Genomic DNA, 72,089 nt, shown 5'->3' with positions numbered 1-72,089 from the left:
CTTGATGGTGCCCCGGAAAGGAACTCTGGCACTTGTACTACCCAAGTTAACTTAGCCGGCATCCCCACGAGACTCTATCCAAAAAATGAACACCTTCAAGCTGCCTGCGAATGCACAGCTTAGTAGGAAACCTGTACCCGCATGCTACGAATTTGATCTCTTGATGGTGCCCCGGTAAGGAACTCTGGCACTTGTCCTTCTCAAGTGAGCTTAGCCGGCCTCTCCACGAGAGTGTAACCACAAAACAACACCTTGAAGTTACCTGCGAATGCACAGCTTAGGAGGAAATCTTTACTCGCATGCTACGAATTTGATCTCTTCATGGTGTCCCGGAAAGGAACTCTGGCACTTGTACTTCTCAAGTTAACTTAGCCGGCATCCCCACGAGACTCTATCCAAAAAATGAACACCTTCAAGCTGCCTGCAAATGCACAGCTTATGAGGAAAGCAGTACCCGCATGCTACGAATTATTTATCTTTATGGTGCCCCGGAAAGGAAGTCTGGCACTTGTACTTCTCAAGTGAGCTTAGCTGGCTTCTCCACGAGAGTGTAACCACAGAAACACACCTTGAAGCTGCCTGCGAATGCACAGGATAGGAGGAAAGCTTTACCCGCATGCTACGAATTTGATCTCTTGATGGTGCCCCGGAAAGGAACTCTGGCACTGGTACTGCTCAAGTGAGCTTAGCTGGCATTTCCACGAGAGTCTAACCACAAAAGGAACACCTTGAACCTGCCTGCGAATGCACAGTTTAGGAGGAAACCTTACCCGCCTGCTACGAATTTGATGGCTTGAAGGTGCCCCGGAAAGTAACTCTGGCACTTGTACTTCCCAAGTGAGCTTAGCCGGCATCCCCACGAGACTCTATCCACAAAATGATCACCTTCAACCTGCCTGCGAATGCACAGTGTAGGAGGAAAGCTTTACCCGCATGCTACGAATTTGATGTCTTGAAGGTGCCCCGGAAAGGAACTCTGGCACTTGAACTTTTCAAGTGAGCTTTGCCGGCCTCTCCATGAGAGTGTAACCAGAAAAAAACACCTTGAAGCTACCTGCGAATGCACAGCTTAGGAGGAAATCTTTACCCGCATGCTACGAATTTGATCTCTTGATGGTGCCACGGAAAGGAACACTGGCACTTGTACTTCTCAAGTTAACTTAGCCGGCATCCCCACGAGACTCTTTCCAGAAAATCAACACCTTCAAGCTGCCTGCGAATGCACAGCTTAGGAGAAAAGCAGTACCCGCATGCTACGAATTTGATCCCTTGATGGTGCCCCGGAAAGGAACTCTGGCACTTGTACTTCTCAAGTGAGCTTAGCTGGCTTCTCCACGAGACTGTAACCACAAGAACGCACCTTGAAGATGCCTGCGAATGCACAGGTTAGGAGGAAAGCTTTACCCGCATGCTACGAATTTCATCTCTTGATGGTGCCCCGGAACGGAACTCTGGCACTTGTACTTCCCAAGTGAGCTTAGCCGGCATCCCCACCTGACTCTATCCACAAAATGACCACCTTCAACCTGCCTGCGAATGCACAGCTTAGGAGGAAAGCTTTACCCGCATGCTACGAATTTGATGTCTTGATGGTGCCCCGGAAAGGAACTCTGGTACTTGTACTTCTCAAGTTAACCTAGCCGGCATCCCCACGAGACTCTATCCAAAAAATCAACACCTTCAAGCTGGCTGCGAATGCACAGCTTAGGAGGAAAGCAGTACCCGCATGCTACGAATTTGATTTCATTATGGTGCCCCGGAAAGGAACTCTGGCACTTGTACTTCTCAAGTGAGCTTAGCCGGCCTCTCCACGAGAGTGTAACCACAAAAAAACACCTTGAAGCTGCCTGCGAATGCACAGATTAGCAGGAAAGCTTTACCCGCATGCTACGAATTTGATCTCTTGATGGTGCCCCGGAACGGAACTCTGGCACTTGTACTTCCCAAGTGAGCTTAGCCGGCATCCCCACGAGACTCTATCCACAAAATGATCACCTTCAACCTGCCTGCGAATGCACAGGTTAGGAGGAAAGCTTTACCCGCATGCTACGAATTTGATGTCTTGAAGGTGCCCCGGAAAGGACCTCTGGCACTTGAACTTCTCAAGTGAGAGTCGCCGGCCTCTCCACGAGAGTGTAACCACAAAACAACACCTTGAAGCTACCTGTGAATGCACAGCTTAGGAAGAAAGCTTTACCCGCATGCTACGAATTTGATCTCTTGATGGTGCCCCGGAAAGGAATTCTGGCACTTGTACTTCCCAAGTTAACTTAGCCGGCATCTCCACGAGACTCTATCCAAAAAATGAACACCTTCAAGCTGGCTGCGAATGCACATCTTAGGAGGAAAGCAGTACACGCATGCTACGAATTTGATCTCTTGATGGTGCCCCGGAAAGTTACTCTGGCACTGGTACTGCTCAAGTGAGCTTAGCTGGCATTTCCACGAGAGTCTAACCACAAAAGGAACACCTTGTACCTGCCTGCGAATGCACAGTTTAGGAGGAAACCTGACCCGCCTGCTACGAATTTGATGTCTTGAAGGTGCCCCGGAAAGGAACTCTGGCACTTGAACTTCTCAAGTGAGCTTAGCCGGCCTCTCCACGAGAATGTAACCACAAAAAAACACCTTGAAGCTGCCTGCGAATGCACAGATTAGGAGGAAAGCTTTACCCGCATGCTACGAATTTGATCTCTTGATGGTGCCCCGGAAAGGAACTCTGGCACTTGTACTACCCAAGTTAACTTAGCCGGCATTCCCACGAGACTCTATCCAAAAAATGAACACCATCAAGCTGCCTGCGAATGCACAGCTTAGGAGGAAAGCTGTACCCGCATGCTACGAATTTGATCTCTTGATGGTGCCCCGGAAAGGAACTCTGGCACTTGTACTTCTCAAGTGAGCTTAGCCGGCCTCTCCACGAGAGTGTAACCACAAAACAACACATTGAAGTTACCTGCGACTGCACAGCTTAGGAGGAAAGCTTTACCCGCATGCTACGAATTTGATCTCTTGATGGTGCCCCGGAAAGGAACTCTGGCACTTGTACTTCTCAAGTTAACTTAGACGGCATCCCCACGAGACTCTATCCAAAAAATGAACACCTTCAAGCTGCCTGCAAATGCACAGCTTAGGAGGAAAGCAGTACCCGCATGCTACGAATTTGATATCTTTATGCTGCCCCGGAAAGGAACTCTGGCACTTGTACTTCTCAAGTGAGCTTAGCTGGCTTCTCCACGAGAGTGTAACCACAAAAACACACCTTGAAGCTGCCTGCGAATGCACAGGATAGGAGGAAAGCTTTACCCGCATGCTACGAATTTGATCTCTTGATGGTGCCCCGGAAAGGAACTCTGGCACTTGTACTTCTAAAGTGAGCTTAGCCGGCCTCTCCACGAGAGTGTAAACACAAAAAAACACCTTGCAGCTGCCTGCGAATGCACAGATTAGCAGGAAAGCTTTACCCGCATGCTACGAATTTGATCTCTTTATGGTGCCCCGGAACGGAACTCTGGCACTTGTACTTCCCAAGTGAGCTTAGCCGGCATCCCCACGAGACTCTATCCACAAAATGATCACCTTCAACCTGCCTGCGAATGCACAGTGTAGGAGGAAAGCTTTACCCGCATGCTACGAATTTGATGTCTTGAAGGTGCCCCGGAAAGGAACTCTAGCACTTGAACTTCTCAAGTGAGAGTCGCCGGCCTCTCCACGAGAGTGTAACCACAAAACAACACCTTGAAGCTACCTGTGAATGCACAGCTTAGGAAGAAAGCTTTACCCGAATGCTACGAATTTGATCTCTTGATGGTGCCCCGGAAAGGAACTCTGGCACTTGTATTTCCCAAGTTAACTTAGCCGGCATCCCCACGAGACTCTATCCAAACAATGAACACCTTCAAGCTGGCTGCGAATGCACAGCTTAGGAGGAAAGCAGTACCCGCATGCTACGAATTTGATCTCTTGATGGTGCCCCGGAAAGTTACTCTGGCACTGGTACTGCTCAAGTGAGCTTAGCTGGCATTTCCACGAGAGACTAACCACAAAAGGAACACCTTGAACCTGCCTGCGAATGCACAGCTTAGGAGGAAACCTTACCCGCCTGCTACGAATTTGATGTCTTGAAGGTGCCCCGGAAAGGAACTCTGGCACTTGAACTTCTCAAGTGTGCTTTGCCGGCCTCTCCACGAGAGTGTAACCACAAAAAAACACCTTGAAGCTGCCTGCGAATGCACAGATTAGGAGGAAATCTTTACCCGCATGCTACGAATTTGATCTCTTGATGGTGCCCCGGAAAGGAACTCTGGCACTTGTACTACCCAAGTGAACTTAGCCGGCATCCCCACGAGACTCTATCCAAAAAATGAACACCTTCAAGCTGCCTGCGAATGCACAGCTTAGGAGGAAAGCTGTACCCGCATGCTACGAATTTGATCTCTTGATGGTGCCCCGGAAAGGAACTCTGGCACTTGTAATTCTCAAGTGAGCTTAGCCGGCCTCTCCACGAGAGTGTAACCACAAAACAACACCTTGAAGTTACCTGCGAATGCACAGCCTAGGAGGAAAGCTTTACCCGCATGCTACGAATTTGATCTCTGGATGGTGCCCCGGAAAGGAACTCTGGCCCTTGTACTTCTCAAGTTAACTTAGCCGGCATCCCCACGAGACTCTAGCCAAAAAATGAACACCTTCAAGCTGCCTGCAAATGCACAGCTTAGGAGGAAAGCAGTACCCGCATGCTACGAATTATTTATCTTTATGGTGCCCCGGACAGGAACTCTGGCACTTGTACTTCTCAAGTGAGCTTAGCTGGCTTCTCCACGAGAGTGTAACCACAAAAGGAACACCTTGAACCTGCCTGCGAATGCACAGTTTAGGAGGAAACCTTACCCGCCTGCTACGAATTAGATGGCTTGAAGGTGCCCCGGAAAGTAACTCTGGCACTGGTACTGCTCAAGTGAGCTTATCTTACATTTCCACGAGAGTCTAACCACAAAAGGAACACCTTGAACCTGCCTGCGAGTGCACAGTTTAGGAGGAAACCTTACCCGCCTGCTACGAATTTGATGGCTTGAAGGTGCCCCGGAAAGTAACTCTGGCACTTGTACTTCCCAAGTGAGCTTAGCCGGCATCCCCACGAGACTCTATCCACAAAATGATCACCTTCAACCTGCCTGCGAATGCACAGTGTAGGAGGAAAGCTTTACCCGCATGCTACGAATTTGATGTCTTGAAGGTGCCCTGGAAAGGAACTCTGGCACTTGAACTTTTCAAGTGAGCTTTGCCGGCCTCTCCATGAGAGTGTAAGCAGAAAAAAACACCTTGAAGTTACCTGCGAATGCACAGCCTAGGAGGAAAGCTTTACCCGCATGCTACGAATTTGATCTATTGATGGTGCCCCGGAAAGGAACTCTGGCCCTTGTACTTCTCAAGTTAACTTAGCCGGCATCCCCACGAGACTCTATCCAAAAAATGAACACCTTCAAGCTGGCTGCGAATGCACAGCTTAGGAGGAAAGCAGTACCCGCATGCTACGAATTATTTATCTTTATGGTGCCCCGGACAGGAACTCTGGCACTTGTACTTCTCAAGTGAGCTTAGCCGGCCTCTCCACGAGAGTGTAACCACAAAAAAACACCTTGAAGCTGCCTGCGAATGCACAGATTAGCAGGAAAGCTTTACCCGCATGCTACGAATTTGATCTCTTGATGGTGCCCTGGAACGGAACTCTGGCACTTGTACTTCCCAAGTGAGCTTAGCCGGCATCCCCACGAGACTCTATCCACAAAATGATCACCTTCAACCTGCCTGCGAATGCACAGGTTAGGAGGAAAGCTTTACCCGCATGCTACGAATTTGATGTCTTGAAGGTGCCCCGGAAAGGAACTCTGGCACTTGAACTTCTCAAGTGAGAGTCGCCGGCCTCTCCACGAGAGTGTAACCACAAAACAACACCTTGAAGCTACCTGTGAATGCACAGCTTAGGAAGAAAGCTTTACCCGCATGCTACGAATTTGATCTCTTGATGGTGCCCCGGAAAGGAACTCTGGCACTTGTACTTCCCAAGTTAACTTAGCCGGCATCTCCACGAGACTCTATCCAAAAAATGAACACCTTCAAGCTGGCTGCGAATGCACAGCTTAGGAGGAAAGCAGTACACGCATGCTACGAATTTGATCTCTTGATGGTGCCCCGGAAAGTTACTCTGGCACTGGTACTGCTCAAGTGAGCTTAGCTGGCATTTCCACGAGAGTCTAACCACAAAAGGAACACCTTGTACCTGCCTGCGAATGCAAAGTTTAGGAGGAAACGTGACCCGCCTGCTACGAATTTGATGTCTTGAAGGTGCCCCGGAAAGGAACTCTGGCACTTGAACTTCTCAAGTGAGCTTAGCCGGCCTCTCCACGAGAATGTAACCACAAAAAAACACCTTGAAGCTGCCTGCGAATGCACAGATTAGGAGGAAAGCTTTACCCGCATGCTACGAATTTGATCTCTTGATGGTGCCCCGGAAAGGAACTCTGGCACTTGTACTACCCAAGTTAACTTAGCCGGCATTCCCACGACACTCTATCCAAAAAATGAACACCTTCAAGCTGCCTGCGAATGCACAGCTTAGGAGGAAAGCTGTACCCGCATGCTACGAATTTGATCTCTTGATGGTGCCCCGGAAAGGAACTCTGGCACTTGTACTTCTCAAGTGAGCTTAGCCGGCCTCTCCACGAGAGTGTAACCACAAAACAACACATTGAAGTTACCTGCGACTGCACAGCTTAGGAGGAAAGCTTTACCCGCATGCTACGAATTTGATCTCTTGATGGTGCCCCGGAAAGGAACTCTGGCACTTGTACTTCTCAAGTTAACTTAGACGGCATCCCCACGAGACTCTATCCAAAAAATGAACACCTTCAAGCTGCCTGCAAATGCACAGCTTAGGAGGAAAGCAGTACCCGCATGCTACGAATTTGATATCTTTATGGTGCCCCGGAAAGGAACTCTGGCACTTGTACTTCTCAAGTGAGCTTAGCTGGCTTCTCCACGAGAGTGTAACCACAAAAACACACCTTGAAGCTGCCTGCGAATGCACAGGATAGGAGGAAAGCTTTACCCGCATGCTACGAATTTGATCTCTTGATGGTGCCCCGGAAAGGAACTCTGGCACTTGTACTTCTCAAGTGAGCTTAGCCGGCCTCTCCACGAGAGTGTAAACACAAAAAAACACCTTGCAGCTGCCTGCGAATGCACAGATTAGCAGGAAAGCTTTACCCGCATGCTACGAATTTGATCTCTTGATGGTGCCCCGGAACGGAACTCTGGCACTTGTACTTCCCAAGTGAGCTTAGCCGGCATCCCCACGAGACTCTATCCACAAAATGATCACCTTCAACCTGCCTGCGAATGCACAGTGTAGGAGGAAAGCTTTACCCGCATGCTACGAATTTGATGTCTTGAAGGTGCCCCGGAAAGGAACTCTAGCACTTGAACTTCTCAAGTGAGAGTCGCCGGCCTCTCCACGAGAGTGTAACCACAAAACAACACCTTGAAGCTACCTGTGAATGCACAGCTTAGGAAGAAAGCTTTACCCGAATGCTACGAATTTGATCTCTTGATGGTGCCCCGGAAAGGAACTCTGGCACTTGTATTTCCCAAGTTAACTTAGCCGGCATCCCCACGAGACTCTATCCAAACAATGAACACCTTCAAGCTGGCTGCGAATGCACAGCTTAGGAGGAAAGCAGTACCCGCATGCTACGAATTTGATCTCTTGATGGTGCCCCGGAAAGTTACTCTGGCACTGGTACTGCTCAAGTGAGCTTAGCTGGCATTTCCACGAGAGACTAACCACAAAAGGAACACCTTGAATCTGCCTGCGAATGCACAGCTTAGGAGGAAACCTTACCCGCCTGCTACGAATTTGATGTCTTGAAGGTGCTCCGGAAAGGAACTCTGGCACTTGAACTTCTCAAGTGTGCTTTGCCGGCCTCTCCACGAGAGTGTAACCACAAAAAAACACCTTGAAGCTGCCTGCGAATGCACAGATTAGGAGGAAAGCTTTACCCGCATGCTACGAATTTGATCTCTTGATGGTGCCCCGGAAAGGAACTCTGGCACTTGTACTACCCAAGTGAACTTAGCCGGCATCCCCACGAGACTCTATCCAAAAAATGAACACCTTCAAGCTGCCTGCGAATGCACAGCTTAGGAGGAAAGCTGTACCCGCATGCTACGAATTTGATCTCTTGATGGTGCCCCGGAAAGGAACTCTGGCACTTGTAATTCTCAAGTGAGCTTAGCCGGCCTCTCCATGAGAGTGTAACCAGAAAAAAACACCTTGAAGTTACCTGCGAATGCACAGCCTAGGAGGAAAGCTTTACCCGCATGCTACGAATTTGATCTATTGATGGTGCCCCGGAAAGGAACTCTGGCACTTGAATTTTTCAAGTGAGCTTTGCCGGCCTCTCCATGAGAGTGTAACCAGAAAAAAACACCTTGAAATTACCTGCGAATGCACAGCCTAGGAGGAAAGCTTTACCCGCATGCTACGAATTTGATCTATTGATGGTGCCCCGGAAAGGAACTCTGGCCCTTGTACTTCTCAAGTTAACTTAGCCGGCATCCCCACGAGACTCTATCCAAAAAATGAACACCTTCAAGCTGCCTGCAAATGCACAGCTTAGGAGGAAAGCAGTACCCGCATGCTACGAATTATTTATCTTTATGGTGCCCCGGACAGGAACTCTGGCACTTGTACTTCTCAAGTGTGCTTAGCTGGCTTCTCCACGAGAGTGTAACCACAAAAGGAACACCTTGAACCTGCCTGCGAATGCACAGGATAGGAGGAAAGCTTTACCCGCATGCTACGAATTTGATCTCTTGATGGTGCCCCGGAAAGGAACTCTGGCACTGGTACTGCTCAAGTGAGCTTAGCTGGCATTTCCACGAGAGTCTAACCACAAAAGGAACACCTTGAACCTGCCTGCGAATGCACAGTTTAGGAGGAAACCTTACCCGCCTGCTACGAATTTGATGGCTTGAAGGTGCCCCGGAAAGTAACTGTGGCACTTGTACTTCCCAAGTGAGCTTAGCCGGCATCCCCACGAGACTCTATCCACAAAATGATCACCTTCAACCTGCCTGCGAATGCACAGTGTAGGAGGAAAGCTTTACCCGCATGCTACGAATTTGATGTCTTGAAGGTGCCCCGGAAAGGAACTCTGGCACTTGAACTTTTCAAGTGAGCTTTGCCGGCCTCTCCATGAGAGTGTACCCAGAAAAAAACACCTTGAAGCTACCTGCGAATGCACAGCTTAGGAGGAAATCTTTACCCGCATGCTAAGAATTTGATCTCTTGATGGTGCCACGGAAAGGAACACTGGCACTTGTACTTCTCAAGTTAACTTAGCCGGCATCCCCACGAGACTCTTTCCAGAAAATCAACACCTTCAAGCTGCCTGCGAATGCACAGCTTAGGAGAAATGCAGTACCCGCATGCTACGAATTTGATCTCTTGATGGTGCCCCGGAAAGGAACTCTGGCACTTGTACTTCTCAAGTGAGCTTAGCTGGCCTCTCCACGAGACTGTAACCACAAGAACGCACCTTGAAGGTGCCTGCGAATGCACAGGTTAGTAGGAAAGCTTTACCCGCATGCTACGAATTTCATCTCTTGATGGTGCCCCGGAACGGAACTCTGGCACTTGTACTTCCCAAGTGAGCTTAGCCGGCATCCCCACCTGACTCTATCCACAAAATGACCACCTTCAACCTGCCTGCGAATGCACAGCTTAGGAGGAAAGCTTTACCCGCATGCTACGAATTTGATGTCTTGATGGTGCCCCGGAAAGGAACTCTGGTACTTGTACTTCTCAAGTTAACCTAGCCGGCATCCCCACGAGACTCTATCCAAACAATGAACACCTTCAAGCTGCCTGCGAATGCACAGCTTAGGAAGAAAGCAGTACAAGCATGCTACGAATTTGATCTCTTGATGGTGCCCCGGAAAGTTACTCTGGCACTGGTACTGCTCAAGTGAGCTTAGCTGGAATTTCCACGAGAGTCTAACCACAAAAGGAACACCTTGAACCTGCCTGCGAATGCACAGTTTAGGAGGAAACCTGACCCGCCTGCTACGAATTTGATGTCTTGAAGGTGCCCCGGAAAGGAACTCTGGCACTTGTACTTCTCAAGTGAGCTTAGCCAGCCTCTCCACGAGAGTGTAAACACAAAAAAACACCTTGCAGCTGCCTGCGAATGCACAGATTAGCAGGAAAGCTTTACCCGCATGCTACGAATTTGATCTCTTGATGGTGCCCCGGAACGGAACTCTGGCACTTGTACTTCCCAAGTGAGCTTAGCCGGCATCCCCACGAGACTCTATCCACAAAATGATCACCTTCAACCTGCCTGCGAATGCACAGTGTAGGAGGAAAGCTTTACCCGCATGCTACGAATTTGATGTCTTGAAGGTGCCCCGGAAAGGAACTCTGGCACTTGAACTTCTCAAGTGAGAGTCGCCGGCCTCTCCACGAGAGTGTAACCACAAAATAACACCTTGAAGCTACCTGTGAATGCACAGCTTAGGAAGAAAGCTTTACCCGAATGCTACGAATTTGATCTCTTGATGGTGCCCCGGAAAGGAACTCTGGCACTTGTACTTCCCAAGTTAACTTAGCCGGCATCCCCACGAGACTCTATCCAAACAATGAACACCTTCAAGCTGGCTGCGAATGCACAGCTTAGGAGGAAAGCAGTACCCGCATGCTACGAATTTGATCTCTTGATGGTGCCCCGGAAAGTTACTCTGGCACTGGTACTGCTCAAGTGAGCTTAGCTGGCATTTCCACGAGAGACTAACCACAAAAGGAACACCTTGAACCTGCCTGCGAATGCAAAGTTTAGGAGGAAACCTTACCCGCCTGCTACGAATTTGATGTCTTGAAGGTGCCCCGGAAAGGAACTCTGGCACTTGAACTTCTCAAGTGTGCTTTGCCGGCCACTCCACGAGAGTGTAACCACAAAACAACACCTTGAAGCTACCTGCGAATGCACAGATTAGGAAGAAACCTTTACCCGCATGCTACGAATTTGATCTCTTGATGGTGCCCCGGAAAGGAACTCTGGCACTTGTACTTCCCAAGTGAACTTAGCCGGCATCCCCACGAGACTCTATCCAAAAAATGAACACCTTCAAGCTGGCTGCGAATGCACAGCTTAGGAGGAAAGCAGTACCCGCATGCTACGAATTTGATCTCTTGATGGTGCCCCGGAAAGGAACTCTGGCACTTGTACTTCTCAAGTGAGCTTAGCTGGCATTTCCACGAGAGTTTAACCACAAAAGGAACACCTTGAACCTGCCTGCGAATGCACAGTGTAGGAGGAAAGCTTTACCCGCATGCTACGAATTTGATCACTTGATAGTGCCCCGGAAAGGAACTCTGGCACTTGTACTTCTCAAGTGAGCCTAGCTGGCCTCTCCACGAGAGTTTAACCACAAAAACACACCTTGAAGCTGCCTGCGAATGCACAGGTTAGGAGGAAAGCTTTACCCGCATGCTACGAATTTGATCCCTTGATGGTGCCCGGAAAGGAACTCTGGAACTTGTACTTCTCAAGTGAGCTTAGCCGGCCTCTCCACGACAGTGTAACCACAAAAAAACACCTTGAAGCTGCCTGCGAATGCACAGATTAGGAGGAAAGCTTTACCCGCATGCTACGAATTTGATCTCTTGATGGTGCCCCGGAAAGGAACTCTGGCACTTGTACTACCCAAGTGAACTTAGCCGGCATCCCCACGAGACTCTATCCAAAAAATGAACACCTTCAAGCTGCCTGCGAATGCACAGCTTAGGAGGAAAGCAGTACCCGCATGCTACGAATTTGATCTCTTGATGGTGCCCCGGAAAGGAACTCTGGCACTTGTACTTCTCAAGTGAGCTTAGCCGGCCTCTCCACGAGAGTGTAACCACAAAACAACACCTTGAAGTTACCTGCGAATGCACAGCCTAGGAGGAAAGCTTTACCCGCATGCTACGAATTTGATCTCTTGATGGTGCCCCGGAAAGGAACTCTGGCCCTTGAACTTCTCAAGTTAACTTAGCCGGCATCCCCACGAGACTCTATCCAAAAAATGAACACCTTCAAGCTGCCTGCAAATGCACAGCTTAGGAGGAAAACAGTACCCGCATGCTACGAATTATTTATCTTTATGGTGCCCCGGAAAGGAACTCTGGCACTTGTACTTCTCAAGTGAGCTTAGGTGGCTTCTCCACGAGAGTGTAACCACAAAAGGAACACCTTGAACCTGCCTGCGAATGCACAGTTTAGGAGGAAACCTTACCTGCCTGCTACGAATTTGATGGCTTGAAGGTGCCCCGGAAAGTAACTCTGGCACTTGTACTTCCCAAGTGAGCTTAGCCAGCATCCCCACGAGACTCTATCCACAAAATGATCACCTTCAACCTGCCTGCGAATGCACAGTGTAGGAGGAAAGCTTTACCCGCATGCTACGAATTTGATGTCTTGAAGGTGCCCCGGAAAGGAACTCTGGCACTTGAACTTTTCAAGTGAGCTTTGCCGGCCTCTCCACGAGAGTGTAACCACAAAACAACAACTTGAAGCTGCCTGCGAAGGCACAGCTTAGGAGGAAAGCAGTACCCGCATGCTATGAATTTGATCTCTTGATGGTGCCCCGGAAAGGAACTCTGGCACTTGTACTTCCCGAGTGCGCTAAGCCGGCATCCCCACGAGACTCTATCCACAAAATGAACACCTTCAAGCTGCCTGTGAATGCACAGCTTAGGAGGAAAGCAGTACCCGCATGCTACGAATTTGATCTCTTGATGGTGCCTCGGAAAGGAACTCTGGCACTTGTACTTCTCAAGTGAGCTTAGTTGGCATTTCCACGAGAGTCTAACCACAAAAGGAACACCTTGAACCTGCCTGTGAATGCACAGATTAGGAGGAAACCTTACCCGCCTGCTACGAATTTGATGTCTTGAAGGTGCCCCGGAAAGTAACTCTGGAACTTGTACTTCCCAAGTGAGCTTACCCTTCATCCCCACGAGACTCTATCCACAAAATTCTCACCTTCAACGTGCCTGCGAATTCACAGTGTAGGAGGAAATGTTTACCCGCATGCTACGAATTTGATTTCTTGAAGGTTCCCCGGAAAGGAGCTCTGGCTCTTGAACTTCTCAAGTGAGCTTCGCCGGCCTCTCCACGAGAGTGTAACCACAAAACAACACCTTGAAGCTACCTGCGAATGCACGCTTAGGAGGAAAACTTTACCCGCATGCTACGAATTTGATCTCTTGATGGTGCCCCGGAAAGGAACTCTGGCACTTGTACTTCCCAAGTTAACTTAGCCGGCATCCCCACGAGTTTCTATCCAAAAAATGAACACCTTCAAACTGGCTGCGAATGCACAGCTTAGGAGGAAATCAGTACCCGCATGCTACGAATTTGATCTCTTGATTGTGCCCCGGAAAGGAACTCTGGCACTTGTACTGACCAAATTAACTTAGCCGGCATCCCCACGAGACTCTATCGAAAAAATCAACACCTTCAAGCTGGCTGCGAATGCACAGCTTAGGAGGAAAGCAGTACCCGCATGCTACGAATTTGATCTCTTTATGGTGTCCCGGAAAGGAACTCTAGCACTTATACTTCTCAAGTGAGCTTAGCCGGCTTCTCCACGAGAGTGTAACCACAAAAAAACACCTTGAAGCTGCCTGCGAATGCACAGATTAGCAGGAAAGCTTTACCCGCATGCTACGAATTTGATCTCTTGATGGTGCCCCGGAACGGAACTCTGGCACTTGTACTTCCCAAGTGAGCTTAGCTGGCATCCCCACGAGACTCTATCCACAAAATAATCACCTTCAACCTGCCTGCGAATGCACAGTGTAGGAGGAAAGCTCTACCCGCATGCTACGAATTTGATGTCTTGAAGGTGCACCGGAAAGGAACTCTGGCACTTGAACTTCTCAAGTGAGAGTCGCCGGCCTCTCCACGAGAGTGTAACCACAAAACAACACCTTGAAGCTACCTGTGAATGCACAGCTTAGGAAGAAAGATTTACCCGCATGCTACGAATTTGATCTCTTGATGGTGCCGCGGAAAGGAACTCTGGCACTTGTACTTCCCAAGTTAACTTAGCCGGCATCCCCACGAGACTCTATCCAAAAAATGAACACCTTCAAGCTGGCTGCGAATGCACAGCTTAGGGGGAAAGCAGTACCCGCATGCTACGAATTTGATCTCTTGATGGTGCCCCGGAAAGTTACTCTGGCACTGGTACTCCTCAAGTGAGCTTAGCTGGCATTTCCACGAGAGTCTAACCACAAAAGGAACACCTTGAACCTGCCTGCGAATGCACAGTTTACGAGGAAACCTTACCCGCCTGCTACGAATTTGATGTCTTGAAGGTGCCCCGGAAAGTAACTCTGGCACTTGTACTTCCCAAGTGAGCTTAGCCGGCATCCCCACGAGACTCTATCCACAAAATGATCACCTTCAACCTGCCTGCGAATGCACAGTGTAGGAGGAAAGCTTTACCCGCATGCTACGAATTTGATGTCTTGAAGGTGCCCCGGAAAGGAACTCTGGCACTTGAACTTTTCAAGTGAGCTTTGCCGGCCTCTCCATGAGAGTGTAACCACAAAAAAACACCTTGAAGCTACCTGCGAATGCACAGCTTAGGAGGAAATCTTTACCCGCATGCTACGAATTTGATCTCTTGATGGTGCCACGGAAAGGAACACTGGCACTTGTACTTCTCAAGTTAACTTAGCCGGCATCCCCACGAGACTCTTTCCAAAAAATCAACACCTTCAAGCTGCCTGCGAATGAACAGCTAGGGAGAAAAGCAGTACCGCATGCTACGAATTTGATCTCTTGATGGTGCCCCGGAAAGGAACTCTGGCACTTGTACTTCTCAAGTGAGCTTAGCTGGCCTCTCCACGAGAGTGTAACCACAAGAACACACCTTGAAGCTGCCTGCGAATGCACAGGATAGGAGGAAAGCTTTACCCGCATGCTACGAATTTGATCTCTTGATGGTGCCCCGGAACGGAACTCTGGCACTTGGACTTCCCAAGTGAGCTTAGACGGCATCCCCACGAGACTCTATCCAGAAAATGACCACCTTCAACCTGGCTGCGAATGCACAGCTTAGGAGGAAAGCTTTACCCGCATGCTACGAATTTGATCTCTTGATGGTGCCCCGGAAAGGAACTCTGGCACTTGTACTTCTCAAGTGAGCTTAGCCGGCATCCCCACGAGACTCTATCCACAAAATGAACACCTTCAAGCTGCCTGTGAATGCACAGCTTAGGAGGAAAGCAGTACCCGCATGCTACGAATTTGATCTCTTTATGGTGCCCCGGAAAGGAACTCTGGCACTTGTACTTCTCAAGTGAGCTTAGCTGGCCACTCCACGGGGGTGTAACCACAAAACAACACCTTGAAGCTGCCTGCGAATGCACAGGTTAGGAGGAAAGCTTTACCCGCATGCTACGAATTTGATGTCTTGATGGTGCCCCGGAAAGGAACTCTGGCACTTGTACTTCCCAAGTGAGCTTAGCCGGCATCCGCATGAGACTCTAACCACAAAATGATCACCTTCAACCTGACTGCGAATGCACAGTGTAGGAGGAAAGCTTTACCCGCATGCTACGAATTTGATGTCTTGAAGGTGCCCCGGAAAGGAACTCTGGCACTTGAACTTCTCAAGTGAACTTCGCGGGCCTCTCCACGAGAGTGTAACCACAAAACAACACCCTGAAGCTACCTGCGAATGCACAGCTTAGGAGGAAAGCTTTACCCGCATGCTACGAATTTGATCTCTTGATGGTGCCCCGGAAAGGAACTCTGGCACTTGTACTTCCCAAATTAACTTAGCCGGCATCCCCACGAGACTCTATCCAAAAAATCAACACCTTCAAGCTGGCTGCGAATGCACAGCTTAGGAGAAAAGCAGTTCCTGCATGCTACGAATTTGATCTCTTGATGGTGCCCCGGAAAGGAACGCTGGCACTTGTACTTCTCAAGTGAGCTTAGCTGGCTTCTCCACGAGAGTGTAACCACAAAAACACACCTTGAAGCTGCCTGCGAATGCACAGGTTAGGAGGAAAGCTTTACCCGCATGCTACCAATTTGATCTCTTGATGGTGCCCCGGAACGGAACTCTGGCACTTGTACTTCCCAAGTGAGCTTAGCCGGCCTCTCCACGAGAGTGTAACCACATAACAACAAGTTGAAGCTGCCTGCGAATGCACACCTTAGGAGGAAAGCTTTACCCGCATGCTACGAATTTGATCTCTTGATGGTGCCCCGGAAAGGAACTCTGGCACTTGTACTTCTCAAGTTAACTTAGCCGGCATCCCCACGAGACTCTATCCAAAAAATGAACACCTTCAGGCTGCCTGCGAATGCACAGCTTAGGAGGAAAGCAGTACCCGCATGCTACGAATTTGATCTCTTGAAGGTGCCCCGGAAAGTAACTCTGGCACTTGTACTTCCCAAGTGAGCTTAGCCTGCACCCCAAGAGACTCTATCGACAAAATTCTCACCTTCAACCTGCCTGCGAATGCACAGTGTAGGAGGAAAGCTTTACCCGCATGCTACGAATTTGATGTCTTGAAGGTGCCCCGGAAAGGAACTCTGGCTCTTGAACTTCTCAAGTGAGCTTCGCCGGCCTCTCCACGAGAGTGTAACCACAAAACAACAACTTGAAGCTGCCTGCGAATGCACAGCTTAGGAGGAAAGCTTTACCCGCATGCTACGTATTTGATCTCTTGATGGTGCCCCGGAAAGGAACTCTGGCACTTGTACTTCCCAAGTGAGCTTAGCCGGCATCCTCACGAGACTCTATCCACAAAATGAACACCTTCAAGCTGCCTGTGAATGCACAGCTTAGGAGGAAAGCAGTACCCGCATGCTACGAATTTGATCTCTTGATGGTGCCCCGGAAAGGAACTCTGGCACTTGTACTTCCCGAGTGAGCTTTGCTGGCATTTCCACGACAGTCTAACCACAAAAGGAACACCTTGAACCTGCCTGCGAATACACAGTTTAGGAGGAAACCTTACCCGCCTGCTACGAATTTGATGTCTTGAAGGTGCCCCGGAAACAAACTCTGGCACTTGTACTTCTCAAGTGAGCTTAGCTGGCATTTCCACGAGAGTCTAACCACAAAAGGAACTCCTTGAACCTGCCTGCGAATGCACAGTGTAGGAGGAAAGCTTTACCCGCCTGCTACGAATTTGATCTCTTGATGGTGCCCCGGAACGGAACTCTGGCACTTGTACTTCCCAAGTGAGCTTAGCCGGCATCCCCACGAGACTCTATCCACAAAATGATCACCTTCAACCTGCCTGCGAATGCACAGTGTAGGAGGAAACCTTACCCGCCTACTACGAATTTGATGTCTTGAAGGTGCCCCGGAAAGTAACTTTGGCACTTGTACCTCCCAAGTGAGCTTAGCCGGCATCCCCACGAGACTCTATCCACAAAATGAACACATTCAACCTGACTGCGAATGCACAGTGTAGGAGGAAAGCTTTACCCGCATACTACGAATTTGATGCTTTGAAGGTGCCCCGGAAATGAACTCTGGCATTTGAACTTCTCAAGTGAGCTTCGCCGGCCTGTCCACGAGAGTTTAACCACAAAACAACACCTTGAAGCTACCTGCGAATGCACAGCTTAGGAGGAAATCTTTACCCGCATGCTACGAATTTGATCTCTTGATGGTGCCCCGGAAAGGAACTCTGGCACTTGTACTTCTCAAGTTAACTTAGCCGGCATCCCCACGAGACTCTATCCAAAAAATGAACACCTTCAAGCTGGCTGCGAATGCACAGCTTAGGAGGAAAGCAGTACCCACATGCTACGAATTTGATCTCTTGATGGTGCCCTGGAAAGGAACTCTGGCACTTGTACTTCTCAAGTGAGCTTAGCCGGCCTCTCCACGAGAGTGTAACCACAAAATCACACCTTGAATCTGCCTGCGAATGCACAGGTTAGGAGGAAAGCTTTACACGCATGCTACGAATTTTATCTCTTGATGGTGCCCCGGAAAGGAACTCTGGCACTTGAACTTCTCAAGTGAGCTTAGCCGGCCTCTCCACGACAGTGTAATCACAAACAAAACACCTTGAAGCTACCTGTGAATGCACAGCTTAGGAAGAAAGCTTTACCCGCATGCTACGAATTTGATCTCTTGATGGTGCCCCGGAAAGGAACTCTGGCACTTGTACTTCCCAAGTTAACTTAGCCGGCATCTCCAGGAGACTCTATCCAAAAAATGAACACCTTCAAGCTGGCTGCCAATGCACAGCTTAGGAGGAAAGCAGTACCCGCGTGCTACGAATTTGATCTCTTGATGGTGCCCCGGAAAGTTACTCTGGCACTGGTACTGCTCAAGTGAGCTTAGCTGGCATTTCCACGAGAGTCTAACCACAAAAGGAACACCTTGAACCTGCCTGCGAATGCACAGTTTAGGAGGAAACCTTACCCGCCTGCTACGAATTTGATGTCTTGAAGGTGCCCCGGAAAGTAACTCTGGCACTTGAACTTCTCAGGTGTGCTTCGCCGGCCTCTCCACGAGAGTGTAACCACAAAACAACACCTTGAAGCTACCTGCGAATGCACAGATTAGGAAGAAACCTTTACCCGCATGCTACGAATTTGATCTCTTGATGGTGCCCCGGAAAGGAACTCTGGCACTTGTACTTCCCAAGTGAACTTAGCCGGCATCCCCACGAGACTCTATCCAAAAAATGAACACCTTCAAGCTGGCTGCGAATGCACAGCTTAGGAGGAAAGCAGTACCCGCATGCTACGAATTTGATCTCTTGATGGTGCCCCGGAAAGGAACTCTGGCACTTGTACTCCTCAAGTGAGCTTAGCCGGCCTCTCCACGAGAGTGTAACCACAAAATCACACCTTGAATCTGCCTGCGAATGCACAGGTTAGGAGGAAAGCTTTACACGCATGCTACGAATTTTATCTCTTGATGGTGCCCCGGAAAGGAACTCTGGCACTTGAACTTCTCAAGTGAGCTTAGCCGGCCTCTCCACGAGAGTGTAACCACAAAACAACACATTGAAGTTACCTGCGACTGCACAGCTTAGGAGGAAAGCTTTATCCGCATGCTACGAATTTGATCTCTTGATGGTGCCCCGGAAAGGAACTCTGGCACTTGTACTTCTCAAGTTAACTTAGACGGCATCCCCACGAGACTCTATCCAAAAAATGAACACCTTCAAGCTGCCTGCAAATGCCCAGCTTAGGAGGAAAGCAGTACCCGCATGCTACGAATTTGATATCTTTATGCTGCCCCGGAAAGGAACTCTGGCACTTGTACTTCTCAAGTGAGCTTAGCTGGCTTCTCCACGAGAGTGTAACCACAAAAACACACCTTGAAGCTGCCTGCGAATGCACAGGATAGGAGGAAAGCTTTACCCGCATGCTACGAATTTGATCTCTTGATGGTGCCCCGGAAAGGAACTCTGGCACTTGTACTTCTCAAGTGAGCTTAGCCGGCCTCTCCACGAGAGTGTAAACACAAAAAAACACCTTGCAGCTGCCTGCGAATGCACAGATTAGCAGGAAAGCTTTACCCGCATGCTACGAATTTGATCTCTTGATGGTGCCCCGGAACGGAACTCTGGCACTTGTACTTCCCAAGTGAGCTTAGCCGGCATCCCCACGAGACTCTATCCACAAAATGATCACCTTCAACCTGCCTGCGAATGCACAGTGTAGGAGGAAAGCTTTACCCGCATGCTACGAATTTGATGTCTTGAAGGTGCCCCGGAAAGGAACTCTAGCACTTGAACTTCTCAAGTGAGAGTCGCCGGCCTCTCCACGAGAGTGTAACCACAAAACAACACCTTGAAGCTACCTGTGAATGCACAGCTTAGGAAGAAAGCTTTACCCGAATGCTACGAATTTGATCTCTTGATGGTGCCCCGGAAAGGAACTCTGGCACTTGTATTTCCCAAGTTAACTTAGCCGGCATCCCCACGAGACTCTATCCAAACAATGAACACCTTCAAGCTGGCTGCGAATGCACAGCTTAGGAGGAAAGCAGTACCCGCATGCTACGAATTTGATCTCTTGATGGTGCCCCGGAAAGTTACTCTGGCACTGGTACTGCTCAAGTGAGCTTAGCTGGCATTTCCACGAGAGACTAACCACAAAAGGAACACCTTGAACCTGCCTGCGAATGCACAGCTTAGGACGAAACCTTACCCGCCTGCTACGAATTTGATGTCTTGAAGGTGCCCCGGAAAGGAACTCTGGCACTTGAACTTCTCAAGTGTGCTTTGCCGGCCTCTCCACGAGAGTGTAACCAAAAAAAAACACCTTGAAGCTGCCTGCGAATGCACAGATTAGGAGGAAAGCTTTACCCGCATGCTACGAATTTGATCTCTTGATGGTGCCCCGGAAAGGAACTCTGGCACTTGTACTACCCAAGTGAACTTAGCCGGCATCCCCACGAGACTCTATCCAAAAAATGAACACCTTCAAGCTGCCTGCGAATGCACAGCTTAGGAGGAAAGCTGTACCCGCATGCTACGAATTTGATCTCTTGATGGTGCCCCGGAAAGGAACTCTGGCACTTGTAATTCTCAAGTGAGCTTAGCCGGCCTCTCCACGAGAGTGTAACCACAAAACAACACCTTGAAGTTACCTGCGAATGCACAGCCTAGGAGGAAAGCTTTACCCGCATGCTACGAATTTGATCTCTGGATGGTGCCCCGGAAAGGAACTCTGGCCCTTGTACTTCTCATGTTAACTTAGCCGGCATCCCCACGAGACTCTATCCAAAAAATGAACACCTTCAAGCTGCCTGCAAATGCACAGCTTAGGAGGAAAGCAGTACCCGCATGCTACGAATTATTTATCTTTATGGTGCCCCGGACAGGAACTCTGGCACTTGTACTTCTCAAGTGAGCTTAGCTGGCTTCTCCACGAGAGTGTAACCACAAAAGGAACACCTTGAACCTGCCTGCGAATGCACAGTTTAGGAGGAAACCTTACCCGCCTGCTACGAATTAGATGGCTTGAAGGTGCCCCGGAAAGTAACTCTGGCACTGGTACTGCTCAAGTGAGCTTATCTTACATTTCCACGAGAGTCTAACCACAAAAGGAACACCTTGAACCTGCCTGCGAGTGAACAGTTTAGGAGGAAACCTTACCCGCCTGCTACGAATTTGATGGCTTGAAGGTGCCCCGGAAAGTAACTCTGGCACTTGTACTTCCCAAGTGAGCTTAGCCGGCATCCCCACGAGACTCTATCCACAAAATGATCACCTTCAACCTGCCTGCGAATGCACAGTGTAGGAGGAAAGCTTTACCCGCATGCTACGAATTTGATGTCTTGAAGGTGCCCTGGAAAGGAACTCTGGCACTTGAACTTTTCAAGTGAGCTTTGCCGGCCTCTCCATGAGAGTGTAACCAGAAAAAAACACCTTGAAGTTACCTGCGAATGCACAGCCTAGGAGGAAAGCTTTACCCGCATGCTACGAATTTGATCTATTGATGGTGCCCCGGAAAGGAACTCTGGCCCTTGTACTTCTCAAGTTAACTTAGCCGGCATCCCCACGAGACTCTATCCAAAAAATGAACACCTTCAAGCTGGCTGCGAATGCACAGCTTAGGAGGAAAGCAGTACCCGCATGCTACGAATTATTTATCTTTATGGTGCCCCGGACAGGAACTCTGGCACTTGTACTTCTCAAGTGAGCTTAGCCGGCCTCTCCACGAGAGTGTAACCACAAAAAAACACCTTGAAGCTGCCTGCGAATGCACAGATTAGCAGGAAAGCTTTACCCGCATGCTACGAATTTGATCTCTTGATGGTGCCCTGGAACGGAACTCTGGCACTTGTACTTCCCAAGTGAGCTTAGCCGGCATCCCCACGAGACTCTATCCACAAAATGATCACCTTCAACCTGCCTGCGAATGCACAGGTTAGGAGGAAAGCTTTACCCGCATGCTACGAATTTGATGTCTTGAAGGTGCCCCGGAAAGGAACTCTGGCACTTGAACTTCTCAAGTGAGAGTCGCCGGCCTCTCCACGAGAGTGTAACCACAAAACAACACCTTGAAGCTACCTGTGAATGCACAGCTTAGGAAGAAAGCTTTACCGCATGCTACGAATTTGATCTCTTGATGGTGCCCCGGAAAGGAACTCTGGCACTTGTACTTCCCAAGTTAACTTAGCCGGCATCTCCACGAGACTCTATCCAAAAAATGAACACCTTCAAGCTGGCTGCGAATGCACAGCTTAGGAGGAAAGCAGTACACGCATGCTACGAATTTGATCTCTTGATGGTGCCCCGGAAAGTTACTCTGGCACTGGTACTGCTCAAGTGAGCTTAGCTGGCATTTCCACGAGAGTCTAACCACAAAAGGAACACCTTGTACCTGCCTGCGAATGCAAAGTTTAGGAGGAAACGTGACCCGCCTGCTACGAATTTGATGTCTTGAAGGTGCCCCGGAAAGGAACTCTGGCACTTGAACTTCTCAAGTGAGCTTAGCCGGCCTCTCCACGAGAATGTAACCACAAAAAAACACCTTGAAGCTGCCTGCGAATGCACAGATTAGGAGGAAAGCTTTACCCGCATGCTACGAATTTGATCTCTTGATGGTGCCCCGGAAAGGAACTCTGGCACTTGTACTACCCAAGTTAACTTAGCCGGCATTCCCACGAGACTCTATCCAAAAAATGAACACCTTCAAGCTGCCTGCGAATGCACAGCTTAGGAGGAAAGCTGTACCCGCATGCTACGAATTTGATCTCTTGATGGTGCCCCGGAAAGGAACTCTGGCACTTGTACTTCTCAAGTGAGCTTAGCCGGCCTCTCCACGAGAGTGTAACCACAAAACAACACATTGAAGTTACCTGCGACTGCACAGCTTAGGAGGAAAGCTTTACCCGCATGCTACAAATTTGATCTCTTGATGGTGCCCCGGAAAGGAACTCTGGCACTTGTACTTCTCAAGTTAACTTAGACGGCATCCCCACGAGACTCTATCCAAAAAATGAACACCTTCAAGCTGCCTGCAAATGCACAGCTTAGGAGGAAAGCAGTACCCGCATGCTACGAATTTGATATCTTTATGGTGCCCCGGAAAGGAACTCTGGCACTTGTACTTCTCAAGTGAGCTTAGCTGGCTTCTCCACGAGAGTGTAACCACAAAAACACACCTTGAAGCTGCCTGCGAATGCACAGGATAGGAGGAAAGCTTTACCCGCATGCTACGAATTTGATCTCTTGATGGTGCCCCGGAAAGGAACTCTGGCACTTGTACTTCTCAAGTGAGCTTAGCCGGCCTCTCCACGAGAGTGTAAACACAAAAAAACACCTTGCAGCTGCCTGCGAATGCACAGATTAGCAGGAAAGCTTTACCCGCATGCTACGAATTTGATCTCTTGATGGTGCCCTGGAACGGAACTCTGGCACTTGTACTTCCCAAGTGAGCTTAGCCGGCATCCCCACGAGACTCTATCCACAAAATGATCACCTTCAACCTGCCTGCGAATGCACAGGTTAGGAGGAAAGCTTTACCCGCATGCTACGAATTTGATGTCTTGAAGGTGCCCCGGAAAGGAACTCTGGCACTTGAACTTCTCAAGTGAGAGTCGCCGGCCTCTCCACGAGAGTGTAACCACAAAACAACACCTTGAAGCTACCTGTGAATGCACAGCTTAGGAAGAAAGCTTTACCGCATGCTACGAATTTGATCTCTTGATGGTGCCCCGGAAAGGAACTCTGGCACTTGTACTTCCCAAGTTAACTTAGCCGGCATCTCCACGAGACTCTATCCAAAAAATGAACACCTTCAAGCTGGCTGCGAATGCACAGCTTAGGAGGAAAGCAGTACACGCATGCTACGAATTTGATCTCTTGATGGTGCCCCGGAAAGTTACTCTGGCACTGGTACTGCTCAAGTGAGCTTAGCTGGCATTTCCACGAGAGTCTAACCACAAAAGGAACACCTTGTACCTGCCTGCGAATGCAAAGTTTAGGAGGAAACGTGACCCGCCTGCTACGAATTTGATGTCTTGAAGGTGCCCCGGAAAGGAACTCTGGCACTTGAACTTCTCAAGTGAGCTTAGCCGGCCTCTCCACGAGAATGTAACCACAAAAAAACACCTTGAAGCTGCCTGCGAATGCACAGATTAGGAGGAAAGCTTTACCCGCATGCTACGAATTTGATCTCTTGATGGTGCCCCGGAAAGGAACTCTGGCACTTGTACTACCCAAGTTAACTTAGCCGGCATTCCCACGAGACTCTATCCAAAAAATGAACACCTTCAAGCTGCCTGCGAATGCACAGCTTAGGAGGAAAGCTGTACCCGCATGCTACGAATTTGATCTCTTGATGGTGCCCCGGAAAGGAACTCTGGCACTTGTACTTCTCAAGTGAGCTTAGCCGGCCTCTCCACGAGAGTGTAACCACAAAACAACACATTGAAGTTACCTGCGACTGCACAGCTTAGGAGGAAAGCTTTACCCGCATGCTACAAATTTGATCTCTTGATGGTGCCCCGGAAAGGAACTCTGGCACTTGTACTTCTCAAGTTAACTTAGACGGCATCCCCACGAGACTCTATCCAAAAAATGAACACCTTCAAGCTGCCTGCAAATGCACAGCTTAGGAGGAAAGCAGTACCCGCATGCTACGAATTTGATATCTTTATGGTGCCCCGGAAAGGAACTCTGGCACTTGTACTTCTCAAGTGAGCTTAGCTGGCTTCTCCACGAGAGTGTAACCACAAAAACACACCTTGAAGCTGCCTGCGAATGCACAGGATAGGAGGAAAGCTTTACCCGCATGCTACGAATTTGATCTCTTGATGGTGCCCCGGAAAGGAACTCTGGCACTTGTACTTCTCAAGTGAGCTTAGCCGGCCTCTCCACGAGAGTGTAAACACAAAAAAACACCTTGCAGCTGCCTGCGAATGCACAGATTAGCAGGAAAGCTTTACCCGCATGCTACGAATTTGATCTCTTGATGGTGCCCCGGAACGGAACTCTGGCACTTGTACTTCCCAAGTGAGCTTAGCCGGCATCCCCACGAGACTCTATCCACAAAATGATCACCTTCAACCTGCCTGCGAATGCACAGTGTAGGAGGAAAGCTTTACCCGCATGCTACGAATTTGATGTCTTGAAGGTGCCCCGGAAAGGAACTCTAGCACTTGAACTTCTCAAGTGAGAGTCGCCGGCCTCTCCACGAGAGTGTAACCACAAAACAACACCTTGAAGCTACCTGTGAATGCACAGCTTAGGAAGAAAGCTTTACCCGAATGCTACGAATTTGATCTCTTGATGGTGCCCCGGAAAGGAACTCTGGCACTTGTATTTCCCAAGTTAACTTAGCCGGCATCCCCACGAGACTCTATCCAAACAATGAACACCTTCAAGCTGGCTGCGAATGCACAGCTTAGGAGGAAAGCAGTACCCGCATGCTACGAATTTGATCTCTTGATGGTGCCCCGGAAAGTTACTCTGGCACTGGTACTGCTCAAGTGAGCTTAGCTGGCATTTCCACGAGAGACTAACCACAAAAGGAACACCTTGAACCTGCCTGCGAATGCACAGCTTAGGACGAAACCTTACCCGCCTGCTACGAATTTGATGTCTTGAAGGTGCCCCGGAAAGGAACTCTGGCACTTGAACTTCTCAAGTGTGCTTTGCCGGCCTCTCCACGAGAGTGTAACCAAAAAAAAACACCTTGAAGCTGCCTGCGAATGCACAGATTAGGAGGAAAGCTTTACCCGCATGCTACGAATTTGATCTCTTGATGGTGCCCCGGAAAGGAACTCTGGCACTTGTACTACCCAAGTGAACTTAGCCGGCATCCCCACGAGACTCTATCCAAAAAATGAACACCTTCAAGCTGCCTGCGAATGCACAGCTTAGGAGGAAAGCTGTACCCGCATGCTACGAATTTGATCTCTTGATGGTGCCCCGGAAAGGAACTCTGGCACTTGTAATTCTCAAGTGAGCTTAGCCGGCCTCTCCACGAGAGTGTAACCACAAAACAACACCTTGAAGTTACCTGCGAATGCACAGCCTAGGAGGAAAGCTTTACCCGCATGCTACGAATTTGATCTCTGGATGGTGCCCCGGAAAGGAACTCTGGCCCTTGTACTTCTCAAGTTAACTTAGCCGGCATCCCCACGAGACTCTATCCAAAAAATGAACACCTTCAAGCTGCCTGCAAATGCACAGCTTAGGAGGAAAGCAGTACCCGCATGCTACGAATTATTTATCTTTATGGTGCCCCGGACAGGAACTCTGGCACTTGTACTTCTCAAGTGAGCTTAGCTGGCTTCTCCACGAGAGTGTAACCACAAAAGGAACACCTTGAACCTGCCTGCGAATGCACAGTTTAGGAGGAAACCTTACCCGCCTGCTACGAATTAGATGGCTTGAAGGTGCCCCGGAAAGTAACTCTGGCACTGGTACTGCTCAAGTGAGCTTATCTTACATTTCCACGAGAGTCTAACCACAAAAGGAACACCTTGAACCTGCCTGCGAGTGAACAGTTTAGGAGGAAACCTTACCCGCCTGCTACGAATTTGATGGCTTGAAGGTGCCCCGGAAAGTAACTCTGGCACTTGTACTTCCCAAGTGAGCTTAGCCGGCATCCCCACGAGACTCTATCCACAAAATGATCACCTTCAACCTGCCTGCGAATGCACAGTGTAGGAGGAAAGCTTTACCCGCATGCTACGAATTTGATGTCTTGAAGGTGCCCTGGAAAGGAACTCTGGCACTTGAACTTTTCAAGTGAGCTTTGCCGGCCTCTCCATGAGAGTGTAACCAGAAAAAAACACCTTGAAGTTACCTGCGAATGCACAGCCTAGGAGGAAAGCTTTACCCGCATGCTACGAATTTGATCTATTGATGGTGCCCCGGAAAGGAACTCTGGCCCTTGTACTTCTCAAGTTAACTTAGCCGGCATCCCCACGAGACTCTATCCAAAAAATGAACACCTTCAAGCTGGCTGCGAATGCACAGCTTAGGAGGAAAGCAGTACCCGCATGCTACGAATTATTTATCTTTATGGTGCCCCGGACAGGAACTCTGGCACTTGTACTTCTCAAGTGAGCTTAGCCGGCCTCTCCACGAGAGTGTAACCACAAAAAAACACCTTGAAGCTGCCTGCGAATGCACAGATTAGCAGGAAAGCTTTACCCGCATGCTACGAATTTGATCTCTTGATGGTGCCCTGGAACGGAACTCTGGCACTTGTACTTCCCAAGTGAGCTTAGCCGGCATCCCCACGAGACTCTATCCACAAAATGATCACCTTCAACCTGCCTGCGAATGCACAGGTTAGGAGGAAAGCTTTACCCGCATGCTACGAATTTGATGTCTTGAAGGTGCCCCGGAAAGGAACTCTGGCACTTGAACTTCTCAAGTGAGAGTCGCCGGCCTCTCCACGAGAGTGTAACCACAAAACAACACCTTGAAGCTACCTGTGAATGCACAGCTTAGGAAGAAAGCTTTACCGCATGCTACGAATTTGATCTCTTGATGGTGCCCCGGAAAGGAACTCTGGCACTTGTACTTCCCAAGTTAACTTAGCCGGCATCTCCACGAGACTCTATCCAAAAAATGAACACCTTCAAGCTGGCTGCGAATGCACAGCTTAGGAGGAAAGCAGTACACGCATGCTACGAATTTGATCTCTTGATGGTGCCCCGGAAAGTTACTCTGGCACTGGTACTGCTCAAGTGAGCTTAGCTGGCATTTCCACGAGAGACTAACCACAAAAGGAACACCTTGAACCTGCCTGCGAATGCACAGCTTAGGACGAAACCTTACCCGCCTGCTACGAATTTGATGTCTTGAAGGTGCCCCGGAAAGGAACTCTGGCACTTGAACTTCTCAAGTGTGCTTTGCCGGCCTCTCCACGAGAGTGTAACCAAAAAAAAACACCTTGAAGCTGCCTGCGAATGCACAGATTAGGAGGAAAGCTTTACCCGCATGCTACGAATTTGATCTCTTGATGGTGCCCCGGAAAGGAACTCTGGCACTTGTACTACCCAAGTGAACTTAGCCGGCATCCCCACGAGACTCTATCCAAAAAATGAACACCTTCAAGCTGCCTGCGAATGCACAGCTTAGGAGGAAAGCTGTACCCGCATGCTACGAATTTGATCTCTTGATGGTGCCCCGGAAAGGAACTCTGGCACTTGTAATTCTCAAGTGAGCTTAGCCGGCCTCTCCACGAGAGTGTAACCACAAAACAACACCTTGAAGTTACCTGCGAATGCACAGCCTAGGAGGAAAGCTTTACCCGCATGCTACGAATTTGATCTCTGGATGGTGCCCCGGAAAGGAACTCTGGCCCTTGTACTTCTCAAGTTAACTTAGCCGGCATCCCCACGAGACTCTATCCAAAAAATGAACACCTTCAAGCTGCCTGCAAATGCACAGCTTAGGAGGAAAGCAGTACCCGCATGCTACGAATTATTTATCTTTATGGTGCCCCGGACAGGAACTCTGGCACTTGTACTTCTCAAGTGAGCTTAGCTGGCTTCTCCACGAGAGTGTAACCACAAAAGGAACACCTTGAACCTGCCTGCGAATGCACAGTTTAGGAGGAAACCTTACCCGCCTGCTACGAATTAGATGGCTTGAAGGTGCCCCGGAAAGTAACTCTGGCACTGGTACTGCTCAAGTGAGCTTATCTTACATTTCCACGAGAGTCTAACCACAAAAGGAACACCTTGAACCTGCCTGCGAGTGAACAGTTTAGGAGGAAACCTTACCCGCCTGCTACGAATTTGATGGCTTGAAGGTGCCCCGGAAAGTAACTCTGGCACTTGTACTTCCCAAGTGAGCTTAGCCGGCATCCCCACGAGACTCTATCCACAAAATGATCACCTTCAACCTGCCTGCGAATGCACAGTGTAGGAGGAAAGCTTTACCCGCATGCTACGAATTTGATGTCTTGAAGGTGCCCTGGAAAGGAACTCTGGCACTTGAACTTTTCAAGTGAGCTTTGCCGGCCTCTCCATGAGAGTGTAACCAGAAAAAAACACCTTGAAGTTACCTGCGAATGCACAGCCTAGGAGGAAAGCTTTACCCGCATGCTACGAATTTGATCTATTGATGGTGCCCCGGAAAGGAACTCTGGCCCTTGTACTTCTCAAGTTAACTTAGCCGGCATCCCCACGAGACTCTATCCAAAAAATGAACACCTTCAAGCTGGCTGCGAATGCACAGCTTAGGAGGAAAGCAGTACCCGCATGCTACGAATTATTTATCTTTATGGTGCCCCGGACAGGAACTCTGGCACTTGTACTTCTCAAGTGAGCTTAGCCGGCCTCTCCACGAGAGTGTAACCACAAAAAAACACCTTGAAGCTGCCTGCGAATGCACAGATTAGCAGGAAAGCTTTACCCGCATGCTACGAATTTGATCTCTTGATGGTGCCCTGGAACGGAACTCTGGCACTTGTACTTCCCAAGTGAGCTTAGCCGGCATCCCCACGAGACTCTATCCACAAAATGATCACCTTCAACCTGCCTGCGAATGCACAGGTTAGGAGGAAAGCTTTACCCGCATGCTACGAATTTGATGTCTTGAAGGTGCCCCGGAAAGGAACTCTGGCACTTGAACTTCTCAAGTGAGAGTCGCCGGCCTCTCCACGAGAGTGTAACCACAAAACAACACCTTGAAGCTACCTGTGAATGCACAGCTTAGGAAGAAAGCTTTACCGCATGCTACGAATTTGATCTCTTGATGGTGCCCCGGAAAGGAACTCTGGCACTTGTACTTCCCAAGTTAACTTAGCCGGCATCTCCACGAGACTCTATCCAAAAAATGAACACCTTCAAGCTGGCTGCGAATGCACAGCTTAGGAGGAAAGCAGTACACGCATGCTACGAATTTGATCTCTTGATGGTGCCCCGGAAAGTTACTCTGGCACTGGTACTGCTCAAGTGAGCTTAGCTGGCATTTCCACGAGAGTCTAACCACAAAAGGAACACCTTGTACCTGCCTGCGAATGCAAAGTTTAGGAGGAAACGTGACCCGCCTGCTACGAATTTGATGTCTTGAAGGTGCCCCGGAAAGGAACTCTGGCACTTGAACTTCTCAAGTGAGCTTAGCCGGCCTCTCCACGAGAATGTAACCACAAAAAAACACCTTGAAGCTGCCTGCGAATGCACAGATTAGGAGGAAAGCTTTACCCGCATGCTACGAATTTGATCTCTTGATGGTGCCCCGGAAAGGAACTCTGGCACTTGTACTACCCAAGTTAACTTAGCCGGCATTCCCACGAGACTCTATCCAAAAAATGAACACCTTCAAGCTGCCTGCGAATGCACAGCTTAGGAGGAAAGCTGTACCCGCATGCTACGAATTTGATCTCTTGATGGTGCCCCGGAAAGGAACTCTGGCACTTGTACTTCTCAAGTGAGCTTAGCCGGCCTCTCCACGAGAGTGTAACCACAAAACAACACATTGAAGTTACCTGCGACTGCACAGCTTAGGAGGAAAGCTTTACCCGCATGCTACAAATTTGATCTCTTGATGGTGCCCCGGAAAGGAACTCTGGCACTTGTACTTCTCAAGTTAACTTAGACGGCATCCCCACGAGACTCTATCCAAAAAATGAACACCTTCAAGCTGCCTGCAAATGCACAGCTTAGGAGGAAAGCAGTACCCGCATGCTACGAATTTGATATCTTTATGGTGCCCCGGAAAGGAACTCTGGCACTTGTACTTCTCAAGTGAGCTTAGCTGGCTTCTCCACGAGAGTGTAACCACAAAAACACACCTTGAAGCTGCCTGCGAATGCACAGGATAGGAGGAAAGCTTTACCCGCATGCTACGAATTTGATCTCTTGATGGTGCCCCGGAAAGGAACTCTGGCACTTGTACTTCTCAAGTGAGCTTAGCCGGCCTCTCCACGAGAGTGTAAACACAAAAAAACACCTTGCAGCTGCCTGCGAATGCACAGATTAGCAGGAAAGCTTTACCCGCATGCTACGAATTTGATCTCTTGATGGTGCCCTGGAACGGAACTCTGGCACTTGTACTTCCCAAGTGAGCTTAGCCGGCATCCCCACGAGACTCTATCCACAAAATGATCACCTTCAACCTGCCTGCGAATGCACAGGTTAGGAGGAAAGCTTTACCCGCATGCTACGAATTTGATGTCTTGAAGGTGCCCCGGAAAGGAACTCTGGCACTTGAACTTCTCAAGTGAGAGTCGCCGGCCTCTCCACGAGAGTGTAACCACAAAACAACACCTTGAAGCTACCTGTGAATGCACAGCTTAGGAAGAAAGCTTTACCGCATGCTACGAATTTGATCTCTTGATGGTGCCCCGGAAAGGAACTCTGGCACTTGTACTTCCCAAGTTAACTTAGCCGGCATCTCCACGAGACTCTATCCAAAAAATGAACACCTTCAAGCTGGCTGCGAATGCACAGCTTAGGAGGAAAGCAGTACACGCATGCTACGAATTTGATCTCTTGATGGTGCCCCGGAAAGTTACTCTGGCACTGGTACTGCTCAAGTGAGCTTAGCTGGCATTTCCACGAGAGTCTAACCACAAAAGGAACACCTTGTACCTGCCTGCGAATGCAAAGTTTAGGAGGAAACGTGACCCGCCTGCTACGAATTTGATGTCTTGAAGGTGCCCCGGAAAGGAACTCTGGCACTTGAACTTCTCAAGTGAGCTTAGCCGGCCTCTCCACGAGAATGTAACCACAAAAAAACACCTTGAAGCTGCCTGCGAATGCACAGATTAGGAGGAAAGCTTTACCCGCATGCTACGAATTTGATCTCTTGATGGTGCCCCGGAAAGGAACTCTGGCACTTGTACTACCCAAGTTAACTTAGCCGGCATTCCCACGAGACTCTATCCAAAAAATGAACACCTTCAAGCTGCCTGCGAATGCACAGCTTAGGAGGAAAGCTGTACCCGCATGCTACGAATTTGATCTCTTGATGGTGCCCCGGAAAGGAACTCTGGCACTTGTACTTCTCAAGTGAGCTTAGCCGGCCTCTCCACGAGAGTGTAACCACAAAACAACACATTGAAGTTACCTGCGACTGCACAGCTTAGGAGGAAAGCTTTACCCGCATGCTACAAATTTGATCTCTTGATGGTGCCCCGGAAAGGAACTCTGGCACTTGTACTTCTCAAGTTAACTTAGACGGCATCCCCACGAGACTCTATCCAAAAAATGAACACCTTCAAGCTGCCTGCAAATGCACAGCTTAGGAGGAAAGCAGTACCCGCATGCTACGAATTTGATATCTTTATGGTGCCCCGGAAAGGAACTCTGGCACTTGTACTTCTCAAGTGAGCTTAGCTGGCTTCTCCACGAGAGTGTAACCACAAAAACACACCTTGAAGCTGCCTGCGAATGCACAGGATAGGAGGAAAGCTTTACCCGCATGCTACGAATTTGATCTCTTGATGGTGCCCCGGAAAGGAACTCTGGCACTTGTACTTCTCAAGTGAGCTTAGCCGGCCTCTCCACGAGAGTGTAAACACAAAAAAACACCTTGCAGCTGCCTGCGAATGCACAGATTAGCAGGAAAGCTTTACCCGCATGCTACGAATTTGATCTCTTGATGGTGCCCCGGAACGGAACTCTGGCACTTGTACTTCCCAAGTGAGCTTAGCCGGCATCCCCACGAGACTCTATCCACAAAATGATCACCTTCAACCTGCCTGCGAATGCACAGTGTAGGAGGAAAGCTTTACCCGCATGCTACGAATTTGATGTCTTGAAGGTGCCCCGGAAAGGAACTCTAGCACTTGAACTTCTCAAGTGAGAGTCGCCGGCCTCTCCACGAGAGTGTAACCACAAAACAACACCTTGAAGCTACCTGTGAATGCACAGCTTAGGAAGAAAGCTTTACCCGAATGCTACGAATTTGATCTCTTGATGGTGCCCCGGAAAGGAACTCTGGCACTTGTATTTCCCAAGTTAACTTAGCCGGCATCCCCACGAGACTCTATCCAAACAATGAACACCTTCAAGCTGGCTGCGAATGCACAGCTTAGGAGGAAAGCAGTACCCGCATGCTACGAATTTGATCTCTTGATGGTGCCCCGGAAAGTTACTCTGGCACTGGTACTGCTCAAGTGAGCTTAGCTGGCATTTCCACGAGAGACTAACCACAAAAGGAACACCTTGAACCTGCCTGCGAATGCACAGCTTAGGAGGAAACCTTACCCGCCTGCTACGAATTTGATGTCTTGAAGGTGCCCCGGAAAGGAACTCTGGCACTTGAACTTCTCAAGTGTGCTTTGCCGGCCTCTCCACGAGAGTGTAACCACAAAAAAACACCTTGAAGCTGCCTGCGAATGCACAGATTAGGAGGAAAGCTTTACCCGCATGCTACGAATTTGATCTCTTGATGGTGCCCCGGAAAGGAACTCTGGCACTTGTACTACCCAAGTGAACTTAGCCGGCATCCCCACGAGACTCTATCCAAAAAATGAACACCTTCAAGCTGCCTGCGAATGCACAGCTTAGGAGGAAAGCTGTACCCGCATGCTACGAATTTGATCTCTTGATGGTGCCCCGGAAAGGAACTCTGGCACTTGTAATTCTCAAGTGAGCTTAGCCGGCCTCTCCACGAGAGTGTAACCACAAAACAACACCTTGAAGTTACCTGCGAATGCACAGCCTAGGAGGAAAGCTTTACCCGCATGCTACGAATTTGATCTCTTGATGGTGCCCCGGAAAGGAACTCTGGCCCTTGTACTTCTCAAGTTAACTTAGCCGGCATCCCCACGAGACTCTATCCAAAAAATGAACACCTTCAAGCTGCCTGCAAATGCACAGCTTAGGAGGAAAGCAGTACCCGCATGCTACGAATTATTTATCTTTATGGTGCCCCGGACAGGAACTCTGGCACTTGTACTTCTCAAGTGAGCTTAGCTGGCTTCTCCACGAGAGTGTAACCACAAAAGGAACACCTTGAACCTGCCTGCGAATGCACAGTTTAGGAGGAAACCTTACCCGCCTGCTACGAATTTGATGGCTTGAAGGTGCCCCGGAAAGTAACTCTGGCACTGGTACTGCTCAAGTGAGCTTAGCTTACATTTCCACGAGAGTCTAACCACAAAAGGAACACCTTGAACCTGCCTGCGAATGCACAGTTTAGGAGGAAACCTTACCCGCCTGCTACGAATTTGATGGCTTGAAGGTGCCCCGGAAAGTAACTCTGGCACTTGTACTTCCCAAGTGAGCTTAGCCGGCATCCCCACGAGACTCTATCCACAAAATGATCACCTTCAACCTGCCTGCGAATGCACAGTGTAGGAGGAAAGCTTTACCCGCATGCTACGAATTTGATGTCTTGAAGGTGCCCTGGAAAGGAACTCTGGCACTTGAATTTTTCAAGTGAGCTTTGCCGGCCTCTCCATGAGAGTGTAACCAGAAAAAAACACCTTGAAGTTACCTGCGAATGCACAGCCTAGGAGGAAAGCTTTACCCGCATGCTACGAATTTGATCTATTGATGGTGCCCCGGAAAGGAACTCTGGCCCTTGTACTTCTCAAGTTAACTTAGCCGGCATCCCCACGAGACTCTATCCAAAAAATGAACACCTTCAAGCTGCCTGCAAATGCACAGCTTAGGAGGAAAGCAGTACCCGCATGCTACGAATTATTTATCTTTATGGTGCCCCGGACAGGAACTCTGGCACTTGTACTTCTCAAGTGTGCTTAGCTGGCTTCTCCACGAGAGTGTAACCACAAAAGGAACACCTTGAACCTGCCTGCGAATGCACAGGATAGGAGGAAAGCTTTACCCGCATGCTACGAATTTGATCTCTTGATGGTGCCCCGGAAAGGAACTCTGGCACTGGTACTGCTCAAGTGAGCTTAGCTGGCATTTCCACGAGAGTCTAACCACAAAAGGAACACCTTGAACCTGCCTGCGAATGCACAGTTTAGGAGGAAACCTTACCCGCCTGCTACGAATTTGATGGCTTGAAGGTGCCCCGGAAAGTAACTCTGGCACTTGTACTTCCCAAGTGAGCTTAGCCGGCATCCCCACGAGACTCTATCCACAAAATGATCACCTTCAACCTGCCTGCGAATGCACAGTGTAGGAGGAAAGCTTTACCCGCATGCTACGAATTTGATGTCTTGAAGGTGCCCCGGAAAGGAACTCTGGCACTTGAACTTTTCAAGTGAGCTTTGCTGGCCTCTCCATGAGAGTGTACCCAGAAAAAAACACCTTGAAGCTACCTGCGAATGCACAGCTTAGGAGGAAATCTTTACCCGCATGCTAAGAATTTGATCTCTTGATGGTGCCACGGAAAGGAACACTGGCACTTGTACTTCTCAAGTTAACTTAGCCGGCATCCCCACGAGACTCTTTCCAGAAAATCAACACCTTCAAGCTGCCTGCGAATGCACAGCTTAGGAGAAATGCAGTACCCGCATGCTACGAATTTGATCTCTTGATGGTGCCCCGGAAAGGAACTCTGGCACTTGTACTTCTCAAGTGAGCTTAGCTGGCCTCTCCACGAGACTGTAACCACAAGAACGCACCTTGAAGGTGCCTGCGAATGCACAGGTTAGTAGGAAAGCTTTACCCGCATGCTACGAATTTCATCTCTTGATGGTGCCCCGGAACGGAACTCTGGCACTTGTACTTCCCAAGTGAGCTTAGCCGGCATCCCCACCTGACTCTATCCACAAAATGACCACCTTCAACCTGCCTGCGAATGCACAGCTTAGGAGGAAAGCTTTACCCGCATGCTACGAATTTGATGTCTTGATGGTGCCCCGGAAAGGAACTCTGGTACTTGTACTTCTCAAGTTAACCTAGCCGGCATCCCCACGAGACTCTATCCAAACAATGAACACCTTCAAGCTGCCTGCGAATGCACAGCTTAGGAAGAAAGCAGTACAAGCATGCTACGAATTTGATCTCTTGATGGTGCCCCGGAAAGTTACTCTGGCACTGGTACTGCTCAAGTGAGCTTAGCTGGAATTTCCACGAGAGTCTAACCACAAAAGGAACACCTTGAACCTGCCTGCGAATGCACAGTTTAGGAGGAAACCTGACCCGCCTGCTACGAATTTGATGTCTTGAAGGTGCCCCGGAAAGGAACTCTGGCACTTGTACTTCTCAAGTGAGCTTAGCCAGCCTCTCCACGAGAGTGTAAACACAAAAAAACACCTTGCAGCTGCCTGCGAATGCACAGATTAGCAGGAAAGCTTTACCCGCATGCTACGAATTTGATCTCTTGATGGTGCCCCGGAACGGAACTCTGGCACTTGTACTTCCCAAGTGAGCTTAGCCGGCATCCCCACGAGACTCTATCCACAAAATGATCACCTTCAACCTGCCTGCGAATGCACAGTGTAGGAGGAAAGATTTACCCGCATGCTACGAATTTGATGTCTTGAAGGTGCCCCGGAAAGGAACTCTGGCACTTGAACTTCTCAAGTGAGAGTCGCCGGCCTCTCCACGAGAGTGTAACCACAAAATAACACCTTGAAGCTACCTGTGAATGCACAGCTTAGGAAGAAAGCTTTACCCGAATGCTACGAATTTGATCTCTTGATGGTGCCCCGGAAAGGAACTCTGGCACTTGTACTTCCCAAGTTAACTTAGCCGGCATCCCCACGAGACTCTATCCAAACAATGAACACCTTCAAGCTGGCTGCGAATGCACAGCTTAGGAGGAAAGCAGTACCCGCATGCTACGAATTTGATCTCTTGATGGTGCCCCGGAAAGTTACTCTGGCACTGGTACTGCTCAAGTGAGCTTAGCTGGCATTTCCACGAGAGACTAACCACAAAAGGAACACCTTGAACCTGCCTGCGAATGCAAAGTTTAGGAGGAAACCTTACCCGCCTGCTACGAATTTGATGTCTTGAAGGTGCCCCGGAAAGGAACTCTGGCACTTGAACTTCTCAAGTGTGCTTTGCCGGCCACTCCACGAGAGTGTAACCACAAAACAACACCTTGAAGCTACCTGCGAATGCACAGATTAGGAAGAAACCTTTACCCGCATGCTACGAATTTGATCTCTTGATGGTGCCCCGGAAAGGAACTCTGGCACTTGTACTTCCCAAGTGAACTTAGCCGGCATCCCCACGAGACTCTATCCAAAAAATGAACACCTTCAAGCTGGCTGCGAATGCACAGCTTAGGAGGAAAGCAGTACCCGCATGCTACGAATTTGATCTCTTGATGGTGCCCCGGAAAGGAACTCTGGCACTTGTACTTCTCAAGTGAGCTTAGCTGGCATTTCCACGAGAGTTTAACCACAAAAGTAACACCTTGAACCTGCCTGCGAATGCACAGTGTAGGAGGAAAGCTTTACCCGCATGCTACGAATTTGATCACTTGATAGTGCCCCGGAAAGGAACTCTGGCACTTGTACTTCTCAAGTGAGCCTAGCTGGCCTCTCCACGAGAGTTTAACCACAAAAACACACCTTGAAGCTGCCTGCGAATGCACAGGTTAGGAGGAAAGCTTTACCCGCATGCTACGAATTTGATCCCTTGATGGTGCCCGGAAAGGAACTCTGGAACTTGTACTTCTCAAGTGAGCTTAGCCGGCCTCTCCACGACAGTGTAACCACAAAAAAACACCTTGAAGCTGCCTGCGAATGCACAGATTAGGAGGAAAGCTTTACCCGCATGCTACGAATTTGATCTCTTGATGGTGCCCCGGAAAGGAACTCTGGCACTTGTACTACCCAAGTGAACTTAGCCGGCATCCCCACGAGACTCTATCCAAAAAATGAACACCTTCAAGCTGCCTGCGAATGCACAGCTTAGGAGGAAAGCAGTACCCGCATGCTACGAATTTGATCTCTTGATGGTGCCCCGGAAAGGAACTCTGGCACTTGTACTTCTCAAGTGAGCTTAGCCGGCCTCTCCACGAGAGTGTAACCACAAAACAACACCTTGAAGTTACCTGCGAATGCACAGCCTAGGAGGAAAGCTTTACCCGCATGCTACGAATTTGATCTCTTGATGGTGCCCCGGAAAGGAACTCTGGCCCTTGTACTTCTCAAGTTAACTTAGCCGGCATCCCCACGAGACTCTATCCAAAAAATGAACACCTTCAAGCTGCCTGCAAATGCACAGCTTAGGAGGAAAACAGTACCCGCATGCTACGAATTATTTATCTTTATGGTGCCCCGGAAAGGAACTCTGGCACTTGTACTTCTCAAGTGAGCTTAGGTGGCTTCTCCACGAGAGTGTAACCACAAAAGGAACACCTTGAACCTGCCTGCGAATGCACAGTTTAGGAGGAAACCTTACCTGCCTGCTACAAATTTGATGGCTTGAAGGTGCCCCGGAAAGTAACTCTGGCACTTGTACTTCCCAAGTGAGCTTAGCCAGCATCCCCACGAGACTCTATCCACAAAATGATCACCTTCAACCTGCCTGCGAATGCACAGTGTAGGAGGAAAGCTTTACCCGCATGCTACGAATTTGATGTCTTGAAGGTGCCCCGGAAAGGAACTCTGGCACTTGAACTTTTCAAGTGAGCTTTGCCGGCCTCTCCACGAGAGTGTAACCACAAAACAACAACTTGAAGCTGCCTGCGAAGGCACAGCTTAGGAGGAAAGCAGTACCCGCATGCTATGAATTTGATCTCTTGATGGTGCCCCGGAAAGGAACTCTGGCACTTGTACTTCCCGAGTGCGCTAAGCCGGCATCCCCACGAGACTCTATCCACAAAATGAACACCTTCAAGCTGCCTGTGAATGCACAGCTTAGGAGGAAAGCAGTACCCGCATGCTACGAATTTGATCTCTTGATGGTGCCTCGGAAAGGAACTCTGGCACTTGTACTTCTCAAGTGAGCTTAGTTGGCATTTCCACGAGAGTCTAACCACAAAAGGAACACCTTGAACCTGCCTGTGAATGCACAGATTAGGAGGAAACCTTACCCGCCTGCTACGAATTTGATGTCTTGAAGGTGCCCCGGAAAGTAACTCTGGAACTTGTACTTCCCAAGTGAGCTTACCCTTCATCCCCACGAGACTCTATCCACAAAATTCTCACCTTCAACGTGCCTGCGAATTCACAGTGTAGGAGGAAATGTTTACCCGCATGCTACGAATTTGATTTCTTGAAGGTTCCCCGGAAAGGAGCTCTGGCTCTTGAACTTCTCAAGTGAGCTTCGCCGGCCTCTCCACGAGAGTGTAACCACAAAACAACACCTTGAAGCTACCTGCGAATGCACGCTTAGGAGGAAAACTTTACCCGCATGCTACGAATTTGATCTCTTGATGGTGCCCCGGAAAGGAACTCTGGCACTTGTACTTCCCAAGTTAACTTAGCCGGCATCCCCACGAGTTTCTATCCAAAAAATGAACACCTTCAAACTGGCTGCGAATGCACAGCTTAGGAGGAAAGCAGTACCCGCATGCTACGAATTTGATCTCTTGATTGTGCCCCGGAAAGGAACTCTGGCACTTGTACTGACCAAATTAACTTAGCCGGCATCCCCACGAGACTCTATCGAAAAAATCAACACCTTCAAGCTGGCTGCGAATGCACAGCTTAGGAGGAAAGCAGTACCCGCATGCTACGAATTTGATCTCTTTATGGTGCCCCGGAAAGGAACTCTAGCACTTATACTTCTCAAGTGAGCTTAGCCGGCTTCTCCACGAGAGTGTAACCACAAAAAAACACCTTGAAGCTGCCTGCGAATGCACAGATTAGCAGGAAAGCTTTACCCGCATGCTACGAATTTGATCTCTTGATGGTGCCCCGGAACGGAACTCTGGCACTTGTACTTCCCAAGTGAGCTTAGCTGGCATCCCCACGAGACTCTATCCACAAAATAATCACCTTCAACCTGCCTGCGAATGCACAGTGTAGGAGGAAAGCTCTACCCGCATGCTACGAATTTGATGTCTTGAAGGTGCACCGGAAAGGAACTCTGGCACTTGAACTTCTCAAGTGAGAGTCGCCGGCCTCTCCACGAGAGTGTAACCACAAAACAACACCTTGAAGCTACCTGTGAATGCACAGCTTAGGAAGAAAGATTTACCCGCATGCTACGAATTTGATCTCTTGATGGTGCCGCGGAAAGGAACTCTGGCACTTGTACTTCCCAAGTTAACTTAGCCGGCATCCCCACGAGACTCTATCCAAAAAATGAACACCTTCAAGCTGGCTGCGAATGCACAGCTTAGGGGGAAAGCAGTACCCGCATGCTACGAATTTGATCTCTTGATGGTGCCCCGGAAAGTTACTCTGGCACTGGTACTCCTCAAGTGAGCTTAGCTGGCATTTCCACGAGAGTCTAACCACAAAAGGAACACCTTGAACCTGCCTGCGAATGCACAGTTTACGAGGAAACCTTACCCGCCTGCTACGAATTTGATGTCTTGAAGGTGCCCCGGAAAGTAACTCTGGCACTTGTACTTCCCAAGTGAGCTTAGCCGGCATCCCCACGAGACTCTATCCACAAAATGATCACCTTCAACCTGCCTGCGAATGCACAGTGTAGGAGGAAAGCTTTACCCGCATGCTACGAATTTGATGTCTTGAAGGTGCCCCGGAAAGGAACTCTGGCACTTGAACTTTTCAAGTGAGCTTTGCCGGCCTCTCCATGAGAGTGTACCCAGAAAAAAACACCTTGAAGCTACCTGCGAATGCACAGCTTAGGAGGAAATCTTTACCCGCATGCTAAGAATTTGATCTCTTGATGGTGCCACGGAAAGGAACACTGGCACTTGTACTTCTCAAGTTAACTTAGCCGGCATCCCCACGAGACTCTTTCCAGAAAATCAACACCTTCAAGCTGCCTGCGAATGCACAGCTTAGGAGAAATGCAGTACCCGCATGCTACGAATTTGATCTCTTGATGGTGCCCCGGAAAGGAACTCTGGCACTTGTACTTCTCAAGTGAGCTTAGCTGGCCTCTCCACGAGACTGTAACCACAAGAACGCACCTTGAAGGTGCCTGCGAATGCACAGGTTAGTAGGAAAGCTTTACCCGCATGCTACGAATTTCATCTCTTGATGGTGCCCTGGAACGGAACTCTGGCACTTGTACTTCCCAAGTGAGCTTAGCCGGCATCCCCACCTGACTCTATCCACAAAATGACCACCTTCAACCTGCCTGCGAATGCACAGCTTAGGAGGAAAGCTTTACCCGCATGCTACGAATTTGATGTCTTGATGGTGCCCCGGAAAGGAACTCTGGTACTTGTACTTCTCAAGTTAACCTAGCCGGCATCCCCACGAGACTCTATCCAAACAATGAACACCTTCAAGCTGCCTGCGAATGCACAGCTTAGGAAGAAAGCAGTACAAGCATGCTACGAATTTGATCTCTTGATGGTGCCCCGGAAAGTTACTCTGGCACTGGTACTGCTCAAGTGAGCTTAGCTGGAATTTCCACGAGAGTCTAACCACAAAAGGAACACCTTGAACCTGCCTGCGAATGCACAGTTTAGGAGGAAACCTGACCCGCCTGCTACGAATTTGATGTCTTGAAGGTGCCCCGGAAAGGAACTCTGGCACTTGTACTTCTCAAGTGAGCTTAGCCAGCCTCTCCACGAGAGTGTAAACACAAAAAAACACCTTGCAGCTGCCTGCGAATGCACAGATTAGCAGGAAAGCTTTACCCGCATGCTACGAATTTGATCTCTTGATGGTGCCCCGGAACGGAACTCTGGCACTTGTACTTCCCAAGTGAGCTTAGCCGGCATCCCCACGAGACTCTATCCACAAAATGATCACCTTCAACCTGCCTGCGAATGCACAGTGTAGGAGGAAAGCTTTACCCGCATGCTACGAATTTGATGTCTTGAAGGTGCCCCGGAAAGGAACTCTGGCACTTGAACTTCTCAAGTGAGTGTCGCCGGCCTCTCCACGAGAGTGTAACCACAAAATAACACCTTGAAGCTACCTGTGAATGCACAGCTTAGGAAGAAAGCTTTACCCGAATGCTACGAATTTGATCTCTTGATGGTGCCCCGGAAAGGAACTCTGGCACTTGTACTTCCCAAGTTAACTTAGCCGGCATCCCCACGAGACTCTATCCAAACAATGAACACCTTCAAGCTGGCTGCGAATGCACAGCTTAGGAGGAAAGCAGTACCCGCATGCTACGAATTTGATCTCTTGATGGTGCCCCGGAAAGTTACTCTGGCACTGGTACTGCTCAAGTGAGCTTAGCTGGCATTTCCACGAGAGACTAACCACAAAAGGAACACCTTGAACCTGCCTGCGAATGCAAAGTTTAGGAGGAAACCTTACCCGCCTGCTACGAATTTGATGTCTTGAAGGTGCCCCGGAAAGGAACTCTGGCACTTGAACTTCTCAAGTGTGCTTTGCCGGCCACTCCACGAGAGTGTAACCACAAAACAACACCTTGAAGCTACCTGCGAATGCACAGATTAGGAAGAAACCTTTACCCGCATGCTACGAATTTGATCTCTTGATGGTGCCCCGGAAAGGAACTCTGGCACTTGTACTTCCCAAGTGAACTTAGCCGGCATCCCCACGAGACTCTATCCAAAAAATGAACACCTTCAAGCTGGCTGCGAATGCACAGCTTAGGAGGAAAGCAGTACCCGCATGCTACGAATTTGATCTCTTGATGGTGCCCCGGAAAGGAACTCTGGCACTTGTACTTCTCAAGTGAGCTTAGCTGGCATTTCCACGAGAGTTTAACCACAAAAGTAACACCTTGAACCTGCCTGCGAATGCACAGTGTAGGAGGAAAGCTTTACCCGCATGCTACGAATTTGATCACTTGATAGTGCCCCGGAAAGGAACTCTGGCACTTGTACTTCTCAAGTGAGCCTAGCTGGCCTCTCCACGAGAGTTTAACCACAAAAACACACCTTGAAGCTGCCTGCGAATGCACAGGTTAGGAGGAAAGCTTTACCCGCATGCTACGAATTTGATCCCTTGATGGTGCCCGGAAAGGAACTCTGGAACTTGTACTTCTCAAGTGAGCTTAGCCGGCCTCTCCACGACAGTGTAACCACAAAAAAACACCTTGAAGCTGCCTGCGAATGCACAGATTAGGAGGAAAGCTTTACCCGCATGCTACGAATTTGATCTCTTGATGGTGCCCCGGAAAGGAACTCTGGCACTTGTACTACCCAAGTGAACTTAGCCGGCATCCCCACGAGACTCTATCCAAAAAATGAACACCTTCAAGCTGCCTGCGAATGCACAGCTTAGGAGGAAAGCAGTACCCGCATGCTACGAATTTGATCTCTTGATGGTGCCCCGGAAAGGAACTCTGGCACTTGTACTTCTCAAGTGAGCTTAGCCGGCCTCTCCACGAGAGTGTAACCACAAAACAACACCTTGAAGTTACCTGCGAATGCACAGCCTAGGAGGAAAGCTTTACCCGCATGCTACGAATTTGATCTCTTGATGGTGCCCCGGAAAGGAACTCTGGCCCTTGTACTTCTCAAGTTAACTTAGCCGGCATCCCCACGAGACTCTATCCAAAAAATGAACACCTTCAAGCTGCCTGCAAATGCACAGCTTAGGAGGAAAACAGTACCCGCATGCTACGAATTATTTATCTTTATGGTGCCCCGGAAAGGAACTCTGGCACTTGTACTTCTCAAGTGAGCTTAGGTGGCTTCTCCACGAGAGTGTAACCACAAAAGGAACACCTTGAACCTGCCTGCGAATGCACAGTTTAGGAGGAAACCTTACCTGCCTGCTACGAATTTGATGGCTTGAAGGTGCCCCGGAAAGTAACTCTGGCACTTGTACTTCCCAAGTGAGCTTAGCCAGCATCCCCACGAGACTCTATCCACAAAATGATCACCTTCAACCTGCCTGCGAATGCACAGTGTAGGAGGAAAGCTTTACCCGCATGCTACGAATTTGATGTCTTGAAGGTGCCCCGGAAAGGAACTCTGGCACTTGAACTTTTCAAGTGAGCTTTGCCGGCCTCTCCACGAGAGTGTAACCACAAAACAACAACTTGAAGCTGCCTGCGAAGGCACAGCTTAGGAGGAAAGCAGTACCCGCATGCTATGAATTTGATCTCTTGATGGTGCCCCGGAAAGGAACTCTGGCACTTGTACTTCCCGAGTGCGCTAAGCCGGCATCCCCACGAGACTCTATCCACAAAATGAACACCTTCAAGCTGCCTGTGAATGCACAGCTTAGGAGGAAAGCAGTACCCGCATGCTACGAATTTGATCTCTTGATGGTGCCTCGGAAAGGAACTCTGGCACTTGTACTTCTCAAGTGAGCTTAGTTGGCATTTCCACGAGAGTCTAACCACAAAAGGAACACCTTGAACCTGCCTGTGAATGCACAGATTAGGAGGAAACCTTACCCGCCTGCTACGAATTTGATGTCTTGAAGGTGCCCCGGAAAGTAACTCTGGAACTTGTACTTCCCAAGTGAGCTTACCCTTCATCCCCACGAGACTCTATCCACAAAATTCTCACCTTCAACGTGCCTGCGAATTCACAGTGTAGGAGGAAATGTTTACCCGCATGCTACGAATTTGATTTCTTGAAGGTTCCCCGGAAAGGAGCTCTGGCTCTTGAACTTCTCAAGTGAGCTTCGCCGGCCTCTCCACGAGAGTGTAACCACAAAACAACACCTTGAAGCTACCTGCGAATGCACGCTTAGGAGGAAAACTTTACCCGCATGCTACGAATTTGATCTCTTGATGGTGCCCCGGAAAGGAACTCTGGCACTTGTACTTCCCAAGTTAACTTAGCCGGCATCCCCACGAGTTTCTATCCAAAAAATGAACACCTTCAAACTGGCTGCGAATGCACAGCTTAGGAGGAAAGCAGTACCCGCATGCTACGAATTTGATCTCTTGATTGTGCCCCGGAAAGGAACTCTGGCACTTGTACTGACCAAATTAACTTAGCCGGCATCCCCACGAGACTCTATCGAAAAAATCAACACCTTCAAGCTGGCTGCGAATGCACAGCTTAGGAGGAAAGCAGTACCCGCATGCTACGAATTTGATCTCTTTATGGTGCCCCGGAAAGGAACTCTAGCACTTATACTTCTCAAGTGAGCTTAGCCGGCTTCTCCACGAGAGTGTAACCACAAAAAAACACCTTGAAGCTGCCTGCGAATGCACAGATTAGCAGGAAAGCTTTACCCGCATGCTACGAATTTGATCTCTTGATGGTGCCCCGGAACGGAACTCTGGCACTTGTACTTCCCAAGTGAGCTTAGCTGGCATCCCCACGAGACTCTATCCACAAAATAATCACCTTCAACCTGCCTGCGAATGCACAGTGTAGGAGGAAAGCTCTACCCGCATGCTACGAATTTGATGTCTTGAAGGTGCACCGGAAAGGAACTCTGGCACTTGAACTTCTCAAGTGAGAGTCGCCGGCCTCTCCACGAGAGTGTAACCACAAAACAACACCTTGAAGCTACCTGTGAATGCACAGCTTAGGAAGAAAGATTTACCCGCATGCTACGAATTTGATCTCTTGATGGTGCCGCGGAAAGGAACTCTGGCACTTGTACTTCCCAAGTTAACTTAGCCGGCATCCCCACGAGACTCTATCCAAAAAATGAACACCTTCAAGCTGGCTGCGAATGCACAGCTTAGGGGGAAAGCAGTACCCGCATGCTACGAATTTGATCTCTTGATGGTGCCCCGGAAAGTTACTCTGGCACTGGTACTCCTCAAGTGAGCTTAGCTGGCATTTCCACGAGAGTCTAACCACAAAAGGAACACCTTGAACCTGCCTGCGAATGCACAGTTTACGAGGAAACCTTACCCGCCTGCTACGAATTTGATGTCTTGAAGGTGCCCCGGAAAGTAACTCTGGCACTTGTACTTCCCAAGTGAGCTTAGCCAGCATCCCCACGAGACTCTATCCACAAAATGATCACCTTCAACCTGCCTGCGAATGCACAGTGTAGGAGGAAAGCTTTACCCGCATGCTACGAATTTGATGTCTTGAAGGTGCCCCGGAAAGGAACTCTGGCACTTGAACTTTTCAAGTGAGCTTTGCCGGCCTCTCCACGAGAGTGTAACCACAAAACAACAACTTGAAGCTGCCTGCGAAGGCACAGCTTAGGAGGAAAGCAGTACCCGCATGCTATGAATTTGATCTCTTGATGGTGCCCCGGAAAGGAACTCTGGCACTTGTACTTCCCGAGTGCGCTAAGCCGGCATCCCCACGAGACTCTATCCACAAAATGAACACCTTCAAGCTGCCTGTGAATGCACAGCTTAGGAGGAAAGCAGTACCCGCATGCTACGAATTTGATCTCTTGATGGTGCCTCGGAAAGGAACTCTGGCACTTGTACTTCTCAAGTGAGCTTAGTTGGCATTTCCACGAGAGTCTAACCACAAAAGGAACACCTTGAACCTGCCTGTGAATGCACAGATTAGGAGGAAACCTTACCCGCCTGCTACGAATTTGATGTCTTGAAGGTGCCCCGGAAAGTAACTCTGGAACTTGTACTTCCCAAGTGAGCTTACCCTTCATCCCCACGAGACTCTATCCACAAAATTCTCACCTTCAACGTGCCTGCGAATTCACAGTGTAGGAGGAAATGTTTACCCGCATGCTACGAATTTGATTTCTTGAAGGTTCCCCGGAAAGGAGCTCTGGCTCTTGAACTTCTCAAGTGAGCTTCGCCGGCCTCTCCACGAGAGTGTAACCACAAAACAACACCTTGAAGCTACCTGCGAATGCACGCTTAGGAGGAAAACTTTACCCGCATGCTACGAATTTGATCTCTTGATGGTGCCCCGGAAAGGAACTCTGGCACTTGTACTTCCCAAGTTAACTTAGCCGGCATCCCCACGAGTTTCTATCCAAAAAATGAACACCTTCAAACTGGCTGCGAATGCACAGCTTAGGAGGAAAGCAGTACCCGCATGCTACGAATTTGATCTCTTGATTGTGCCCCGGAAAGGAACTCTGGCACTTGTACTGACCAAATTAACTTAGCCGGCATCCCCACGAGACTCTATCGAAAAAATCAACACCTTCAAGCTGGCTGCGAATGCACAGCTTAGGAGGAAAGCAGTACCCGCATGCTACGAATTTGATCTCTTTATGGTGCCCCGGAAAGGAACTCTAGCACTTATACTTCTCAAGTGAGCTTAGCCGGCTTCTCCACGAGAGTGTAACCACAAAAAAACACCTTGAAGCTGCCTGCGAATGCACAGATTAGCAGGAAAGCTTTACCCGCATGCTACGAATTTGATCTCTTGATGGTGCCCCGGAACGGAACTCTGGCACTTGTACTTCCCAAGTGAGCTTAGCTGGCATCCCCACGAGACTCTATCCACAAAATAATCACCTTCAACCTGCCTGCGAATGCACAGTGTAAGAGGAAAGCTCTACCCGCATGCTACGAATTTGATGTCTTGAAGGTGCACCGGAAAGGAACTCTGGCACTTGAACTTCTCAAGTGAGAGTCGCCGGCCTCTCCACGAGAGTGTAACCACAAAACAACACCTTGAAGCTACCTGTGAATGCACAGCTTAGGAAGAAAGATTTACCCGCATGCTACGAATTTGATCTCTTGATGGTGCCGCGGAAAGGAACTCTGGCACTTGTACTTCCCAAGTTAACTTAGCCGGCATCCCCACGAGACTCTATCCAAAAAATGAACACCTTCAAGCTGGCTGCGAATGCACAGCTTAGGGGGAAAGCAGTACCCGCATGCTACGAATTTGATCTCTTGATGGTGCCCCGGAAAGTTACTCTGGCACTGGTACTCCTCAAGTGAGCTTAGCTGGCATTTCCACGAGAGTCTAACCACAAAAGGAACACCTTGAACCTGCCTGCGAATGCACAGTTTACGAGGAAACCTTACCCGCCTGCTACGAATTTGATGTCTTGAAGGTGCCCCGGAAAGTAACTCTGGCACTTGTACTTCCCAAGTGAGCTTAGCCGGCATCCCCACGAGACTCTATCCACAAAATGATCACCTTCAACCTGCCTGCGAATGCACAGTGTAGGAGGAAAGCTTTACCCGCATGCTACGAATTTGATGTCTTGAAGGTGCCCCGGAAAGGAACTCTGGCACTTGAACTTTTCAAGTGAGCTTTGCCGGCCTCTCCATGAGAGTGTAACCACAAAAAAACACCTTGAAGCTACCTGCGAATGCACAGCTTAGGAGGAAATCTTTACCCGCATGCTACGAATTTGATCTCTTGATGGTGCCACGGAAAGGAACACTGGCACTTGTACTTCTCAAGTTAACTTAGCCGGCATCCCCACGAGACTCTTTCCAAAAAATCAACACCTTCAAGCTGCCTGCGAATGAACAGCTAGGGAGAAAAGCAGTACCGCATGCTACGAATTTGATCTCTTGATGGTGCCCCGGAAAGGAACTCTGGCACTTGTACTTCTCAAGTGAGCTTAGCTGGCCTCTCCACGAGAGTGTAACCACAAGAACACACCTTGAAGCTGCCTGCGAATGCACAGGATAGGAGGAAAGCTTTACCCGCATGCTACGAATTTGATCTCTTGATGGTGCCCCGGAACGGAACTCTGGCACTTGGACTTCCCAAGTGAGCTTAGACGGCATCCCCACGAGACTCTATCCAGAAAATGACCACCTTCAACCTGGCTGCGAATGCACAGCTTAGGAGGAAAGCTTTACCCGCATGCTACGAATTTGATCTCTTGATGGTGCCCCGGAAAGGAACTCTGGCACTTGTACTTCTCAAGTGAGCTTAGCCGGCATCCCCACGAGACTCTATCCACAAAATGAACACCTTCAAGCTGCCTGTGAATGCACAGCTTAGGAGGAAAGCAGTACCCGCATGCTACGAATTTGATCTCTTTATGGTGCCCCGGAAAGGAACTCTGGCACTTGTACTTCTCAAGTGAGCTTAGCTGGCCACTCCACGGGGGTGTAACCACAAAACAACACCTTGAAGCTGCCTGCGAATGCACAGGTTAGGAGGAAAGCTTTACCCGCATGCTACGAATTTGATGTCTTGATGGTGCCCCGGAAAGGAACTCTGGCACTTGTACTTCCCAAGTGAGCTTAGCCGGCATCCCCATGAGACTCTAACCACAAAATGATCACCTTCAACCTGACTGCGAATGCACAGTGTAGGAGGAAAGCTTTACCCGCATGCTACGAATTTGATGTCTTGAAGGTGCCCCGGAAAGGAACTCTGGCACTTGAACTTCTCAAGTGAGCTTCGCGGGCCTCTCCACGAGAGTGTAACCACAAAACAACACCCTGAAGCTACCTGCGAATGCACAGCTTAGGAGGAAAGCTTTACCCGCATGCTACGAATTTGATCTCTTGATGGTGCCCCGGAAAGGAACTCTGGCACTTGTACTTCCCAAATTAACTTAGCCGGCATCCCCACGAGACTCTATCCAAAAAATCAACACCTTCAAGCTGGCTGCGAATGCACAGCTTAGGAGAAAAGCAGTTCCTGCATGCTACGAATTTGATCTCTTGATGGTGCCCCGGAAAGGAACGCTGGCACTTGTACTTCTCAAGTGAGCTTAGCTGGCTTCTCCACGAGAGTGTAACCACAAAAACACACCTTGAAGCTGCCTGCGAATGCACAGGTTAGGAGGAAAGCTTTACCCGCATGCTACCAATTTGATCTCTTGATGGTGCCCCGGAACGGAACTCTGGCACTTGTACTTCCCAAGTGAGCTTAGCCGGCCTCTCCACGAGAGTGTAACCACATAACAACAAGTTGAAGCTGCCTGCGAATGCACACCTTAGGAGGAAAGCTTTACCCGCATGCTACGAATTTGATCTCTTGATGGTGCCCCGGAAAGGAACTCTGGCACTTGTACTTCTCAAGTTAACTTAGCCGGCATCCCCACGAGACTCTATCCAAAAAATGAACACCTTCAGGCTGCCTGCGAATGCACAGCTTAGGAGGAAAGCAGTACCCGCATGCTACGAATTTGATCTCTTGAAGGTGCCCCGGAAAGTAACTCTGGCACTTGTACTTCCCAAGTGAGCTTAGCCTGCACCCCAAGAGACTCTATCGACAAAATTCTCACCTTCAACCTGCCTGCGAATGCACAGTGTAGGAGGAAAGCTTTACCCGCATGCTACGAATTTGATGTCTTGAAGGTGCCCCGGAAAGGAACTCTGGCTCTTGAACTTCTCAAGTGAGCTTCGCCGGCCTCTCCACGAGAGTGTAACCACAAAACAACAACTTGAAGCTGCCTGCGAATGCACAGCTTAGGAGGAAAGCTTTACCCGCATGCTACGTATTTGATCTCTTGATGGTGCCCCGGAAAGGAACTCTGGCACTTGTACTTCCCAAGTGAGCTTAGCCGGCATCCTCACGAGACTCTATCCACAAAATGAACACCTTCAAGCTGCCTGTGAATGCACAGCTTAGGAGGAAAGCAGTACCCGCATGCTACGAATTTGATCTCTTGATGGTGCCCCGGAAAGGAACTCTGGCACTTGTACTTCCCGAGTGAGCTTTGCTGGCATTTCCACGACAGTCTAACCACAAAAGGAACACCTTGAACCTGCCTGCGAATGCACAGTTTAGGAGGAAACCTTACCCGCCTGCTACGAATTTGATGTCTTGAAGGTGCCCCGGAAACAAACTCTGGCACTTGTACTTCTCAAGTGAGCTTAGCTGGCATTTCCACGAGAGTCTAACCACAAAAGGAACTCCTTGAACCTGCCTGCGAATGCACAGTGTAGGAGGAAAGCTTTACCCGCCTGCTACGAATTTGATCTCTTGATGGTGCCCCGGAACGGAACTCTGGCACTTGTACTTCCCAAGTCAGCTTAGCTGGCATCCCCACGAGACTCTATCCACAAAATGATCACCTTCAACCTGCCTGCGAATGCACAGTGTAGGAGGAAACCTTACCCGCCTACTACGAATTTGATGTCTTGAAGGTGCCCCGGAAAGTAACTTTGGCACTTGTACTTCCCAAGTGAGCTTAGCCGGCATCCCCACGAGACTCTATCCACAAAATGAACACATTCAACCTGCCTGCGAATGCACAGTGTAGGAGGAAAGCTTTACCCGCATACTACGAATTTGATGCTTTGAAGGTGCCCCGGAAATGAACTCTGGCATTTGAACTTCTCAAGTGAGCTTCGCCGGCCTGTCCACGAGAGTTTAACCACAAAACAACACCTTGAAGCTACCTGCGAATGCACAGCTTAGGAGGAAATCTTTACCCGCATGCTACGAATTTGATCTCTTGATGGTGCCCCGGAAAGGAACTCTGGCACTTGTACTTCTCAAGTTAACTTAGCCGGCATCCCCACGAGACTCTATCCAAAAAATGAACACCTTCAAGCTGGCTGCGAATGCACAGCTTAGGAGGAAAGCAGTACCCACATGCTACGAATTTGATCTCTTGATGGTGCCCTGGAAAGGAACTCTGGCACTTGTACTTCTCAAGTGAGCTTAGCCGGCCTCTCCACGAGAGTGTAACCACAAAATCACACCTTGAATCTGCCTGCGAATGCACAGGTTAGGAGGAAAGCTTTACACGCATGCTACGAATTTTATCTCTTGATGGTGCCCCGGAAAGGAACTCTGGCACTTGAACTTCTCAAGTGAGCTTAGCCGGCCTCTCCACGACAGTGTAATCACAAACAAAACACCTTGAAGCTACCTGTGAATGCACAGCTTAGGAAGAAAGCTTTACCCGCATGCTACGAATTTGATCTCTTGATGGTGCCCCGGAAAGGAACTCTGGCACTTGTACTTCCCAAGTTAACTTAGCCGGCATCTCCACGAGACTCTATCCAAAAAATGAACACCTTCAAGCTGGCTGCCAATGCACAGCTTAGGAGGAAAGCAGTACCCGCGTGCTACGAATTTGATCTCTTGATGGTGCCCCGGAAAGTTACTCTGGCACTGGTACTGCTCAAGTGAGCTTAGCTGGCATTTCCACGAGAGTCTAACCACAAAAGGAACACCTTGAACCTGCCTGCGAATGCACAGTTTAGGAGGAAACCTTACCCGCCTGCTACGAATTTGATGTCTTGAAGGTGCCCCGGAAAGTAACTCTGGCACTTGAACTTCTCAGGTGTGCTTCGCCGGCCTCTCCACGAGAGTGTAACCACAAAACAACACCTTGAAGCTACCTGCGAATGCACAGATTAGGAAGAAACCTTTACCCGCATGCTACGAATTTGATCTCTTGATGGTGCCCCGGAAAGGAACTCTGGCACTTGTACTTCCCAAGTGAACTTAGCCGGCATCCCCACGAGACTCTATCCAAAAAATGAACACCTTCAAGCTGGCTGCGAATGCACAGCTTAGGAGGAAAGCAGTACCCGCATGCTACGAATTTGATCTCTTGATGGTGCCCCGGAAAGGAACTCTGGCACTTGTACTCCTCAAGTGAGCTTAGCCGGCCTCTCCACGAGAGTGTAACCACAAAATCACACCTTGAATCTGCCTGCGAATGCACAGGTTAGGAGGAAAGCTTTACACGCATGCTACGAATTTTATCTCTTGATGGTGCCCCGGAAAGGAACTCTGGCACTTGAACTTCTCAAGTGAGCTTAGCCGGCCTCTCCACGAGAGTGTAATCACAAACAAAACACCTTGAAGCTACCTGTGAATGCACAGCTTAGGAAGAAAGCTTTACCCGCATGCTACGAATTTGATCTCTTGATGGTGCCCCGGAAAGGAACTCTGGCACTTGTACTTCTCAAGTGAGCTTAGCTGGCATTTCCACGAGAGTCTAACCACAAAAGGAACACCTTGAACCTGCCTGCGAATGCACAGTGTAGGAGGAAAGCTTTACCCGCATGCTACGAATTTGATCACTTGATAGTGCCCCGGAAAGGAACTCTGGCACTTGTACTTCTCAAGTGAGCCTTGCTGGGCTCTCCACGAGAGTTTAACCACAAAAACACACCTTGAAGCTGCCTGCGAATGCACAGGTTAGGAGGAAAGCTTTACCCGCATGCTACGAATTTGATCCCTTGATGGTGCCCCGGAAAGGAACTCTGGCACTTGTACTTCTCAAGTGACCTAGGCCGGCCTCTCCACGAGAGTGTAACCACAAAAAAACACCTTGAAGCCGCCTGTGAATGCACAGATTAGGAGGAAAGCTTTACCCGAATGCTACGAATTTGGTCTCTTGATGGTGCCCCGGAAAGGAACTCTGGCACTTGTACTACCCAAGTTAACTTAGCCGGCATCCCCACAATACTCTATCCAAAAAATGAACACCTTCAAGCTGCCGGCGAATGCACAGCTTAGGAGGAAAGCTGTACCCGCATGCTACGAATTTGATCTCTTGATGGTGCCCCGGAAAGGAACTCTGGCACTTGTACTTCTCAAGTGAGCTTAGCCGGCCTCTCCACGAGAGTGTAACCACAAAACAACACCTTGAAGTTACCTGCGAATGCACAGCCTAGGAGGAAAGCTTTACCCGCATGCTACGAATTTGATCTCTTGATGGTGCCCCGGAAAGGAACTCTGGCACTTGTACTTCTCAAGTTAACTTAGCCGGCATCCCCACGAGATTCTATCCAAAAAATGAACACCTTCAAGCTGGCTGCGAATGCACAGCTTAGGAGGAAAGCAGTACCAGCATGCTACGAATTTGATATCTTTAAGGTGCACCGGAAAGGAACTCTGGCACTTGTACTTCTCAAGTGAGCTTAGCTGGCTTCTCCACGAGAGTGTAACCACAAAAACACACCTTGAAGCTGCCTGCGAATGCACAGGATAGGAGGAAAGCTTTACCCGCATGCTACGAATTAGATCTCTTGATGGTGCCCCGGAACGGAACTCTGGCACTTGTACTTCCCAAGTGAGCTTAGCCGGCATCCCCACAAGACTCTATCCACAAAATGATCACCTTCAACCTGCCTGCGAAAGCACAGTGTAGGAGGAAAGCTTTACCCGCATGCTACGAATTTGATGTCTTGAAGGTGCCCCGGAAAGGAACTCTGGCACTTGAACTTCTCAAGTGAGAGTCGCCGGCCTCTCCACGAGAGTGTAACCACAAAACAACACCTTGAAGCTACCTGTGAATGCACAGCTTAGGAAGAAAGCTTTACCCGCATGCTACGAATTTGATCTCTTGATGGTGCCCCGGAAAGGAACTCTGGCACTTGTACTTCCCAAGTTAACTTAGCCGGCATCTCCACGAGACTCTATCCAAAAAATGAACACCTTCAAGCTGGCTGCGAATGCACAGCTTAGGAGGAAAGCAGTACCCGCATGCTACGAATTTGATCTCTTGATGGTGCCCCGGAAAGTTACTCTGGCACTGGTACTGCTCAAGTGAGCTTAGCTGGCATTTCCACGAGAGTCTAACCACAAAAGGAACACCTTGAACCTGCCTGCGAATGCACAGTTTAGGAGGAAACCTTACCCGCCTGCTACGAATTTGATGTCTTGAAGGTGCCCCGGAAAGGAACTCTGGCACTTGAACTTCTCAAGTGTGCTTCGCCGGCCTCTCCACGAGAGTGTAACCACAAAACAACACCTTGAAGCTACCTGTGAATGCACAGATTAGGAAGAAAGCTTTACCCGCATGCTACGAATTTGATCTCTTGATGGTGCCCCGGAAAGGAACTCTGGCACTTGTACTTCCCAAGTTAACTTAGCCGGCATCTCCACGAGACTCTATCCAAAAAATGAACACCTTCAAGCTGGCTGCGAATGCACAGCTTAGGAGGAAAGCAGTACCCGCATGCTACGAATTTGATCTCTTGATGGTGCCCCGGAAAGTGACTCTGGCACTGGCACTGCTCAAGTGAGCTTAGCTGGCATTTCCACGAGAGTCTAACCACAAAAGGAACACCTTGAACCTGCCTGCGAATGCAAAGTGTAGGAGGAAAGCTTTACCCGCATGCTACGAATTTGATCACTTGATAGTGCCCCGGAAAGGAACTCTGGCACTTGTACTTCTCAAGTGAGCCTAGCTGGCCTCTCCACGAGAGTTTAACCACAAAAACACACCTTGAAGCTGCCTGCGAATGCACAGGTTAGGAGGAAAGCTTTACCCGCATGCTACGAATTTGATCCCTTCATGGTGCCCCGGAAAGGAACTCTGGAACTTGTACTTCTCAAGTGAGCTTAGCCGGCCTCGCCACGAGAGTGTAACCACAAAAAAACACCTTGAAGCTGCCTGCGAATGCACAGATTAGGAGGAAAGCTTTACCCGAATGCTACGAATTTGATCTCTTGATGGTGCCCCGGAAAGGAACTCTGGCACTTGTACTACCCAAGTTAACTTAGCCGGCATCCCCACGAGACTCTATCCAAAAAATGAACACCTTCAAGCTGCCTGCGAATGCACAGCTTAGGAGGAAAGCTGTACCCGCATGCTACGAATTTGATCTCTTGATGGTGCCCCGGAAAGGAACTCTGGCACTTGTACTTCTCAAGTGAGCATAGCCGGCCTCTCCACGAGAGTGTAACCACAAAACAACTCATTGAAGTTACTTGCGAATGCACAGCTTAGGAGGAAAGCTTTACCCGCATGCTACGAATTTGATCTCTTGATGGTGCCCCGGAAAGGAACTCTGGCACTTGTACTTCTCAAGTTAACTTAGCCGGCATCCCCACGAGACTCTATCCAAAAAATGAACACCTTCAAGCTGCCTGCAAATGCACAGCTTAGGAGGAAAGCAGTACCCGCATGCTACGACTTTGATATCTTTATGGTGCCCCGGAAAGGAACTCTGGCACTTGTACTTCTCAAGTGAGCTTAGCTGGCTTCTCCACGAGAGTGTAACCACAAAAACACACCTTGAAGCTGCCTGCGAATGCACAGGATAGGAGGAAAGCTTTACCCGCATGCTACGAATTTGATCTCTTGATGGTGCCCCGGAAAGGAACTCTGGCACTTGTACTTCTCAAGTGAGCTTAGCCGGCCTCTCCACGAGAGTGTAAACACAAAAAAACACCTTGAAGCTGCCTGCGAATGCACAGATTAGCAGGAAAGCTTTACCCGCATGCTACGAATTTGATCTCTTGATGGTGCCCCGGAACGGAACTCTGGCACTTGTACTTCCCAAGTGAGCTTAGCCGGCATCCCCACGAGACTCTATCCACAAAATGATCACCTTCAACCTGCCTGCGAATGCACAGTGTAGGAGGAAAGCTTTACCCGCATGCTACGAATTTGATGTCTTGAAGGTGCCGCGGAAAGGAACTCTGGCACTTGAACTTCTCAAGTGAGAGTCGCCGGCCTCTCCACAAGAGTGTAACCACAAAACAACACCTTGAAGCTACCTGTGAATGCACAGCTTAGGAAGAAAGCTTTACCCGCATGCTACGAATTTGATCTCTTGATGGTGCCCCGGAAAGGAACTCTGGCACTTGTACTTCCCAAGTTAACTTAGCCGGCATCTCCACGAGACTCTATCCAAAAAATGAACACCTTCAAGCTGGCTGCGAATGCACAGCTTAGGAGGAAAGCAGTACCCGCATGCTACGAATTTGATCTCTTGATGGTGCCCCGGAAAGTTACTCTGGCACTAGTACTGCTCAAGTGAGCTTAGCTGGCATTTCCACGAGAGTCTAACCACAAAAGGAACACCTTGAACCTGCCTGCAAATTCACAGTTTAGGAGGAAACCTTACCCGTCTGATACGAATTTGATGTCTTGAAGGTGCCCCGGAAAGTAACTCTGGCACTTGTACTTCTCAAGTGAGCTTAGCCGGCCTCTCCACGAGACTGTAACCACAAAACAACACCTTGAAGCTGCCTGCGAATGCACAGGTTAGGAGGAAAGCTTTACCCGCATGCTACGAATTTGATCTCTTGATGGTTCCCCGGAACGGAACTCTGGCACTTGTACTTCCCTAGTGAGCTTAGCCAGCATCCCCACGAGACTCTATCCACAAAATGATCACCTACAACCTACCTGCGAATGCACAGTGTAGGAGGAAAGCTTTACCTGCATGCTACGAATTTGATGTCTTGAAGGTGCCCTGGAAAGGAACTCTGGCACTTGAACTTCTCAAGTGAGCTTCGCCAGCCTCTCCACGAGAGTGTAACCACAAAACCACACCTTGACGCTACCTGCGAATACACAGCGTAGCAGGAAAGCTTTACCCAGATGCTAAGAATGTGATCTATTAATGGTGCCCCAGAAAGGAACTCCGGCACTTGTATTCTCAAGTTAACTTAGCCGGCATCCCCAGGAGACTCTATCCAAAAAATGTACACCTTCAAGCTGCCTGCGAATGCACAGCTTAGGAGAAAAGCAGTATCGGCATGCTACGAATTTGATCTCTTGATGGTGCCCCGGAAAGGAACTCTGGCACTTGTCCTTCTCAAGTGAGCTTAGCTGGCCTCTCCACGAGAGTGTAACCACAAAAACACACCTTGAAGCTGCCTGCGAATGCACAGGTTAGGAAGAAAGCTTTAGCATGCTACGAATTTGATCTCTTGATGGTGCCCCGGAACGGAACTCTGGCACTTGTACTTCCCAAGTGAGCTTAGCCGGCATCCCCACGAGACTCTATCCACAAAATGACCACCTACAACCTGCCTGCGAATGCACAGCTTAGGAGGAAAGCTTTACCAGCATGCTACGAATTTGATCTCTTGATGGTGCCCCGGAAAGGAACTCTGGCACTTGTACTAGCCAAGTTAACTTAGGCGGCATCCCCACGAGACTCTATCCAACAAATGAACACCTTCAAGCTGGCTGCAAATGCACAGCTTAGGACGAAAGCTTTACCCGCATGCTACGAATTTGATGTCTTGAAGGTGCCCCGGAAAGTAACTTTGGCACTGGTAATTCCCGAGTGAGCTTAGCCGGCATCCCCACGAGACTCTATCCACAAAATGACCACCTTCAACCTGCCTGCGAATGCACAGCTTAGGAGGAAAGCTTTACCCGCATGCTACGAATTTGATCTCTTGATGCTGCCCCGGAAAGGAACTCTGGCACTTGTACTTCCCGAGTGCGCTAAGCCGGCATCCCCACGAGACTCTATCCACAAAATGAACACCTTCAAGCTGCCTGTGAATGCACAGCTTAGGAGGAAAGCAGTACCCGCATGCTACGAATTTGATCTCTTGATGGTGCCTTGGAAAGGAACTCTGGCACTTGTACTTCTCAAGTGAGCTTAGTTGGCATTTCCACGAGAGTCTAACCACAAAAGGAACACCTTGATCCTGCCTGTGAATGCACAGATTAGGAGGAAACCTTACCCGCCTGCTACGAATTTGATGTCTTGAAGGTGCCCCGGAAAGTAACTCTGGAACTTGTACTTCCCAAGTGAGCTTACCCTGCATCCCCACGAGACTCTATCCACAAAATTCTCACCTTCAACGTGCCTGCGAATGCACAATGTAGGAGGAAATGTTTACCCGCATGCTACGAATTTGATTTCTTGAAGGTTCCCCGGAAAGGAGCTCTGGCTCTTGAACTTCTCAAGTGAGCTTCGCCGGCCTCTCCACGAGAGTGTAACCACAAAACAACACCTTGAAGCTACCTGCGAATGCACGCTTAGGAGGAAAACTTTACCCGCATGCTACGAATTTGATCTCTTGATGGTGCCCCGGAAAGGAACTCTGGCACTTGTACTTCCCAAGTTAACTTAGCCGGCATCCCCACGAGTTTCTATCCAAAAAATGAACACCTTCAAACTGGCTGCGAATGCACAGCTTAGGAGGAAAGCAGTACCCGCATGCTACGAATTTGATCTCTTGATTGTGCCCCGGAAAGGAACTCTGGCACTTGTACTTCCCAAGTGAGCTTAGCCGGCATCCCCACGAGACTCTATCCACAAAATGATCACCTTCAACCTGCCTGCGAATGCACAGTGTAGGAGGAAAGCTTTACCCGCATGCTACGAATTTGATGTCTTGAAGGTGCCCCGGAAAGGAACTCTGGCACTTGAACTTTTCAAGTGAGCTTTGCCGGCCTCTCCATGAGAGTGTAACCACAAAAAAACACCTTGAAGCTACCTGCGAATGCACAGCTTAGTAGGAAATCTTTACCCGCATGCTACGAATTTGATCTCTTGATGGTGCCACGGAAAGGAACACTGGCACTTGTACTTCTCAAGTTAACTTAGCCGGCATCCCCACGAGACTCTTTTCAAAAAATCAACACCTTCAAGCTGCCTGCGAATGAACAGCTAGGGAGAAAAGCAGTACCGCATGCTACGAATTTGATCTCTTGATGGTGCCCCGGAAAGGAACTCTGGCACTTGTACTTCTCAAGTGAGCTTAGCTGGCCTCTCCACGAGAGTGTAACCACAAGAACACACCTTGAAGCTGCCTGCAAATGCACAGATTAGCAGGAAAGCTTTACCCGCATGCTACGAATTTGATCTCTTGATGGTGCCCCGGAACGGAACTCTGGCACTTGGACTTCCCTAGTGAGCTTAGACGGCATCCCCACGAGACTCTATCCAGAAAATGACCACCTTCAACCTGGCTGCGAATGCACAGCTTAGGAGGAAAGCTTTACCCGCATGCTACGAATTTGATCTCTTGATGGTGCCCCGGAAAGGAACTCTGGCACTTGTACTTCTCAAGTGAGCTTAGCCGGCATCCCCACGAGACTCTATCCACAAAATGAACACTTTCAAGCTGCCTGTGAATGCACAGCTTAGGAGGAAAGCAGTACCCGCATGCTACGAATTTGATCTCTTTATGGTGCCCCGGAAAGGAACTCTGGCACTTGTACTTCTCAAGTGAGCTTAGCTGGCATTTCCACGAGAGTCTAACCACAAAAGGAACACCTTGAACATGCCTGCGAATGCACAGTTTAGGAGGAAACCTTACCCTCCTGCTACGAATTTGATGTCTTGAAGGTGCCCCGGAAAGAAACTCTGGCACTTGTACTTCTCAAGTGAGCTTAGCCGGCCTCTCCACGAGAGTGTAACCACATAACAACAACTTGAAGCTGCCTGCGAATGCACACCTTAGGAGGAAAGCTTTACCCGCATGCTACGAATTTGATGTCTTGATGGTGCCCCGGAAAGGAACTCTGGCACTTGTACTTCTCAAGTTAACTTAGCCGGCATCCCCACGAGACTCTATCCAAAAAATGAACACCTTCAAGCTGCCTGCGAATGCACAGCTTAGGAGGAAAGCAGTACCCGCATGCTACGAATTTGATCTCTTGATGGTGTCCCGGAAAGGAACTCTGGCACTTGTACTTCTCAAGTGAGCTTAGCCGGCTTCTCCACGAGAGTGTAACCACAAAACAACAACTTGAAGATGCCTGCGAATGCACAGCATAGGAGGAAAGCAGTACCCGCATGCTACGAATTTGATCTCTTGATGGTGCCCCGGAAAGGAACTCTGGCACTTGTACTTCCCGAGTGAGCTTAGCCGGCATCCCCACGAGACTCTATCCACAAAATGAACACCTTCAAGCTGCCTGTGAATGCACAGCTTAGGAGGAAAGCAGTACCCACATGCTACGAATTTGATCTCTTGATGGTGCCCCGGAAAGTTACTCTGGCACTGGTACTGCTCAAGTGAGCTTAGCTGGCATTTCCACGAGACTCTAACCACAAAAGGAACACCTTGAACCTGCCTGCGAATGCACAGTTTAGGAGGAAACCTTACCCGCCTGCTACGAATTTGATGTCTTGAAGGTGCCCCGGAAAGTAACTCTGGCACTTGTACTTCCCAAGTGAGCTTAGCCTGCACCCCAAGAGACTCTATCGACAAAATTCTCACCTTCAACCTGCCTGCGAATGCACAGTGTAGGAGGAAAGCTTTACCCGCCTGCTAAGAATTTGATCTCTTGATGCTGCCCCGGAAAGGAACTCTGGCACTTGTACTTCCCAAGTGAGCTTAGCCGGCATCCCCACGAGACTCTATCCACAAAATGATCACCTTCAACCTGCCTGCGAATGCACAGTGTAGGAGGAAACCTTACCCGCCTACTACGAATTTGGTGTCTTGAAGGTGCCCCGGAAAGTAACTCTGGCACTTGTACTTCCCAAGTGAGCTTAGCCGGCATCCCCACGAGACTCTATCCACAAAATGAACACCTTCAACCTCCCTGCGAATGCACAGTGTAGGAGGAAATCTTTACCCGCATACTACGAATTTGATGCTTTGATGGTGCCCCGGAAATGAACTCTGGCAGTTGAACTTCTCAAGTGAGCTTCGACGGCCTCTCCACGAGAGTTTAACCACAAAACAACACCTTGGAGCTACCTGCGAATGCACAGCTTAGGAGGAAAGCTTTACCCGCATGCTACGAATTTGATCTCTTGATGGTGCCCCGGAAAGGAACTCTGGCACTTGTACTTCTCAAGTTAACTTAGCCGGCATCCCCACGAGACTCTATCCAAAAAATGAACACCTTCAAGCTGGCTGCGAATGCACAGCTTAGGAGGAAAGCAGTACCCACATGTTACGAATTTGATCTCTTGATGGTGCCCCGGAAAGGAACTCTGGCACTTGTACTTCTCAAGTGAGCTTAGCCGGCCTCTCCACGAGAGTGTAACCACAAAATCACACCTTGAATCTGCCTGCGAAAGCACAGGTTAGGAGGAAAGCTTTACACGCATGCTACGAATTTGTTCTCTTGATGGTGCCCCGGAAAGGAACTCTGGCACTTGAACTTCTCAAGTGAGCTTAGCCGGCCTCTCCACGAGAGTGTAATCACAAACAAAACACCTTGAAGCTACCTGTGAATGCACAGCTTAGGAAGAAAGCTATACCCGCATGCTACGAATTTGATCACTTGATGGTGCCCCGGAAAGGAACTCTGGCACTTGTACTTCCCAAGTTAACTTAGCCGGCATCTCCACGAGACTCTATCCAAAAAATGAACACCTTCAAGCTGGCTGCGAATGCACAGCTTAGGAGGAAAGCAGTACCCGCATGCTACGAATTTGATCTCTTGATGGTGCCCCGGAAAGTAACTCTGGCACTGGTACTGCTCAAGTGAGCTTAGCTTGCATTTCCACGAGAGTCTAACCACAAAAGGAACACCTTGAACCTGCCTGCGAATGCACAGTTTAGGAGGAAACCTTACCCGCCTGATACGAATTTGATGTCTTGAAGGTGCCCCGGAAAGTAACTCTGGCACTTGAACTTCTCAAGTGTGCTTCGCCGGCCTCTCCACGAGAGTGTAACCACAAAACAACACCTTGAAGCTACCTGCGAATGCACAGATTAGGAAGAAACCTTTACCCGCATGCTACGAATTTGATCTCTTGATGGTGCCCCGGAAAGGAACTCTGGCACTTGTACTTCCCAAGTGAACTTAGCCGGCATCCCCACGAGACTCTATCCAAAAAATGAACACCTTCAAGCTGGCTGCGAATGCACAGCTTAGGAGGAAAGCAGTACCCGCATGCTACGAATTTGATCTCTTGATGGTGACCCGGAAAGGAACTCTGTCACTTGTACTTCTCAAGTGAGCTTAGCTGGCATTTCCACGAGAGTCTAACCACAAAAGGAACACCTTGAACCTGCCTGCGAATGCACAGTGTAGGAGGAAAGCTTTCACCGCATGCTACGAATTTGATCACTTGATAGTGCCCCGGAAAGGAACTCTGGCACTTGTACTTCTCAAGTGAGCCTTGCTGGGCTCTCCACGAGAGTGTAACCACAAAAACACACCTTGAAGCTGCCTGCGAATGCACAGGTTAGGAGGAAAGCTTTACCCGCATGCTACGAATTTGATCCCTTGATGGTGCCCCGGAAAGGAACTCTGGCACTTGTACTTCTCAAGTGACCTTAGCCGGCCTCTCCACGAGAGTGTAACCACAAAAAAACACCTTGAAGCATCCTGCGAATGCACAGATTAGGAGGAAAGCTTTACCCGCATGCTACGAATTTCGTCTCTTGATGGTGCCCCGGAAAGGAACTCTGGCACTTGTACTACCCAAGTTAACTTAGCCGGCATCCCCACGAGACTCTATCCAAAAAATGAACACCTTCAAGCTGCCGGCGAATGCACAGCTTTGGAGGAAAGCTGTACCCGCATGCTACGAATTTGATCTCTTGATGGTGCCCCGGAAAGGAACTCTGGCACGTGTACTTCTCAAGTGAGCTTAGCCGGCCTCTCCACGAGAGTGTAACAACAAAACAACACCTTGAAGTTACCTGCGAATGCACAGCCTAGGAGGAAAGCTTTACCCGCATGCTACGAATTTGATCCCTTGATGGTGCCCCGGAAAGGAACTCTGGCACTTGTACTTCTCAAGTTAACTCAGCCGGCATTCCCACGAGACTCTATCCAAAAAATGAACACCTTCAAGCTGGCTGCGAATGCACAGCTTAGGAGGAAAGCAGTACCTGCATGCTACGAATTTGATATCTTTAAGGTGCACCGGAAAGGAACTCTGGCACTTGTACTTCTCAAGTGAGCTTAGCTGGCTTCTCCACGAGAGTGTAACCACAAAAACACACCTTGAAACTGCCTGCGAATGCACAGGATAGGAGGAAAGCTTTACCCGCATGCTACGAATTTGATCTCTTGATGGTGCCCCAGAAAGGAACTCTGGCACTTGTACTTCTCAAGTGAGCTTAGCCGGCCTCTCCACGAGAGTGTAACCACAAAAAAACACCTTGAAGCTGCCTGCGAATGCACAGATTAGCAGGAAAGCTTTACCCGCATGCTACGAATTTGATCTCTTGATGGTGCCCCGGAACGGAACTCTGGCACTTGTACTTCCCAAGTGAGCTTAGCCGGCATCCCCACGAGACTCTATCCACAAAATGATCACCTTCAACCTGCCTGCGAACGCACAGTGTAGGAGGAAAGCTTTACCCGCATCCTACGAATTTGATGTCTTGAAGGTGCCCCGGAAAGGAACTCTGGCACTTGAACTTCTCAAGTGAGAGTCACCGGCCTCTCCACAAGAGTGTAACCACAAAACAACACCTTGAAGCTACCTGTGAATGCACAGCTTAGGAAGAAAGCTTTACCCGCATGCTACGAATTTGATCTCTTGATGGTGCCCCGGAAAGGAACTCTGGCACTTGTACTTCCCAAGTTAACTTAGCCGGCATCTCCACGAGACTCTATCCAAAAAATGAACACCTTCAAGCTGCCGGCGAATGCACAGCTTAGGAGGAAAGCTGTACCCGCATGCTACGAATTTGATCTCTTGATGGTGCCCCGGAAAGGAACTCTGGCACTTGTACTTCTCAAGTGAACCTTGCTGGGCTCTCCACGAGAGTTTAACCACAAAAACACACCTTGAAGCTGCCTGCGAATGCACAGGTTAGGAGGAAAGCTTTACCCGCATGCTACGAATTTGATCCCTTGATGGTGCCCCGGAAAGGAACTCTGGCACTTGTACTTCTCAAGTGACCTTAGCCGGCCTCTCCACGAGAGTGTAACCACAAAAAAACACCTTGAAGAATCCTGCGAATGCACAGATTAGGAGGAAAGCTTTACCCGCATGCTACGAATTTGGTCTCTTGATGGTGCCCCGGAAAGCAACTCTGGCACTTGTAGTACCCAGGTTAACTTAGCCGGCATCCCAACGAGACTCTATCCAAAAAATGAACACCTTCAAGCTGCCGGCGAATGCACAGCTTAGGAGGAAAGCTGTACCCGCATGCTACGAATTTGATCTCTTGATGGTGCCCCGGAAAGGAACTCTGGCACGTGTACTTCTCAAGTGAGCTTAGCCGGCCTCTCCACGAGAGTGTAACCACAAAACAACACCTTGAAGTTACCTGCGAATGCACAGCCTAGGAGGAAAGCTTTACCCGCATGCTACGAATTTGATCTCTTGATGGTGCCCCGGAAAGGAACTCTGGCACTTGTACTTCTCACGTTAACTTAGCCGGCATCCCCACGAGACTCTATCCAAAAAATGAACACGTTCAAGCTGGCTGCGAATGCACAGCTTAGGAGGAAAGCAGTACCCGCATGCTACGAATTTGATATCTTTAAGGTGCACCGGAAAGGAACTCTGGCACTTGTACTTCTCAAGTGAGCTTAGCTGGCTTCTCCACGAGAGTGTAACCTCAAAAACACACCTTGAAGCTGCCTGCGAATGCACAGGATAGGAGGAAAGCTTTACCCGCATGCTACGAATTTGATCTCTTGATGGTGCCCGAGAAAGGAACTCTGGCACTTGTACTTCTCAAGTGAGCTTAGCCGGCCTCTCCACGAGAGTGTAACCACAAAAAAACACCTTGAAGCTGCCTGCGAATGCACAGATTAGCAGGAAAGCTTTACCCGCATGCTACGAATTTGATCTCTTGATGGTGCCCCGGAACGGAACTCTGGCACTTGTACTTCCCAAGTGAGCTTAGCCGGCATCCCCACGAGACTCTATCCACAAAATGATCACCTTCAACCTGCCTGCGAATGCACAGTGTAGGAGGAAAGCTTTACCCGCATGCTACGAATTTGATGTCTTGAAGGTGCCCCGGAAAGGAACTCTGGCACTTGAACTTCTCAAGTGAGAGTCGCCGGCCTCTCCACAAGAGTGTAACCACAAAACAACACCTTGAAGGTACCTGTGAATGCACAGCTTAGGAAGAAAGCTTTACCCGCATGCTACGAATTTGATCTCTTGATGGTGCCCCGGAAAGGAACTCTGGCACTTGTACTTCCCAAGTTAACTTAGCCGACATCTCCACGAGACTCTATCCAAAAAATGAACACCTTCAAGCTGGCTGCGAATGCACAGCTTAGGAGGAAAGCAGTACCCGCATGCTACGAATTTGATCTCTTGATGGTGCCCCGGAAAGTTACTCTGGCACTGGTCCTGCTCAAATGAGCTTAGCTGGCATTTCCACGAGAGTCTAACCACAAAAGGAACACCTTGAACCTGCCTGCAAATGCACAGTTTAGGAGGAAACCTTACCCGCCTGCTACGAATTTGATGGCTTGAAGGTGCCCCGGAAAGGAACTCTGGCACTTGAACTTCTCAAGTGTGCTTCGCCGGCCTCTCCACGAGAGTGTAACCACAAAACAACACCTTGAAGCTACCAGCGAATGCACAGATTAGGAAGAAACCTTTACCCGCATGCTACGAATTTGATCTCTTGATGGTGCCCCGGAAAGGAACTCTGGCACTTGAACTTTTCAAGTGAGCTTTGCCGGCCTCTCCATGAGAGTGTAACCACAAAAAAACACCTTGAAGCTACCTGCGAATGCACAGCTTAGGAGGAAATCTTTACCCGCATGCTACGAATTTGATCTCTTGATGGTACCACGGAAAGGAACACTGGCACTTGTACTTCTCAAGTTAACTTAGCCGGCATCCCCACGAGACTCTTTCCAGAAAATCAACACCTTCAAGCTGCCTGCGAATGCACAGCTTAGGAGAAAAGCAGTACCCGCATGCTACGAATTTGATCTCTTGATGGTGCCCCGGAAAGGAACTCTGGCACTTGTACTTCTCAAGTGAGCTTCGCCGGCCTCTCCACGAGACTGTAATCACAAGAACACACCTTGAAGATGCCTGCGAATGCACAGGTTAGGAGGAAAGCTTTACCCGCATGCTACGAATTTCATCTCTTGATGGTGCCCCGGAACGGAACTCTGGCACTGGTACTGCTCAAGTGAGCTTAGCTGGCATTTCCACGAGAGTCTAACCACAAAAGGAACACCTTGAACCTGCCTGCGAATGCACAGTTTAGGAGGAAACCTTACCCGCCTGCTACGAATTTGATGGCTTGAAGGTGCCCCGGAAAGTAACTCTGGCACTTGTACTTCCCAAGTGAGATTAGCCGGCATCCCCACGAGACTCTATTCACAAAATGATCACCTTCAACCTGCCTGCGAATGCACAGTGTAGGAGGAAAGCTTTACACGCATGCTACGAATTTGATGTCTTGAAGGTGCCCCGGAAAGGAACTCTGGCACTTGAACTTTTCAAGTGAGCTTTGCCGGCCTCTCCATGAGTGTGTAACCACAAAAAAACACCTTGAAGCTACCTGCGAATGCACAGCTTAGGAGGAAATCTTTACCCGCATGCTACGAATTTGATCTCTTGATGGTGCCACGGAAAGGAACACTGGCACTTGTACTTCTCAAGTTAACTTAGCCGGCATCCCCACGAGACTCTTTCCAGAAAATCAACACCTTCAAGCTGCCTGCGAATGCACAGCTTAGGAGAAAAGCAGTACCCGCATGCTACGAATTTGATCCCTTGATGGTGCCCCGGAAAGGAACTCTGGCACTTGTACTTCCCAAGTTAACTTAGCCGACATCTCCACGAGACTCTATCCAAAAAATGAACACCTTCAAGCTGGCTGCGAATGCACAGCTTAGGAGGAAAGCAGTACCCGCATGCTACGAATTTGATCTCTTGATGGTGCCCCGGAAAGTTACTCTGGCACTGGTCCTGCTCAAATGAGCTTAGCTGGCATTTCCACGAGAGTCTAACCACAAAAGGAACACCTTGAACCTGCCTGCAAATGCACAGTTTAGGAGGAAACCTTACCCGCCTGCTACGAATTTGATGGCTTGAAGGTGCCCCGGAAAGGAACTCTGGCACTTGAACTTCTCAAGTGTGCTTCGCCGGCCTCTCCACGAGAGTGTAACCACAAAACAACACCTTGAAGCTACCAGCGAATGCACAGATTAGGAAGAAACCTTTACCCGCATGCTACGAATTTGATCTCTTGATGGTGCACCGGAAAGGAACTCTGGCACTTGTACTTCCCAAGTGAACTTAGCTGGCATCCCCACGAGACTCTATCCAAAAAATGAACACCTTCAAGCTGGCTGCGAATGCACAGCTTAGGAGGAAAGCAGTACCCGCATGCTACGAATTTGATCTCTTGATGGTGCCCCGGAAAGTTACTCTGGCACTGGTACTGCTCAAGTGAGCTTAGCTGGCATTTCCACGAGAGTCTAACCACAAAAGGAACACCTTGAACCTGCCTGCGAATGCAAAGTGTAGGAGGAAAGCTTTACCCGCATGCTACGAATTTGATCACTTGATAGTGCCCCGGAAAGGAACTCTGGCACTTGTACTTCTCAAGTGAGCCTAGCTGGCCTCTCCACGAGAGTTTAACCACAAAAACACACCTTGAAGCTGCCTGCGAATGCACAGGTTAGGAGGAAAGCTTTACCCGCATGCTACGAATTTGATCCCTTCATGGTGCCCCGGAAAGGAACTCTGGAACTTGTACTTCTCAAGTGAGCTTAGCCGGCCTCTCCACGAGAGTGTAACCACAAAAAAACACCTTGAAGCTGCCTGCGAATGCACAGATTAGGAGGAAAGCTTTACCCGCATGCTATGAATTTGATCTCTTGATGGTGCCCCGGAAAGGAACTCTGGCACTTGTACTACCCAAGTTAACTTAGCCGGCATCCCCACGAGACTCTATCCAAAAAATGAACACCTTCAAGCTGCCTGCGAATGCACAGCTTAGGAGGAAAGCTGTACCCGCATGCTACGAATTTGATCTCTTGATGGTGCCCCGGAAAGGAACTCTGGCACTTGTACTTCTCAAGTGAGCTTAGCCGGCCTCTCCACGAGAGTGTAACCACAAAACAACACATTGAAGTTACCTGCGAATGCACAGCTTAGGAGGAAAGCTTTACCCGCATGCTACGAATTTGATCTCTTGATGGTGCCCCGGAAAGGAACTCTGGCACTTGTACTTCTCAAGTTAACTTAGCTGGCATCCCCATGAGACTCTATCCAAAAAATGAACACCTTCAAGCTGCCTGCAAATGCACAGCTTAGGAGGAAAGCAGTACCCGCATGCTACGAATTTGATATCTTTATGGTGCCCCGGAAAGGAACTCTGGCACTTGTACTTATCAAGTGAGCTTAGCTGGCTTCTCCACGAGAGTGTAACCACAAAAACACACCTTGAAGCTGCCTGCGAATGCACAGGATAGGAGGAAAGCTTTACCCGCATGCTACGAATTTGATCTCTTGATGGTGCCCCGGAAAGGAACTCTGGCACTTGTACTTCTCAAGTGAGCTTAGCCGGCCTCTCCACGAGAGTGTAAACACAAAAAAACACCTTGAAGCTGCCTGCGAATGCACAGATTAGCAGGAAAGCTTTACCCGCATGCTACGAATTTGATCTCTTGATGGTGCCCCGGAACGGAACTTTGGCACTTGTACTTCCCAAGTGAGCTTAGCCGGCATCCCCACGAGACTCTATCCACAAAATGATCACCTTCAACCTGCCTGCGAATGCACAGTGTTGGAGGAAAGCTTTACCCGCATGCTACGAATTTGATGTCTTGAAGGTGCCCCGGAAAGGAACTCTGGCACTTGAACTTTTCAAGTGAGAGTCGCCGGCCTCTCCACAAGAGTGTAACCACAAAACAACACCTTGAAGCTACCTGTGAATGCACAGCTTAGGAAGAAAGCTTTACCCGCATGCTACGAATTTGATCTCTTGATGGTGCCCCAGAAAGGAACTCTGGCACTTGTACTTCCCAAGTTAACTTAGCCGGCATCTCCACGAGACTCTATCCAAAAAATGAACACCTTCAAGCTGGCTGCGAATGCACAGCTTAGGAGGAAAGCAGTACCCGCATGCTACGAATTTGATCTCTTGATGGTGCCCCGGAAAGTTACTCTGGCACTGGTCCTGCTCAAGTGAGCTTAGCTGGCATTTCCACGAGAGCCTAACCACAAAAGGAACACCTTGAACCTGCCTGCAAATGCACAGTTTAGGTGGAAACCTTACCCGCCTGCTACGAATTTGATGTCTTGAAGGTGCCCCGGAAAGGAACTCTGGCACTTGAACTTCTCAAGTGTGCTTCGCCGGCCTCTCCACGAGAGTGTAACCACAAAACAACACCTTGAAGCTACCTGCGAATGCACAGATTAGGAAGAAACCTTTACCCGCATGCTACGAATTTGATCTCTTGATGGTGCCCCGGAAAGGAACTCTGGCACTTGTACTTCCCAAGTGCACTTAGCCGGCATCCCCACGAGACTCTATCCAAAAAATGAACACCTTCAAGCTGGCTGCGAATGCACAGCTTAGGAGGAAAGCAGTACCCGCATGCTACGAATTTGATCTCTTGATGGTGCCCCGGAAAGTTACTCTGGCACTGGTACTGCTCAAGTGAGCTTAGCTGGCATTTCCACGAGAGTCTAACCACAAAAGGAACACTTTGAACCTGCCTGCGAATGCAAAGTGTAGGAGGAAAGCTTTACCCGCATGCTACGAATTTGATCACTTGATAGTGCCCCGGAAAGGAACTCTGGCACTTGTACTTCTCAAGTGAGCCTAGCTGGCCTCTCCACGAGAGTTTAACCACAAAAACACACCTTGAAGCTGCCTGCGAATGCACAGGTTAGGAGGAAAGCTTTACCCGCATGCTACGAATTTGATCCCTTCATGGTGCCCCGGAAAGGAACTCTGGAACTTGTACTTCCCAAGTGAGCTTAGCCGGCATCCCCACGAGACTCTATTCACAAAATGATCACCTTCCACCTGCCTGCGAATGCACAGTGTAGGAGGAAAGCTTTACCCGCATGCTACGAATTTGATGTCTTGAAGGTGCCCCGGAAAGGAACTCTGGCACTTGAACTTTTCAAGTGAGCTTTGCCGGCCTCTCCATGAGAGTGTAACCACAAAAAAACACCTTGAAGCTACCTGCGAATGCACAGCTTAGGAGGAAATCTTTACCCGCATGCTACGAATTTGATCTCTTGATGGTACCACGGAAAGGAACACTGGCACTTGTACTTCTCAAGTTAACTTAGCCGGCATCCCCACGAGACTCTTTCCAGAAAATCAACACCTTCAAGCTGCCTGCGAATGCACAGCTTAGGAGAAAAGCAGTACCCGCATGCTACGAATTTGATCTCTTGATGGTGCCCCGGAAAGGAACTCTGGCACTTGTACTTCTCAAGTGAGCTTCGCCGGCCTCTCCACGAGACTGTAATCACAAGAACACACCTTGAAGATGCCTGCGAATGCACAGGTTAGGAGGAAAGCTTTACCCGCATGCTACGAATTTCATCTATTGATGGTGCCCCGGAACGGAACTCTGGCACTGGTACTGCTCAAGTGAGCTTAGCTGGCATTTCCACGAGAGTCTAACCACAAAAGGAACACCTTGAACCTGCCTGCGAATGCACAGTTTAGGAGGAAACCTTACCCGCCTGCTACGAATTTGATGGCTTGAAGGTGCCCCGGAAAGGAACTCTGGCACTTGAACTTCTCAAGTGTGCTTCGCCGGCCTCTCCACGAGAGTGTAACCACAAAACAACACCTTGAAGCTACCAGCGAATGCACAGATTAGGAAGAAACCTTTACCCGCATGCTACGAATTTGATCTCTTGATGGTGCCCCGGAAAGGAACTCTGGCACTTGTACTTCCCAAGTGAACTTAGCCGGCATCCCCACGAGACTCTATCCAAAAAATGAACACCTTCAAGCTGGCTGCGAATGCACAGCTTAGGAGGAAAGCAGTACCCGCATGCTACGAATTTGATCTCTTGATGGTGCCCCGGAAAGTTACTCTGGCACTGGTACTGCTCAAGTGAGCTTAGCTGGCATTTCCACGAGAGTCTAACCACAAAAGGAACACCTTGAACCTGCCTGCGAATGCAAAGTGTAGGAGGAAAGCTTTACCCGCATGCTACGAATTTGATCACTTGATAGTGCCCCGGAAAGGAACTCTGGCACTTGTACTTCTCAAGTGAGCCTAGCTGGCCTCTCCACGAGAGTTTAACCACAAAAACACACCTTGAAGCTGCCTGCGAATGCACAGGTTAGGAGGAAAGCTTTACCCGCATGCTACGAATTTGATCCCTTCATGGTGCCCCGGAAAGGAACTCTGGAACTTGTACTTCTCAAGTGAGCTTAGCCGGCCTCTCCACGAGAGTGTAACCACAAAAAAACACCTTGAAGCTGCCTGCGAATGCACAGATTAGGAGGAAAGCTTTACCCGCATGCTATGAATTTGATCTCTTGATGGTGCCCCGGAAAGGAACTCTGGCACTTGTACTACCCAAGTTAACTTAGCCGGCATCCCCACGAGACTCTATCCAAAAAATGAACACCTTCAAGCTGCCTGCGAATGCACAGCTTAGGAGGAAAGCTGTACCCGCATGCTACGAATTTGATCTCTTGATGGTGCCCCGGAAAGGAACTCTGGCACTTGTACTTCTCAAGTGAGCTTAGCCGGCATCCCCACGAGACTCTATTCACAAAATGATCACCTTCCACCTGCCTGCGAATGCACAGTGTACGAGGAAAGCTTTACCCGCATGCTACGAATTTGATGTCTTGAAGG

This window comes from Kogia breviceps, chromosome 5, assembly GCF_026419965.1.
Source record: "Kogia breviceps isolate mKogBre1 chromosome 5, mKogBre1 haplotype 1, whole genome shotgun sequence".
NCBI classification, from domain to species: Eukaryota; Metazoa; Chordata; class Mammalia; order Artiodactyla; family Physeteridae; genus Kogia; species Kogia breviceps.
Note: the sequence above shows the minus strand (reverse complement) of the source record.